We start from the raw sequence: 60,948 nt of genomic DNA, 5'->3' as shown, positions 1-60,948 counted from the left end.
TCCCTCTTGAGATAGATATTATTATTATTCTTTCTGTTCTACAGATGAGTTAACTGAGATGTGGTAGTTTTAAAACATGACCACAGATTCTTTGATGTTTCTCCCATTAAGCGGTAGAGAGTATGTCCTTTGTTCTTGGACTTCTGTGACTGTCTCAACAGATAAATGTGAAATGACTCTTTATTTTTTATTAGCATATTCATTATTACAAATCATAATTTTCTTTATGCCCTTTACCTGACCTATCAATCCCCAACCCCCCCTCCTTCTGTCCCCCCATCCCTAGTATCCTTGAGACAGATTAGGAAAGGTTATGTAGCTTCTTGCATTCTTTTTGAGATTCTTGCTCTGGAAGCCTTTGAAGTGTAGTTACTCTGAGCTGCCATGGTAGAGACACCACGTGTGTTGCTTTGTGTTGCTTCGCCCCCCACGGATTTGTCACCCCGCTTCCCCTGGGTGACGGAGATGCAAAGGATCACTCAAAGCCCATCTCTATTGAGCAGTGAAAAGCCCCGAAGTGGTTAGCTTCCCTGGGACCCTCCAGCAAGAGGCAACCCTCCCTCAGGAAATTAACACCGAATTGGGTTTCTCTTCCTGCATTTATTTTCCAGACCAGGAAGTTATAGGAAGAGACATAGGTGGGGTTATAGTTTAACACTATAGGCTGGTAACTTTCAGTGAAACAAGCCAGATGATATTCCAGTAGACAATTAAGTGTCTTATCAACACAAGCTTGATCTTAGCAAACATTCCTTCTTATAGCAATTTCTCAGTATCTTTACATAACAACCAGTAACTAGTCTGTCCTTGAGCCAGCAACCTTGCTGTGCCACAAATCTTTATCTCACACCAGAGACTTATAGGCTGAGGAAAATTTCCAGTCCTCCGCAAGGTCAATATTTGAAACTGCAAGACTTTGGAAAACCAGGCCCTGTGAAGTACATATGCTTTATAGTATATTCTACACATGTGGAGACAAAGAGAGAAAGAGAAAATATCTGACTATAACCACATGAATGAATCCAAACCAGAAATTCCTAGCCCAGCCTTTCCTAAATTTCTGACCCACAAAAATTATGAGAGATAATAAGTGGTTGTTCTTTTAAGTCATAAAGTTTTAGGGTGATTTGCTATACAGCTATTGATTACTGGAACACGATTTTGACAGAGTATAGAACATGCTACCCCAAAATATGGCACCTTGGCATATTGAGTATTTTAAACTGCAGGAAACTGAGGAAACTGCAGAAACATGAAGGTTGCTCTCTGACTTCCTCCCCCACCTTTCTCCCCTGAAGCAGGCCATAAAAGAATTCTCTGACCTACCTCCCTGGAAGCAGATCATAAGATCCTCATTTCACAGGGGTCCTGCTCTGTACCTGGAGACCAAGAAGAATCTGAACAAACAGGCCTTGATAAGTCTCCCTTGGTTTATTACCATTAGATCATCCCCTTTTGTCCTCCAATTATACTTATGTATGACTGTCTATAAAAAGACACAGTTTTCCTTGGGTCTTTGGGTCTTCGTTTCTGAATGCTCCTGTGTCATGTAAAATGGTTAAATTAATTTGTATGTTTTTCTTTTGTTAAAATCTATCCTTTTGTTATAGGGTTCTCAGCCGTGAACTTCGTGAAAGGTGAGGAAAATATGTTACTTTTTCTCCCTTTCAATTTGTACTGAGACTTTTCTGGCTCCAAAGCTCCCCTTCACTAACTCTTTTTTTTTTTTTTTTTTTTTTTTTTTTAAAGATGACCGGTAAGGGGATCTTAACCCTTGACTTGGTGTTGTCAGCACCACGCTCAGCCAATGAGCGAACCGGCCATCCCTATATGGGATCCGAACCCGTGGCCTTGGTGTTATCAGCACCGCACTCTCCCGAGTGAGCCACGGGCCGGCCCACTAACTCTTTATTTTAAAAGAAACAACATTCAGACCTGTTGGGGCCCAGAAAGTGATACCCCAGAGTGAAGGCCTCAGAAGTGGTCTCAAAGGCAAAGTTTTCTTCTGACCTCCTCCTGCCCTCCTGTCTTTCAGCCTATTCTCCCCGGAGGCAAGCTATGGAGACTAGAATCCCTCTTTCCCAAGGTGGGTCATAGATATACTCTAGTCCCCTCCCCTATCTCTGTTTTGGAGCTGGCCATAAAGAAATTCCCTGACCTACCTTGTCTGATTGTAGGTCATAAGACTCCCATTCCAGAAAGGGTCCTGCCCCATACCCTGGAGGAATGAATGCTACACAGAGAGGGCAAGAAGAATCTGAACAGACAGGCCTTGCTGGGTTTCCCCACTCAGTCTATGGGCATTAGATCTTACTTTTCTTGTCCAATCACAGTTCTACATAGCTGTACCTGCCTCATAGACCCTAAACATTAATATGGACAATTTTCTCTATATCTTTGGATCTTCATTCTGAAGGCTCCCTTGTCACTGTCATATAATATCATTTGTTATGCCTTATTAATCTGTATTTATCAGATGATTTTTCAAAGAAACTTCAGGGAGTTGAAGGGGATGTCTTCCCTTGGCCCTTATAGACCCCTCTGTATGGCATTCAAAAGGCTTGACAATCTGGCCCTTTTTAACCAAATTCCAGCAACATCAGTCACAGCCTGATGTGAAACTTTCATTGTGAAACTGTGGAGTACAGAGGACAAGCACGAGCTTTAAAGAGAGCTGGGAATTGTAAGGGAGAACAAGTAATATATTTTCCTCACCTATCTCAAGCTTCGTGGCTGACACCCCTGTAACAAAAGTCATTAACAAGAGTAAATCATACAAATTTATTTAACCAAAGTTTTATGTGACATGGGAGCCTTCAGCAATGAAAACCCAAAGACCCAGGGCAAACTAGATTTTTATGCTTAGGTTTGATGAAGAATGGACAGTCATATAAAAGTATGATTATACAAAAAGGAGGTGGGACCTAATGGTAATAAACTGAGGGGAGGGGGACCTAGCAAGGCCTGTTCATTCAGATTCTTCTTGGCTTCGGGTATAGGAGGGAATTCTTTTATGACTGTGCTTCAGTGGAGAAAGGTCAGAGAAAGAGAAAGAGAGACTTGCCTGCTTCTGTAGTTTTCTCAATTTCCTTTGGCTTAAAATATTCAGTATGCTGGGCCGGCCCGTGGCTCACTCGGGAGAGTGTGGTGTTGATAACACCAAGGCCCCGGGTTCGGATCCCATATAGGGATGGCCGGTTAGCTCACTGGGTGAGCGTGGTGCTGACAACACCAAATCAAGGGTTAAGATCCCCTTACCGGTCATCTTTAAAAAAAAAAAAAAAATTCAGTATGCTAATGTGCCATATTTTGGGGTACCACAAAATGTGTTTTCTGTACCACATCAGTATGTTTCCCCTCTTATCAGGTACATGATCCTGGGCAAGTCACTTTACCTCTTTGAGCCATGGTGTCCTATGCCGCTTTCTGGGATTCACATATGTAGGTTGTTTTAGGACAGGAAAACAGGCATTGAAACACGGGGAACTTGTTTTAGGATTACTGTATCAAAGGAGATAACATATGTTCTTTATAGTGTAAGGAAGGAAAAAATAATTTTTTCTCTATCCTCTCTGAGTTTTTTGTTGGAACAGACCTCTGTAACAAAAGACAGATTAACAAGGGAAAAACAAACGAGTTTAACAACATACGTACCTCATGTGTACATGGAAGATACCCAGGGAAGGTAAATTTCTAAGAGTTGGCTTAAGTATCATCTTCTGCTGAAACAAAGAAGGGTGTGGGGAAGGCCCAGTTATGACGAGATGGCCAGGAAAAGCACCATGAAACAAGGATAAGTGTTGTTATGAAGATTTAATTTGATGCCTTCTCTATTAATAATAGTAATTAATAATAGTTACTAGTGATTTAGAGCCATCCTTCTCTTCCTGGTACAGAGAGACTATTACAAATGAAATTTTCTTCTTAGATGTAAATTTCTCTTACAAAAGGGTAACTTTTTCTTTCTCAAAGCTTCTGTGTCTGCTGTTTCCCAAAATAATCAGTTCAAAATAATCCTTACGCTAAAAAGGCATATATGGGGTGGCATATTCTGTCTCCTAGTCATATTCGGGGTAGTGTGTCCTGAACCTCATCTATATATATTAATTTATTTAATCTTCTCTCAACAACCCTGTTATCTAGGGACTATTTTATAGATAGAGGAAAATAAAGCTAAGAATGTAAGGGATTTTCCCAGGGTCACACTGTGGTAAAATGGATTATTGTTCCAGTTCTTTGCTCCCTTTCAGCAATTGGCCAATACATCTACATTCTTTGCCATATGACTTTATGGTGTATTTTTGACTTTGTCACTCAAGGCTTAGCCATGAAACTTGATTTGGCCAATTAGATCTCAGCAGGTGAGACCAAGCAAAGGCTTGAAAAGTACACACCCAATTGAGATTGTGTCTCTCGTGCCTCTGCCATGGCCATGCAAAGGACATACCTGGGCTAGCCCATGGGACCCAGGAAGAAGATGAGACATGAGAGAGTAAATATCAGCTCAGAACTGAGAAAGTAAAAATCAGCCCTGTTAATAATCAGACTGTGATAACAAACACTGATAGGGCATGCTGCAAAACCAACAGAAAAGAATGTTTCCCCAGGGTCACATTGCAGCTTAAATATGTTGGAACAATCCCCTTCTTTTGAGTGATTACTGCTTTCTTACCAATGACTTCCCCAGCCTTGATTCATTTCTCCTACTCTCTGAATGAAGATAACTGGGAATCCCAATTGCTAAGCTAATCCCAGCTGCTCCTAGCCCCTCCTTAGAATCACTCAACAAAAGCCCAAACCTTACAAAAAACCCCTTTGTACTCCTTTTTACCATGGTGCCTCACATCTGCTGTTGTGTATCATCCTTTCTTGCAACAAGTTGAATAAACCCAGCTTTAGTGGTGTGTTCCTGTGAGTGTTTATTATATGGGCTTTTTTGGACAAATAGCAGAGCTGAGCTGTTTCAGCCAAACTCAGTTTAGATGATTCAACCCTCAGCCAGCTAAAGAAATACTTGTATGCCACTGAGGTTTTGTGGTTGGTTGTTGTATAAGTCCACCGGACAAAGTATATAATCTTTGGTATTCGAGACTGGTCTAAAGTGGTAAGTGGCTTGGCCTTTGGTTTTCCTGAAAAAGTTTCAAAATGGGCAATGTATTGGAGCCAGAGTCATTCACCTGACCCCTCAGGCACAGTGGGGTTTGTGGTAGACTCCAGGTATGAAAATGAATTTTTGGTATTCACAGTCCACCCAATTTTGCTTTCATGGATTGTGCTATGGGTCCTCAAAAGGATTTAAAATATAGTCATATGTTATAACACCAGTGTTCTGATGCTTGGATAACTGCTTCTTGAGTGCCCAGCCTGGGATTAGAGAGATCAATCATGGCTGTAGATAATCATCATTTTTAATTCTCAGACTCCCAGCCAAGAGTCTGAGAATATCTACCCCAACCCTGCTCCTCACCCCCACTCCACCTCTGGGAAGGGTTGTGGCTGACCTGGTTTTCCTGTGCTATTGTCAGTCCGTATTTTGGCTCTTGGTTCTGCAGTCAGTTGCTGTTGCTACCAGGGGTAAGGCTGATCTTACTGAATTATTTATTGCTCTCTACAGGATAGCCCTGGAGAGATAGATAAAGGCTCTTACCCACTGCTGTTTCATCTTTTTTTCTAGGATCCTCAAAGTCTTCAATCTCTTCTCTGGGGGGAGGTTCTCCTGGGGCTTAGTTAGTTGACAGTTAAATGAGATAACCTGTTACTATATACAAAATATCCCCCAATCCACTAATCACTGCTCTTAGACTAAGACTTTATCTCAGTTTTATTCCCCAGATTGAGATACCTATCTCCCCTGGACTTGTCCGCTAGAGGCCGGGGACAATGTTTGTTTGTCATTTTTGCTTGAGAATCTTAATTCCAATGTACCCAGTCCTCTTGACTCTTTCTCACTGAAGGCCTAGAGGCTTCTCCACAGAATGATGTCTTCAGGCCTGCCTCAGTAATTTATAGCCAATTTAAGTGCTCCTTGGCCTTCTGGAATAGGTTAGCTAAACTGAGTACTCTTGACTGTGGGCATATTAAAATAAATTCATTTACCACTTTTATACTGGGTGCATGGACCAGAAAAAAGAGCTGGAATAGGCATTTACTACTGAGTTCCCATTCCTGTACCTCTGGTTCCAGAGTGGAAGACTGACTGATCAGGCATACTTTATCTCACTTGTGGTGATAGGTTTTCTGAAAGGACGAGTCGACACCAGTTGATGAGCCACCGGAGAGAGCTCATTTATTAGGCAGCACACACACACATATATACAGGGCTTTTAGGGAAGGCTGATTGGCTTAAAATACAATCCCTACTTAGCATACCGCATGGGGCTTGGGGTGAGCTGATTGGCGTGCGATTCGCGCCGGCGGGAAGGAGAGTACGGAAGAGAAGGGCAACCAGCGCCATGATGGGGTGTGGCCGAGAAGGACTTATGTGATCAGGGTGTGATCCCTTGGGGCATTTGGGTTCTTACATTTTCTTTCAGCACTTTAAAGATGTTGTTCTTTTGTACTCTGGTCTCCATGGCTCCTGATAAGAAGTCTTCAGTCATTCAAATTATTGTTTTCCTGTATATAATTTGTAATATTTCTCTCCTGCTTTCAAATTTTTCTCTTTATCTTTTGTTTCTAGCAGTTTGACTTTGATATGTCTAAGCATGGGTTTCTTTGAATCCATCCTGTATGGGGTATGCTTACGTTGAATCTGTAAATGTATGAATTTCACCAAATTTAGGAAGTTTTCTGTCATTATTTGTTTATATATTTTCCCACTCCATTCTTTCTCCTTTCCTTCTGGGCTCTAAGTATCCATATGGCATCTTTTGAAATTATTCTTACAGGTCTCTGAGGCTCTGTTTATTCTTTTTGAATCTTTTTCTTTTTCTTATTCAGATTGTATAATTTCTATTGATGTATTTTCAACTTCACTGACTCTTTCCTCTGTCATCTCCATTTTTTTTTTTTTTCCAGCTGTCCAGTGTGGGATCTGAACTCTTGTGTTATAACATCACACTCTTACCAACTGCGCTAACTGGACAGTCCCCTTCTGTCATCTCCATTCTGTTATTAAATTTATCCAGTGGAAACAACAACAACAAAACAGAAAAAAAAAGTTTATCTAGTGAATTTTAAAATTTTAGATATATTTTAATGTTATTTTAATTAATTAATTAATTAATTTAAAAAGATGACCAGTAAGGGGATCTTAACCCTTGACTTGATGTTGTCAGCACCACACTCTCCCAAGTGAGCCAAGGGCCGGCATTATTTTTAAGAGAAGTTTTAGCTCTAAAATTCTGTTACTCTGCTGAGATTTCTTGTCTTTGCATTCTTTATGAATATATTTTCCTTTACCTCACTAAATATAGTAGCTGCTTTAAAGTACTTGTCTGATAATGCCATTATCTGGTTCATCTTAGGGTTGGCATGTATTGATTGTCTCTTCTCTTGAAACTGGGTCACATTTTCCTGGCCATTCATATGTTGAATAATTTGGGGTTGTGTCCTAGACATTGTGATTATTATGTGATGGAGACTCTAGATTCTAGTATACTGGTCTGAAGAGTTTTGCTGTTTTTGTTTTTTCAGACTATTGACAGTTAGTTGTATTCAAACTGCAAACTTTCATGCCTGCAGTGGATCAGATATTAGTTCAGTTCTTTAAGTTTAGTTGCAAACTGCTTTCAGTTTTCCCCAAGTACATATGGTTCAAGGTCAGCCAGAAACTTGGACTAAGTTTATACAAAGAATTTGGGATTCCCCTTTGTTGATTTTTTCCTTTCTGTGGTTCCCCCTGACTTTCCAGTGGTCACTATTGCCTCAGGCTCCTTCCCCTGGTTTATCTGGCCAGAAAGACCACAAACTTCCTGTTAGAGTCTTAGTCAACCCTGCAGCATCCTCCACAGCAAGTGTAGTTGCCTTCAGGCCAAAGTCACAAAAAAATAGGAACTTACTCTATGCTTATTGCTTGCTGCAATTTTCAATGTCCCTCCAAAATCTGCCTCCTTTTGTACAGTCTCCCAAGTTCTCAGTTGTATTTAAAAATTTTGTCCAGACTTTATAGCTTTTACTTGCAGAATGATCGCTTTGTTAGGTGCTCAGTTTTCCATGCTGGAAGCAGAATTTAGGGTGATACATTTAATAAGAACTTAATAAGATTCTTATTAAAAATTGTTCTATTGGTGGGTCCCATCAGGTAGTACACAGTTGTCTTTTGCACTCCTCACCGTCACCTTAGTCTGCTTCATTCTTCTTTATAGACCCTGATGTTGTGTATATTTGTGTATGGTCTCTCCATCTCCCCACTAAAAGGTAAGCTCTATGAGAGCAGGATCTTTATATGTTGTGTCCTCGGTGTGTACTAAAAACCTCAACTCTTTTCAGAAGGGGAGAAAGCAGGGACAGGTGGGAAGGTGTGGGCACCAGGAGGGGCCATCTTAGCAGCTCGGTTTATACACAAGCTGGTCTTAGACATGGTACAGTTTGTGAGCCCTTTAAGAACACTCAGAGACTAGACATTGTGGCTTTTAACCACCGGGTGGCGCTGCTCACTAATTTTCCTAAGATCAAGTCAGACTACAATTACTTTTCAGCAGCTCCAAATCCTTACCATGCTCCAGGACCCCGCTTAAAGTGTTGTTAATTATAATCATAATCACTAGATCTTATTCCTCATATCTACCTGTAATTTTGTATCTGTTAACCAACCTCTTACAACTTCCCTTTCCCCCTACCTTTTCCAGCCTCTTGGTTGGACCTTTGTCACCATTTTCCACTGAGACTTTTCTTGCCAAGGTTGCCAATGACTTTCATGGGTCAAATCCAATGGCTGTTTCTCTATTCTTCCTTTACCTCTTGGCAGCACTTATCATATTTGACTGTTCTCAATTTCTTGAATTATTTTAGTTTTTTGGCTCTCAGGGTACCACAGTCTCTGATTTTCTTGCTATGTCACTGGCCACTCGTCCATTCCATTTTTGTGCTATTCCTTCTCTACTCTGCCACTGAATGTTTGAATGCTCCTGAGCCTAATTATGCAGTCTCCCTGGCTGACCCCATCTGGTCCCATGGCTTTACATCTCCAGCTTGACCTTTTCCTGGCACTGCAGACCCACATAGCCAATACCTTATTCAACATGGCCACATGGACACCTAAGAAGCATCTTTAATTTAAAATGGCCCCAACAGAACTCCTGATTCTGCCCCCTAATTTGCTCCCCCTGCTCCCAGACCTCCCCACCTGTATAAATTGCATTAATACCCACCTAGTTGCTCGAGTCCAAATCTTTCTCAGTAAATCATTTCAATTCTATCCCCAAACATTTCTCTAATCTGCTCATTGTCTGCTACCTCCACCACTACTTCCCTGGTCCAAGCCACTGTCATTTGTAGCTGCTGCTGTGTTTTCCTGACTAGTCTCCCTTGCTCCTAGTAATTCTTCTCTGCACAGAAGCCAATGTTTCTTGAAACATGTAAATCAAATGATCTCTCTTGGCTGCTTAAAAATTCCCCAATGGCTTCCTACCTCTCTCGAAATAAATTGCACCCTCCTTACTCTGGCTTACAAAACCCTCCCTGCCCTGCTTTTGCCTTCCTTGATACTCATGCTACTCTCCTCCTCCTCCTCCAAGCTCCAGCCATCTGCCTGCATGTGCCAAGCTAGTTCCTGCTTTAGGCTCTTTGTACTGGAAAGTTGTGCCCTCTGCCTGGAAAGTTCTTTCTTCCCCAGGTCCTGCCATGGCTGATGTGCTCTAGGCATTTAACTTTTGAGTTATATGTGACCTTGTCAGTAAGGCCTTTGTCACTATCCAGTCTAAAGAAGCCATTCAGTCATGTCCTTGGCTCTTGAGAGGTGCTTGGGATTTTTTTCATTTTCCCAATTCTACATTCCAAAGCTTCCATGAGAATTCTGTGAGTCCCCAAAGACTTACTTCACAAGTTCTCAATCTCTTACTCCTCGTTCTGGGGGTGCTGGCCATGACATCTATGTTATCCTTGATATGGAGTCCTTTCCCTCATCGCCTTGGCCCAAAGCACTCACAAGTGCTTTAATCAAGTATTCCAGGAGCTAAATAATTGATGGAACTTTTGAAAGGGGAAGTCCTGCTGTTTTTTTTAAAAAGATGACCGGTAAGGGGATCGTCACCATTGAGTTGGTGTTGTCAGCACCACGCTCTCCCAAGTGAGCCAGGGCCGGCCCTTCTGCTGTTCATTATACAGCCTCCATCCCCTTCCCCAACTTCTCTCTCTCCCTCCCCTCCACCTCTCAGGGGCAAAACTGTTCCTCTTCTTGGTTCACTCAGAGCAACTTCACTCCTTCCTCTAAAGTCTTGGCTCCAGTCTATAACCATGTCCTGCGGGAGTTTCCTGCCTTAACTAGGGTTGCCCACGCATTTTCTTAGCAAAGGTTGTTTTCTCCACGAGAGGGATTCATGTTTTAGCTGTTAAGAGATCGATACTGTTTTCCATTTTATTATAATGCTTGTTCCAGACCCTATGCCAGGGACTGGGGGTTGTCACAGCCGCCCTGTTAAGATATCAGCTTCATTTTGCAGATGGGAAAACTGGGCTCAGAGAGGATAAGGCTGTCACTAATAAATACCTGGAGCAATTCAAGGTCCCTTTCTGCATTTGACCGTTACTTATTCAGAGTCTTCTCGGAAAGAATCAGAAGATACCTGAATGGAAGTCAGGCTCTCCAGGGAGCCCAGGTCATGGAAAAGGAGGCCTGAGGCTTTGAACAATTGCTTCCTTATTTGGATGACACCAATCTTCCCCATGCTCATACAAGCCTCAGGGTGGTGTAGATCAGAGATGTATTAGTCCATTTCGGTTGCTTATAACAAAAATACCTGAAACTGGGTGATTTGTAGAGAGACAATATTTATTGTGTGCAGTTTTGGAGGCTGGGAAGTCCACAGTCCAGGAAACACCTCTGGTGAGGTGACTGACTCTACAGCAATGCCGGATGTCACATTGAGAGAATGGCGGAGCAGAGAGAGACATCGCTCCTCACGTGCTCTCCTTTTAAAGCCCTCAGAACCATGCCCACAACCACCATTAAACCATCAACTTCTTATTCCACTTATTAAGGTATTATCCTCACAATCAAATCACCTCTTCAAGGCCCCACCTTTCAATTACTATGATAGGATTTCCTACCCTCTTAACACTGTCACAGTGAGGATTAAGTTTCTAATACATGGACTTTGGGGGACACAAATTCAACCCACAGCAAGAGGTTTCTTCTGTTTAAAATGCAGCCCCCAGTTCTAGTGCCAGGTATGCCAGTGATTTGTGGTGTGACCTTGGGCAAGTTACTTTCCTTCTGTGGACTTAGTTCCCTTATCTTTTGCTGAGGATTGAATGTCCCCTTAGAACTCATTGAAGCTTGACTCCCATTGTAACAGTGCTAAGAGGATGGGAAATCTGATCATGATATTTGTAAGGTGGGGCCTTTAAGAGGTGATTATATTGTGAGGACTGTGCTCTTCTGAATGTATTGATCTATTCAGGGAGTAATGGTCATGGTTCTGATGGCTTTACACAGAGGGCAAGTGGTGAGAGGGTTAGCTCTCTCTTGCTCAGCCCATTCTAGCCATGTAACACCCTGCATCACCATAGAGAGTCACCACCAAGAACAAGGCCCTCACCAGATGTGTTCCCTTGGACTTCCCAGCCACCAAACTGTAAGAAATAAATTTCATTTCTTTATAAATTACCCAGATCCAGGTATTCTGTTATAAGCAACAGAAATAGACTGATGAATCTTCACAGTGAGGGAAAGCTTCTTTCTGTCCTACATTCCATGGTCCTATAGAAAAGTCAGATACCGGAATAATAAGGCCTGTTTACTGAGCACTTATTATCTGCTAAGCACTCTCTCATATCACGTATTAATTCTCTCAACACTGGGAGGTAGGTAGCATTATTGACCTATTTTGCAAATGAGAACCAAGGCTTAGAATGATTAGTAGTTATCCAAGGCTTCAAAGTAAGTGACAGAGTTGGGATTTGAACCTAGATTTGTCTGTCAAGTTAGGAGCCAATGCTTTTAAACCATTGCATTGACTGTGTCCCCCAAGTGCCTGTTCAGACTGCTGACTCTCAGTGGTTGCTCACACTCATGCATGCACGCATCTCAGGAGGCCTAATAACATTTCTAATAGGCCTGCTGAAACCAGACTCGGGACATCTGGTCATCTGGTCCAAGTCCTCATGGTATATGAGTGGGCTGCATACAAAGAGTACATGTGACCAGTCCTCTGTGATTCCCAGTAAAATGCTCTTTGTATTACCCAGAGTGGCTTCCTCATCTTCTTCCCTTTCTGCCCCAACTGGTTCCCCCATGTAACTAGCCACCCACATTCCACAATGCTGACAGCCATGTAAACTGTTTGGGAGTGGGTTTATGTTGGTGAGATCTTTGCTTTAGGATGACCAGGGCTGGAAACTCCTGTGTATCAGAATGAGGAAGTCCTTTGTGTGTGTGTGTGTGTGTGTGTGTGTGTGTGTGTGTGTGTGTGTGTGTGTGTGTGCGCATGTGTTTAAAGTCAGGCATCTATCTACCTCCCTTGAAAGGACAGGAATATCCCTCTTTAAAAACAATTGAGTGCACCTGAGAAAAGTTCTTTGGGTTCTGACCCATTAGAAGTTTCTGGCAAGACCCATTAGAAGTTTCTGGCAAGCTTTATTTATGCTCTGGGGCAGGTATTTGACTTTGTATATATAGCCTTCCAAACAGTCAGGTTTTCAAACTGACATCTCAACCCTGAATTCCTCTGATGCAACAAAGAAAGAAACAAACAGCATTACATTTCTGTTTCAGCTTACAAGAATCCTGGCCTTGTCCTTCCTGTTTTTAGCCCTATCTTGCCTTTTAAGCCTTTGATCTCTGGTACCCTAAGACCCTGGTCCTGACTAAGGACTTTGAAACTTCCTGCTGCTTTGGGTGTACACTCTGTTGTTCTGGCTCCTGTGTTAATCTAACCCCGCCACCACCACTCCTTCCTTCCCCTCATGTCTACTTTGTCCTCGGCAAGCAGAAGTCTGTGCCTGACTACACTGTATTTGTTAGTGATTATGTCACCCCCAGGCTGTGAGCTCCTGGAGGGAGGACTTTGATCATAGTTGTAACCCCTGAACTTTGATAGCAAGAAGGGTGAAGAGAAATTACTGGATCAAGGAGCAGGAGCTCACAGCCCAGGAAGGGACTAAAGCAGGTAGCCCTGGCCCCCTGTGGAGGAACAAGGACAGCAACGTGTGGGGCAGAGCATCCAGCCTTCACTGGCCTCTGAGCCCCTGCCTGGCCATGGTGGTGATTGACGGGTTGTTGTACAAGTTAAGGTGCTTTTGGTGCAAGTAACAGAAACCAAGATCTGTTAACTTTGGCTAGCAAGAAAGGGGGGACACCCATGTGTGCAGTGACAGATGATTGGATAAACAAAATATTGTAGATACATACAATGGATATTATTCAGCCTTAAAAAGGAATGCAGTTCTGATACATCCCACAATATGCACGAACCTTGAGGACATTGTGCTAAATGAAATAAGCCAGTCACAAAAGGACAAATGCTGTATGATTCCACTTATTTGAAGTACCAAGAGCACTCAAATTCACAGTGACAAAAAGCAGAATGGTGGTTACCAGGGGCTGGGGGAGAGGAGAATGGTGAGTTAGGGTTTAACGCGTATGGAGTTTCAGTTTGTGATGATGAGAAAGATCTGGAGATGGATAATGGTGATGGGTTGTACAACAAAGTGAACGTACTGAATTGTACACTTAAGAATGGTTAAAATGACACCAAGGTCTGGGGTTCAATCCCTGTACTAGTCAGCAAAAAGAGAGAAAGACTAAAATGCTAAATTTTATGTTATGTATATTTTAACACATACGCGTGCACACGGCCCCGGAACTGAGTGAATCAACAAAGGTTATTCCAGAGGTGCTAAATGCCACCGTGGCCCTTCAGGAATTTTTTTTTTTAAAGAGGGATAATGGGAAGGATGCTGGGTCATCTTCTGGAAATGGAGCACTAGCCAAAGCCCCAAGCCTGGAGCGTGGACAGGAAGCAGGGTAGCTCCACGTATTTTAGGGCAGGAGTGTATAGACCTCTTCCCTTGGGATGCTGCCAGACACTCACTTCTGCTCCAACAGCAACCAGTCTGTGTGTCTCAGGTCCGAATTTCAAATCTCTGTGAGCGTCTGATTGGCAGCTGGGTCAGGTGGCTATTGGGTAGATTCGCTCAGTCTGGAGTGGAGAGGAAGGCTCTTGTATTGCCAACATGGTAAGGGGGGATGCGGGAAAGGGACACTGGGGGCAGTTATAGGCCAGTTTACCAGAATCCAATTCACTGAATGGCCACTTTTCAGAATGATCACTTCACTACATTTATTTGTTTCTGTTAATTATCTAGCTTTAATTGCCTGAGTTTTGTTTTGCCTTCACAACAGCATTTTGGGAGAACATTGAAGGCAAGGGAGCTGAGTCAGTTCCCTGCTGTTGAGCTGGAGACAGAGAAGGAGAGAGAAGGGGATACTGAACAAATATATCTGGGCTTGGTGCTATGTAAACCCGCCAGCCCCGAGCCTTGACAAAATTCCCAAGAAATGTGACGCCCCTGAAAGTACTGCGATTAAGCTTCTTTCACCCTAGCAGAAAAAGGCAGGAAGTTAGGAATCAAGTTGGCAATTAAGGAAATTTTATTTATTGCATGCTTGAGTTTTGGACTAGGTGTGCCCCCAACCTAGTCTAACACCCTTTCCCTGGTGGGCAAAGCTTAGCGGGGGAGCTAGAGATGTGTGCCTCTTCTTTTGTTTTGGTCACTCTCTGTACCCATGCCACCCTGAGAAAGACCAAATGTGGGTGGATCTAGCAAAGCCCCTGGGACAGGGCCCAAAGTGATTAACATGTGAATATTCCCACCCTGATCTGCTAAGAAAAAGTTACCTTTTGAAAGAAAAGAATCATAGAAAAAAAATAAAGGTCCAGAAAAGGGATAAGGATGGGCAGGAAAAGTTAAGAGTTCTGGGGGTCTGTTAATGGGTCAAGACCCAGAGGCCAGAGGCAGTTTGGCTAGTTGGAAAGTATCCAGTATTTAGAATGGCTGGTGTATTGGGATGAGGTGAGGAACTGAAAGCAGAGCAAGGAGAAGGATGTGAAAGATGTTTTTCTGTGTGTTAAGAATGTATCTCTGCCCCCTTTCCTTTGGCATTTCTTCCCAAGATTGAGAAAATATTTGAAATACTTTTCCTTTATTTTGATCATTGGCTGTTTGAATGTGACTGTGCTAGACCACAAGGCTGACTGTGTTTTCATACGTAGGTTTACTCCTTCTCTCCCCAAACCTAGACTTCCACTGAGGCCTGATCATGGGGAGCTGAGGAGCTGGGTTCGTCCTTTCTCTGATGTAATAATTTTAACTTAGGCCAAGTTTCTGGAGGGCAGCAAAGGTAGGTTGGGATCCTCGATGTAGTCTTGGACCCAGCTGTTGTCAGGGTTGGCACAGACTTCTCGGTTCTTTTTGGTGAGGAAGCTGTGGAGGCAGAGTTAGACTGTCACGGGCTGCAGAGTAGGGTAGGGGTCCAGATCACACTCCCACCTCTGGCTCACATGGGCCTCACCTCACGTTCTTTAAGGCCTCCCTAGGCCTCCCCTGTCTGGATCTCCTCAGAAGGCCTCCCTCTCTGGCTTTGAGACTTTATCATCTCTTCACTCAGTCCCTTCCCCACTCAACCTGGACCCTCAGTCTTGGGTTTCATAGTGGCTGCCATTTATTGGGTCACACAGCTATAAGTGGCAAAATCAGGAATTAAACCCATGCCCCTGTAATTCAAAGCCCAAACCCTTGGCCACTACTCCACTGCTTCTAGCATGGAGACCTCTTGGTTCTGTGTATCCCATTCCTGCCCCCAGGTTTCGCTTTCCTCTTTACAGAAATATCTGCAGAGAAGTGCTTACATGATTGCTGGCGGGTGACAGTTAAAGGCGTTTCTGTATCCCACCACCAGCTTCCTTGGCAGTACTTTCTCATGAAACTTCAGGCAGCAGTTGGATGGAAGATTCACTGACTCAGGCATTTCTGAAGGAATCACATTGCAAGCTGAGCCAGGGAGGCAGAGAGGGAGAACACAGCTGCCCCCCTCTGTCTCCCATCAATTGCATTCCACTCCTGTGATAGCAAAGCCATCTGTTACCAGGGACTGTGACAGCTTGATGGGTAATAGAGAAAGGGAAAAAGTTGAACCCATCTGGGGGACACACATGTAGAACCTTCAGCCTCTGAATGAGGGTCATCAAGTACAGATGACTTAGCTATTCACACTTGTCCGTGAACCAGGAGGGAGCTTGCTGACTCTTTGTCTACTCACGACTTGATTTGACAAACGTGTATTGAGCTCATGTTACATGCTAGGATTATGGTAAGAATTAGTTGAGAAAATGCTTTCAAAGCCCTTAACTCAGAGCCTGGCACACCGAAATCCTCAATCAGTGCTTATTATCATTAAGAGCAAATGGTAGTAATGAACACTCTTCTTGCCTTGGAAATGGCTCTTTTTTTCCTCTTTGATGTTTGCAGGATGCTGGACTTGATTGGTTGTTGTTGATGTGTTTCCCTTGAGCTCCCCTGACTACTCATCTGCTAGGGAAACTACACAGGAGGTCAAGCCAGAGGCCGCCCCCAAACCTGCAGAGTACAAGTTCCTCTGTAGCCTGATCCCTTGCCTCCAGCTAGTGGCAAAGCTTGTGGGCCATTTTCTCTTCCTTGAAGCCTGAGCCCACTGCACTGGCCTGATTGGCCATTGTTGCTCCCTCCACCCACCAGACACACAGAGTCCCTTCATAAGTGACTCTACACACAGTCCCTTTGTAAATGACATTCGTGTGCCTGGATCTCAAAGCAAAGTTTACAAAGACCAGGGTCATCCTGAGAGTATGTGGGCAGATTACATGATGCACCTGGCCCTTGCTCCCCTGAGTGTTTACACAGGTAGTCAGGCCAGACTGCACGCTCAGGGTAAAAAAGAAAGGCTGGGGCAGCTAAAGGCAGGTACGTGGAAAGGCTGTGTGTCTTCATCCCTCCTCTTTCACCAGATCCTCATAAATGATGGTGGAGACAGGGGATAGGGAGTGGTCAAAACAAACCCAATTCTCCACAGGTGCCAATTTCCCCTCTCCGCACAGCTCAAATCTGTTCAACCCCTTTTCTCTTTTCTGCAGACCATATCTAGTCTTAGGCTGGGAGATGGAGATGGAGCCCATCGATCCCCAAACAGCACACTTGGCCATCCCATAGGGATTCATTTTGGTTGTCTAATGGTCCCAGTGATCCATGCCAGCCACTGTGAGGAAGAGGTGTCTAGGTTCGGACTCCCCAATCCTGGGCTTAGTCCCAAGTGATCGCATCAGTCTGCTTCTCCCAACTCATCCTCCCAGAGCACCCATTGCTTTTCTCATTCACCCACGTCCCCTCCCCTTCATTACACGCATTTCTGATTGCATTTTCTGCTACTTCGTTGGCTCCTCCTCCTAAATGATCATTCCTGCTTTCTATCCTTGGGACTCCTGAGGAAGCCTTGACCCAGATTCCTGGAACTGCTCAACTCCAGAAGGATCTGGACCGAGCCCAGCTCTACTTACAGAGGGGAGAATTTGAGGACAGCAGCTGTCACCTCTCTGGCAGCTTCCCTGCTCCCCTTTCTCATTCTTGCCCTGCAGGGACAAGTGGACTCACTTGACTGACTGTAAGAAGCAGAAGCAGTGGTGAGGATGAGGATGAGGAGAAAGAGGGCAGCCACGGAGACCTTCATCCTCTCAGTGGGGCAGTACAGCCTCAGCGGAGGGCCGAGTGGAGATGGCTTCCTTGCTGGTTGTTCGCTCTCCTGCTGCTCAGCCCTCTGGACTCTGACCGCTTCAGAGTTGGTGGAGGAGGAGAAACAACGGACCTCGATGTTTGCTGAAAGGGAGGGCAGTGGAGGACGGAGCCCAGCCCAAAGCTGAATTCAGGAAGGTCTGAATTTGTGTGAAGGAATAAATTGGAGAAGGAATGTGTGGTGAATGTGCACTGTGTCAGCCACCTTGCATGCCCAATTTTACTTAATCCTCAAGACAGTGAAGTAGCGATTATTACTCTGCTGAGGCCGTGGAGGCTTAGAAAGGTTAAATAAATTGTCTGAGGTCACACAGGAAGGAGGTGGATAGGCAGTACTGAAAACCAGATCCATTTGATTTGACCATGTTACCTGCCGCCATCTCAGTGTTGGGGAAGGGGAAGGAAGGGTTGAACTGCCCCAGGTGATTGGTCTCTGGGAGGGTGAGAATAAAGCAGGATTAGAGAGAGCACAGACTGAGGCAAAGGTAGGGTTTAGTGGTCTCTGAGAGGGACATCCCCCATCGCTAGTCCAAGGACACGTTATTGAACTCACTCTTTTATGTCACAGATTATGCTAACACTCTGAAAAAACAATGTGCCTGATCCTTGAGTCCAGTTTGTAACTGATGTGTTTGGTTAATTTGTAGATGCTTTTATTTATCTCTTTGGACCTTGGACTCTGGATTGATTTCTAGGTGTAGCTGGCTGATCCTTTCTGTGTGCCCGCTGTACAGTTTTGTCCAACTCTGCCACTGTGGCCAATCATCACCAGCAGAGGGCGCTCCAACACTGTGCTCCTGACAACCTGCTTCTGGGGTCCAGAGTTCTGGCTTCTGCCCGGCTGGCCTGGGCTCTGGCTGGGCCTGCCTCACAGCATCATCTCTCTTTCAGATTGCCTCAGGGCCCCTTTCCACTTTGAAGGCAGCTTTCAGAGAAGAGATGGAAGATATGGGGGATTTTGTGGTTGATGGACTGGGAACTCTAGAGGCATAGGGGATGTGTTTCAGAGGTTGGGAGTAGTGGGAGGCAGGGGCATAATAATAGGGAATGTGCAGATCTTTATGGGGCTCACTGCTGGGCACGAGTGCTCATAAATAGGCAAAACATATAATGCAGTTAGTCCTGCTGGGCTCAAGGCAGTTAGTGGTGGTGAAGTTGTGGCCTTTTGTGAAGGTAGGTAAGCTATGTATGTGGGGTGCCCCCCAACCTCTGTTTATGGAGGTGAGGAAGCCTGGGTGTAGCTTTAGCATGCAGGCCCCCTCTTGGCCCTTGCCTTGGTCCACAATCTCTTGTCTGTGGAAGGCTGGAGGCCAGCGGAGGGTGGTCATAGTCTCTACATTGGGCATGCTCCTAATCCAAGCACACAGAGCTCCTCCTTGAGCACTGGAGGTGGGGCTCACAGCCTATTCTTGGAGCATAGCCCCCCTCTTGATTCCTGTCTTATTCCATCAGCTCCAGCCAGAAAGCCCCCATGTTGTCCCTCAGCTGCCTTTCCCCGTGTAGACATACCTGGGAGGCACCATGGGGGTCCCCATTGGTCCATCCATCCATCCACCCATCCATCTATCCATTTCCTGAGCAGCTGGTATGGGCCAGGCTTTCTGCTAGGCCTTATGGGCAACAGAAAAATGAGTAAAACAGTATAGTATGACCTGGTGTGTGTAAGTGGAGGGGGAAGGATTTGCTGAAGTGTGTCCATGAATCATTCTTATCCCAGAGAGCAGTGATGAAAGGCCTTGGGAAGAGCACAGAGAAAAGGACTGTGGAGCTTGACTGTTATGGAGAAGCCTTTATGAAGACTTACCTGTAAAATCAGAGGATGATTCTTAGCTTTTACACTTGTTGTGAAGCTTATATAAGATAATTCATATAGGCTGCTTAGCAGAGTGTGTAGAATGTAGAAAGCACTAAGAAAATGGTACCTGTTCAGGAGGTGGCCTTTACACTGAGTTTCCTTCTCACTTTCTGCTCAGTTTCTCACTACCTCCATTGCAGGTCTGACTCATTGTTTTGCACCAGACTCTGAAACTTCTGTAGAGAAAGGCCTGATGCTAGGGGGCGCCACATCCGGGCTGGGCTCACTGATGTCCTCGGTCCACTGCCAGTGAGTAAGTTTAGTAGAATTGAATGAGAGCAGAGAAGGCATGAATGGTCTTTAATTCAAGGCAGGGCAGCTCCCAGGGGGTTGCTGGGGCCAAAAGCTGGGGGTGGGAGGGGGCCTTAGCCTCTTCTCTTTAGGTCTCTGAGCTGCACCCTTCTCCACTACTTCTGGGTCACTCAGAGGTCTCCTCCAGGTCTTTGATGTAGTCCCGGACCCACTTGTCACTGGGGTTGGTGCAGATGGAATGGCCCTTTTTGGTGAGGAAGCTGTGGAGCAACAAGGAGAAGGATTACAAACCTAGGGGTCCAGCAGCAGGAAGAGAAAGGCTGTCCTCTCTCCCTCCCAAAAATTCCACCTCAACCTGGACTGTTTCTCCTTCCTTTATTAGAGGCAGCTCGGGGCCAGTCGCCTCTCTCAGACTTGCTGTTCATACCCTAAAACTCCTAGACCCATCTAGTCTGTGTGTCCCCCCAAGGAAATGCCCTCTTGCCTTCTCCTGCCTTCCCCTGATGCCTCGCATCCATGGGGCCAGTTTCCACATGGCTTCCTGCATGCTCCAGCCAGAAAGCCCCAGGTTGCTCCTCAGCTGCCTCTCCCTGTGTAGACATGCCTGGGAGGCGCCGTGGGGGTCCCCATCCTCCCTGTCCCCCAGGCCCTGCTGGCTCCCTCTCCCCCAGTGTGATGTGTGGGTGCCACCTACACAACTCCGGGTTTGGAGCACTGGCCACTGGTCTCATAATAATCCGTAATCCAGCGACGCGGGAGTGCGTGGGTAATGTAGGTGAAGCAGCACGCCGTGGGGTGGTAAGGTCCTCCTGCGGAGAAAGCGTGAGGGAACCTGTCGAAGGTGATACTACTGGCTGCTTCTGCAACCCCATGGGGTGGAAGAGGGAAAGAAGGAGAAGATAGCCCTGCTGATCTCAGAGAGTGGACTTTGGAGAAGCTCAGTCTTTTCTTCTCCCTCTCCAGGGTACTCCTTAGCTCCTCTTCCCTCCTCCTTCATCAGCAACCACCCTCCTTCCTTTTCTTCACCCCCTTCTGGAAAGACTGGCTGATAACTTTCAACTGTGGATTGAAGAGCAGCAAACCCGGATCTCCTCATTGAGCATACACCATTCCTGGGGTGTCGACTGGCAGAGAAGGCTAGTGACCTGCTCAAGGTCCTACAAACTGCATGCCTTATTTGGGAAAGATGCTCCAATGAGGAGGATATTTGGAATAAATCCTAGTGAAGATTGGGAGACATGCCATTTGGGAATGCAGACCCAACCCTCCCGGTCCCCCATCCTGCCCGTGTCCCCACTGAACCCATAGCCTGCAGAGAGGGAAGGATGCCCACACCACGATCTGAGGACAATGGCCTTGGAAGCAGGACACCCAAATTCTAGCCTGACCTCACCTTTGCTTTCTTTGTGCTGTGACCATTTAACTTTCACTTATAGTTTCTTTCTCTGGAAATGAGGCTTTTGGACCAGGTCAGTGGTTTTTACACTGAACTCCCTGGGGCTCTGGGTACTGCAGGGACTGTCTTGCTGCATAGGACAGCAATATCTTGGGGATTGCACTCCATTCAGCCCTTTTTTCTGATTTACATATTGGGTCTCTATGGAAGGCTTTGCTTGAAGAAAAGGTTTCATGGTCTAAAAAGTTTAAAAAATCTCTGGATTAAGTGATTTCTCAATTTTTTTTTTTTTAAAGATGACCAGTAAGGGGATCTTAACCCTTGACTTGGTGTTGTCAGCACCACGCTCTCCCAAGTGAGCTAACTGGCCATCCCTGTAGAGGGATCCAAACCCGTGGCCTTGGTGTTATTAGCACCACGCTCTCCCAAGTGAGCCATGGGCTGGCCCTCAATTATTTTCTGACTGTGAAATTTCATAATTTCATGGTTCTCATAGGAGATACAAGGGGGTGACAGCGAAGTCACCCCAAGCTTGGATCATGGAGATAGTGGGAAGAGTGCTGCAGGCCATGGCAAGGCCCTGTACAAACTAGGACATGCTGTGGTTACAGAGGAAGAATCAGGTGTGTGCATGTTGTCTGACCAACCCGGACAGAAATGTGGATGTGTGTCACGATGGCCTTGGAGGTCACCGAGGGTGGCCAGATGCTTGGGTGGAAAGGGAAAGACCTGGCCTGTTACAGAGCACCATTCCAGGCATCATCCTCACTATCCAGAGAATGGAATGCCAGACCCGTTGGTCCCCAAGATCCACTCAGGGCTCTGACTCTCTATCTTGTTCCTCTGAGTTGACAAATGGCTTTTCAGAAAGGCATATCAAACTGCCCAGATTTCTATTAGCTCTAGACTAGCTTTGTTTCAACGACCTTCTATGTTTCCACCAGCTTCTGAAAAGGAAACATGGTAAAATGGAAGGGACAGGAGTAGCTTTGGTTGTCTGCAAAGGCAGCTCATCCTAAGGGCTCCCATGCTGAGGTGGCCTAGGCAGGACCCCACACTGCTGTGTTTCCCCAGCTCATACCCAAGCAGTAGCACACTCACAGCATGGGGGGGATGCCAGGCCGTCATCTCAGCAGGACAGCAGACAAAATGGCCTTGAGGGGCTATAGACACCGCTCTACAATCTCCCAGAGGATACTGCCCCCCAAATGGAGTCAGCCACTCTTTTGCATAATGGCAAAGAGAGGAATTGAGGGAGTGGAGAGGCAGGCTGGCCTCACTCCATGCCTTGAGGAAGCGGGACTAGTCCTGTGGAGGGTGAGGATGAAACCCATTTAAGAAGACACCAGACCACCTCCTTCTAGATTCCCTCCTCCTCATCTCCCAGCCACCTTACTTCTGCTTATTTCCCCACAGGGCCTAGGTTGGAAGGAAGACAAGGTGTTGCACTCACGTGAGGAGGATCCAGCCTCAGCCCCTAGGGCAACGGTGGTGATAATGAGGAGGAGGAGGAAAGAGGAGATGGCAGCCACGGAGACCTTCATCCTACCAGAGCCCATGCAAGAGGAGAGCTGGCCTGGTGGGGGTTCTGGGGCTCCTGGGTGAGGAAGTGTTGAGAAATGATCACTGAGGCAAAATATTTTTTTTAAATAAGGGAACTAAGATTTTGAAGGGAAGTAGAAAAGCAGCGGATGCCTCAGCGATTTCATGTCCTGCACATTTGCTGAGGGTGGCAGAAGGAAGCACTGGGAACCAAGACTTAAGGGAGGAGATTGTCTTCCATCCCTAGTGGGAGTAAGTTTAACTCCTTTATGTTAGCCCTTCCTTAGGTGTAGACCATGGGCACAAGGGTTGGATGCAGTGTCTCAGACTTAGCAAAAGGCCTCAAGGCTAGGATGTGTCTTGTGCCCAGTTCTAGTTCCGGGCCTCAGAACAAGGCCATGTAAATAGAGAATCCAGAAATTAACCCATACACCTACAGTCATCTGATCTTTGACAAAGGCACCAAGCGTATACACTGGGGAAGAGACTGCCTTTTCAGCAAATTGTGCTGGGATAACTGGATATCCATATGCAGGAGAATGAAAGTAGACCCATACCTATCACCATATACTAAAGTCAACTCAAAATGGATTAAAGAATTAAATATACACCCTGAAGCAATAAAACTTCTTAAAGAAAACATAGGAGAAACACTTCAGGAAATAGGACTGGACACAGACTTCATGAATACGACCCCAAAAGCACGGGCAACCAAAGGAAAAATAAACAAATGGGATTATATCAAACTAAAAAGCTTCTGCACAGCAAAAGAAACAACTAACAGAGTTAAAAGACAACCAACAGAGTGGAAGAAAATACTTGCAAAATATACATCTGACAGAGGATTAATATCCAGTATATACAAGGAACTGAAACAATTTTACAAGAAAAAAACAAGCAACCCAATTAAAAAATGGGCAAAAGAGCTAAAGAGGCATTTCTCAAAGGAAGATATACAAATGGCCAACAGACACATGAAAAAATGCTCAACATCACTCAGCATTTGGGAAATGCAAATCAAAACCACATTGAGATACCATCTCACCCCAGTGAGGGTGGCTAAAATCCAAAAGACTCTGAACGATAAATGCTGGCGAGGTTGTGGAGAAAAAGGAACTCTCATACATTGTGGGTGGGACTGCAAAATGGTGCAGCCTCTATGGAAAATGGTATGGAGGTTCCTCAAACAATTGCAGGTAGATCTACCATATGACCCAGCCATCCCACTGTTGGGAATATACCCAGAGGAATGGAAATCATCAAGTCGAAGGTATACCTGTTCCCCAATGTTCATCGCAGCACTCTACAATAGCCAAGAGTTGGAACCAGCCCAAATGTCCATCATCGGATGAGTGGATACGGAAAATGTGGTACATCTACACAATGGAATACTACTCAGCTATAAAAACGAATGAAATACTGCCATTTGCAACAACATGGATGGACCTTGAGAGAATTATATTAAGTGAAACAAGTCAGGCACAGAAAGAGAAATACCACATGTTCTCACTTATTGGTGGGAGCTAAAAATAAATAAATAAATACACAAAAAAACTGGGGGTGGGGGGAAGAAGACACAACAATTACAATTCGTTGAAGTTGATACAACAAGCGAACAGAAAGGACATTGTTGGGAGTGAGGGGGGAGAGGGAGGAGGGAGGGAGGTTTCGGTAATGGGCCACAATAATCAACCACATTGTATATTGACAAAATAAAGTAAAATTTGGAAGAAAAATAAAAACAAACAAACAAACAAACAAACAAATAAATAAAGAGCAAGGCCATGTAGGGCCTGGAAATTTAGAATCTGTTTTTCCAGAGAACAGAGGGCGTTTGCGGTAGCGAGATGAGGTCTGGAGTTCCCTGATCAGGTCTCGTCCATGAGGGCTAGATAATCCTCACTTAAATTCTTAAGTAGGACCCACAGTTCCCGGTCTCATCCCACCCCACTCACCATACCCTGGGGTGAACAAGTGCTGTGATACTCAATAGAGATTTATTTATATAATGGCTGCTATATACTCTAGCCACTGTCTCAAATGATTTCTGAGTATTAGCCCATTTAATCTTTAAAACAGCAGTTGATAAAACCGAAGCTCAGAAGCAAAGCCCAAGTTTTGACAGTTGATAAGTGGAACTGGGGTTCAAACTCAGGTAGTCTGGTTCCCAAGTCTGTTTTCTTGACCACTGTGCTGCAGAGATATATGGGAGCCCCAATTAAGCTCTCTAAAATAATGTCCTGGCTGGCCTGGGTTCTCTACAAAGCCTTTAGTCTTAGCCCTTTTTTTTTTTTTTTTTTTCCTTTAAAAGATGACCGTTAAGGAGATCTTAACCCTTGACTTGGTGTTGTCAGTACCACGCTCAGCCAGTGAGCTAACCAGCCATCCCTATATGGGATCCGAACCCATGGCCTTGGTGTTATCAGCACCGCACTCTACCGAGTGAGCCATGGGCTGGCCTCAGTCTTAGCCCTTTCTGACCTGAGATAGTGAATCCCTTTGATGCCTTCTTCTAGTTTCTGACTTTCACTATAGAGAAGCTTGGTGGGAACCTTAGAAAATGCCTACTTCAGGGATGGCTAGCAGGTTTCATTGATAATGGTGGGCTGGAGCTCTGTTGGAAACTATTCTGAGGTCATGTCCAGGCACATCGGGAAGAAGTGCTGTGACTGATGTGCAGTTTCTGTGGTGGTGCAGCTTGCATGCTATGCATTTGCCATCCTTAGATTAGTCTAAGCTGGCCATTTACCAAATGGAAGCTGGGACTCAGAGAGGGCCAGCAACTTGCTCATATTCAGGCAATAATTTGGATGCGGGACAGATCCCACCTCTGCAGACTCAGTCTAGTGGTTCTCACCATGCTGTTTTGGGGAGCACTTCCCCTATTCTGCTTGCTGTTGTGGTTAGATGGCTTCTTAATCTCCTCTCCTTGCCTAAAATCATCAGAGATCTTTGCCCATTTACACAGAGCCTAGCGTATAGCTGGTGATTTATAAATATGTATTTTAGAAGAAGGATCAGTAAATAAATGAAGCCAGGTCTAAGAATTTTTATCTTATAGGAAAAAGCTAAATTCTCATGGTTAGGTGTGAATGGAGATGGGCATTAATTAGAAATATTCTGTATTCTGTATTTGTTATCATCAATAGCAACACTATTTAAACTCCTCATATCAAATTATAATTGTCATTAGGAACAGTCTCAGGAAACAAGCTATTTCTGGGAAGAAGATGAACTGGAAAGAAATAATGTTTACTTCTTTGTTTTCATGGAGACTAGCTGACCTGCCAAATTGCTGCTGGGAGCCTTACAAGAAATTCCTTTATTATTCCAGCAATTATGGAGTTCCTATGTACATTAGTCTGTATATGCTAACTGCTATAATAAACAACCCAGGGGATTAATTGAATGAAAATTTATTTCTTGCTCATGTCATGGTCCAATGTAGGTTAGCAGTGGGTGAGGCTGTGTGGGTTGGGGAGGGCTGCCCCCCCGCAGTCATTCAGGAACCAATTCTTCTTCTATCTTGTGATGCCACCTTTTTCTTTTCTTTTCTTTTTTTTTTAAGATGACTGGTAAGGGGATCTTAACCCTTGACTTGGTGTTGTCAGCACCACGCTCACCCAATGTGCTAACCGGCCATCCCTATATGGATTCTGAACCTGTGGCCTTGGTGTTGTCAGCACCACACTCTCCCGAGAGCCACGGGCCGGCCCCAATGCCACCCTTTTCAGCACAAGGCATCCAAGCTTGCTCCCAAGGAGAAGAGGCAGTGGAGGATTGGGGGATTTTTGTGGATCAGTTCTGGAAATGCTATAAATTACTTTCACCCACATACCATGCCCAACATAAAGTCACCTGGTGCCAACCTAATGACAAAGGGATGGAAAATATACATCCATCCTCTGTATGCTCAGGAGGGAAAAAGAATGGGTTGAATGACCGCATCACTTTGGCAAAATATCAAATACCAGGTACCGGGCTAGGCTTAGAGGGTGGGAATGAAGATGACCCAGACCTCAGAGGACTCACAGCTTAAAGAAGGACTCAAAAAAGTAAATGAATATTGGTAGCAACATAATTAGAAATCCTAAATGTTCCTCTGCTGCCTGCTGGTGAGTATGCGGTGCCTATTTTAAAACTGTTTAAAATGTTTTCAGAGCAACATATATATGTTGACTTAAAAAAACTCAGAAAGGCGGGCCAGCCCGAGGCTCACTTGGGAGAGTGCGGCAGTGCTGATAACACCAAGGCCACGGGTTCAGATCCCCTTACTGGAAATCTTTAAAAAAAAAAAAAAATTCAGAAAGGGTATGTAGGACATAAATTTTCTGAGTTCTTGCTTATCTGAAGGGGTCATGTTTCATCCCTCACACTTGATTGATTGCTGGATATAGAATTCTACATTGAGAATATGAGAATATGTTTATTTGAAACTTTTATTTGTGGTGATCTGCTGTTTCCCCTCTCTAGAAGATTTTAGGATTTATTCTTTAACCTTGTTTTCTTACTTTTTAGAACAAGAAGTGTTCCAGGCTAATCTTTTACTTTCCCTGGCCCAGCTCTGGAATTAGCCATTTCTCCAATGAGTCCTGATTCCTTTTTATGATGAAGCTTATCAAAGCTGAATAAAAGGAGAACGGTTTTGAGAAACCAAGATCTGAGTGCTTGCTGTCCTCATTGCTGTAGGAATGACATGGCTTTTAGATCTGAGCTTTCAGTGGACAAAATTAGGAAATATAAATAAGCATTTATGTATACGTGTGTGTTTAAATTTATATCTATCTCATACATTATTAGCAATTTCTATATCTTTCAATCTATATGAAAAACCAAAAGCTTATACTACTACGTCCAATTCCAAGTCCACACTACAGAGTTATTTTAGTTTTCCTCCTTTCTGTATGCTCTACCCTACTCTATTCTACTCTAGAAGTGAAAAACCTGGCTCCCATATATTTACTTAACTGTTCAGTCTCCTGTATGTAACAAATCTCCTGGTCACATTGGTTGTGTCCTTGTCTCTGGCCCCCCTGGCCTTATCCATGTCGGTCATCCCCTCTGCCCTAGTCTTGGCTGAGTCCTCAGGTGAGGGAATGAAATATATTACTTTTTAAATCTTGTCTGTGGTTCTAAAAGTTAAATAGGAAAATATGGATGTTTCCATTTGGTATTTTATGCCTTTATGATTTCTGTGAAGCTCTGGATTTTTTTTTTTTTTACAACTTTTAAGCTCATATTTTTCTAACTATTTTGCACAACTTCCAAGACTTTTACTTTTAAAAATTCAAAATTGATTGTCAGACTTATTTAGCCATGTTTGAAGCTTTTTCCAGTTATATGTTTCTTTTATAATTGAGCAGCTTTGATAAGCTTCATCATAAAAAAAAATCAAGTATCAACACAAGTGAAGAACAGGCCCATTTTCTTGTATGTCCTTGAAAATACAATAAAAACTCATTTTTTCCAGCTCTTTTAAATTATTTTTTGATTACTGAAGAAATGTGTGCTTTTTATAAAAATTGCAAACAATGATGAAGTCAAGAGTGAGAGTTCCTCTTCAATTTCCCCCCACCCTGCAGCATCAGCAATACCTGGTAACTTGTTAGAAATGCTGATTCTTTTACCCTACCCCAGTCCTACTGAGCCAGATTTCTGGAGGTGAGACCCAGCAATCTGTGTTTTAACAAGCCCTCCTAATGATTCTTATGCATGCTTAAGTTTCAGAAGCCCTTATCTAATATAGAGCTTTCTTTCTTTCTTTCTTTTTCTTTTTAAAGATGACCGGTAAGGGGATCTTAACACTTGACTTGGTGTTGTCAGCACCACGCTCACCCAGTGAGCTAACTGGCCATCCCTATATGGGATCCGAACCCAGGGTCTTGGTGTTATCAGCACTGCACTCTCCCAAGTGAGCCACGAGCCGGCCCTAATATAGAGCTTTCTGACTGGTGTACTTGAATATATTAGTCTCTCCAGCCCTTGGGCAGTCCAACTGGGGCATAGGGCTTGAGTCCCAGGATGGTTGCCTACAATATAATCAGCCTTATCTTTTCCCTTTAAAATTACATAAAAATTTGGAGACCTAGTGATGAATTAGACATGATTCTTGCACTCAAGTGTCATATCATATTTTTATATTTAGTCTTCTCTGTGGACTGAAATATTCTTGAAGGGCAGGAATCTAGTGTGTTTTCTTCTTATGGTTTTCATAATGCCTAACACAATGCATGCATAACATAAGGCAGTGACTCAATAATAATCTATTTGAGTGACAATAAATATCTTTTCAGGATTCCAGAGAAAGGGAGATGGGTGCTTCTGGCTGGGATGATGAGGAAAGGTTTTATGGTAACACCTAATTTAAACCCTACAGGTTGGGTTGAGTTTTGCTGGGCAGAGTTGAGAGGAGGTCATTTCTGGGAGAGGACACCACACTAAGCAAGGAAGCAAAAAAGAACATGCTGTTTTTGCAGAACTGTGAAAATAATGTTTATATTGTGCAATTAACCTAGATGTAACATGCCTTTGTCCCCTCCAAGACCTCAGAGACCTTCTGTGAGTGACCAGATGCTTGGTTAGAAAGGAAAGTCTTGGTTTTTGTCCCTGTCTTCTGTTGAGCCACCATTGTCATGACCCAACACCTTGATAAGAGGACACCTTGTCCTCTGGAATCCACACTGCTCAGGTACTCTCTCTTTTCGTTTTATTTTTCTGAGCCAACAATTGACCTATCAGAGAACCCAATGAAACCATATGCATTCCCCTTAAATCTAGCACAGTTTTAATCCAACAACCCTCTGAGATTTTCCCTAAGGCTCTGAAAAATATCTCCATAGAGAATCCAGAAGCTTCTGAGTTGCAATCCCCCTGTCATATTTTTAGGCCTCATTGAGCTGGTTTCAACTCAAAACTTCTGAATTCAACAGCATTCAGTGACATAATGAGAGCAACAGGAAAGATCATGAATTGATCAAAATATAGGCCAGAACCCTGAACATCTGTGTTTGCCTCTTATATTCTCCCTAAATCCCATTGAAATGACAGAAAAAGTATAAGAATAAATTCATAGTAGCAGTAGGGAAGCAGAAAAAATGACATCAGCCCACCACAAGGTGAGACATTTGTGTTCTATATAGAAGACATGGGTCAGCTTGATGGCAAACCACAAGAAGGCTGAACAAGTGTGTACCCTCATATAGGTAAAGGAGAAGATCATTGAAAAAGAGAACTTTCTCAGCAGTACCTTGGATAATCTGAAGATCAGAGTCAGCGGTTCTGGGAAAAGAAACTTGGGTTGAATAAAAAGCTGTGGCCTGTCCTGTCCCCATTTCAAGACAGTCAGGTGTGGGGTTGACACAGAGTAAAGCTACATGCACAGTTCTCTGAATAAGGAAGGATATCTGCTGTGGGAGTCTTCCAGAAGGGACAGTGGGCCAGAGAGAGAACTGGGCAGTGCCCTGGATAACTCCTGGTCAAGGACAAGAAGCCCTACCCTAATCTCCTACTAGATCCCCCAGAATTAAGTTGACTACAACAGTGAAAGCCTGGCCAGTCCCACCCCTCGTTCTTCCTCACCTACCAAAGCCAGGGCTCCTACAATCAGAATCTGCAGGGAACTAGGGGCTTCTAGTTATCCTGAGAAATGGTGAGCAAAGAAAGGCATCCTTGAGGTAGTGAAATATACTAAGGACCCTGTGCAGGTCCACCAGCTAGCCTGCTTACCTGTTTCCCCCTATCTGCTAAAGTAGTATTTCTCAGCAAGGTCCTAGAACCATCTGCATAAGAACACTATTAATGCTTGTTTAAATTGTATATACCTGTGCACTACCCGTCTGATGGAGTTTGGATGTGTTGTCCCCACCAAAACTCATGTGGAAATTTGATCCCCGATGTGGCAGTGTTGGAAACTGATTGAGTCATGAGGGCGGATCCCTCATGAATTGATTAATGCTCTCCCTGGGGGAGGGGGGATTAATGAGTGAGTTCTCGCTCGATTAGTTCCCAGGAGAGCTGGTTGTGTAAAAAACCTGACACCTCCCTCTCTCTCTTGCTTCCTCTTGCCATGTGATCTGCTTGTACCATCGGCTGTCTGCCACTTTCCGCCATGAGTAGAAGCAACCTGAGGCCTGCGCCAGATGCAGCTGTCCCAGAATCGTAAGCCAAATAAGCCTCTTTCCTTTATAAATTACCCAGTCTCAGGTATTTCTGTTACAGCAACACAAAACGGACTAATACACCCTCATCTTGTCATCTCCTGCCCATCTCTCCACTCCCGCATCTAAAGTCAGGCTTCCCATTTAGGAAAGAGGTCTGTAGGATACAGACCTGTAGAACCATAGAGAAAATCCACACCTCCTCATTAAAACCTAGTCCTTCATTTACAAATATAAACAGACAACCAATGATAACCAGGCATTTGAGAATTACTAATAGCGTGGGGGGTGGTGGGAGAAAGAAACATTCCGAAGGAAACAGCAGGAAAAAAAAAAAAAAGAGGTAGAACTTTAGAAAAAAACCCTTATGATATTTATTCCCAGAAAGATTTAAGAAGGTGTGGCATCTACAAAACAGTAATAAGTTACTGTGAAAAAGGAGTGATCAAGATCAGCAAAGAATTCTCAGTAATGAAATACAGAAGAGACATGGCTAGAGACCAACAATTTTTCTCTCATAGAATAAAAAATGTAAAATATGAGAGAAAAGTTAAGACTCAGGGGGAATAGCTGCATAAAATCCAACATCCACCAGTAGTTCGAGAGGCTAGAACAATATAAATGGATGGGAAAAAATGAAGAAATGACAGAAGAAAATTTTCTTGAGTTAAAATAAGGCTTGAGTCTTTAGATTAAAAAGCTAATAGAAGGCATAGCAGGGATAATAATAAAAAAGACACATTTAGACACATTTTGATAAGATGTCTAAACTTCAAGGATAAAAAGGAAACCCTAAAAATTCCCAGAGGGTCTAAAACGTTTTCAGAACACTTAAGGAATAAGAAACCAACTGGCTTTAGAATTTTGACATTGTATGAGATGCTAGAAGATAATTGAGAAATGTCTACAGTGTTCTGAGAGAAAATGATTTTGTACGTGGACTTTCATATTCAGCTGAACCATGATTCAAATTTAAAGACAAAAGTCTTTAGACCCTCAAAATCTCAGGGAGTTTATTATTTGTATCAGTTGGAGTTCTTTGTTCAAAAGTAGTAGAAATTGACTGTGCTTCATATAAGCAAAAAAGGAATTTATTTACTGTGAAGATTTTGAGTAGTGCACAGAATTGGCAGAAAGGCTTGGAAAATGGGTAGAACCTAGAGAGAACAGCTCTAATGCCAAAGGAACCAACCGGTGTGGGTGATGCTGCCTCTGCTGCGAGCTGCAACTAGCAGTGCTGACCTGTAGCACTGGTCCTGCGATGCGTGAGCTGACACTGCTGCCTCCAAAATCTGGAAGTTGTTGCCACCACCACTGTCACCTGCGTGGAGTCCTCTCTTTTCCTTAGAACACTTGCTCCAGGCTCAAAGCTCTGGAAGGGAGTCTCAGACTGGCCGAGCCTGTGTCGGGTGTGCCTGTCCTGGCTCTCATGGAGCACAGGAGAGTGTTTGCCTTTGCAACTTTTATAGTAGGAGGCAGTCCAAGGATATATTCTAGCAAAATGAAAAATGAACCCAAGGAAGAGGAAGCTGTGGGCTACATGTCATGGTGGAATGAACTCAGTCATGTGATGAGAATAAACACCATATGATTTTTGGCAGGTGCAGAAAGCATTTCTCCAAATTGGAATAAGAAGTTAGAAGGTCCTGGAAGAATGTCTCCAAGAATGAAGCAGTTACCATGAAACAAATGGTGCAAATCTGCAAGTGCAAATACAGCATGATAATGAAACAAAGATACTTCTGTTTTGGTTAACAACAACAACAACAACAACAAAATCAAAAGGAAATTATGGGAAAAACAGGACTTTAATTGAGATTATCATGGATCAGATATTAAGTTAAGTAAACTAAAAGAAGGCATGATTTGAGCAAATGATAAAGAAAAATAAATTGTTTTCTGAAACTGTATCCAAGCCTTCAAAGATTAGCTATCTCAGTAGACAGGAGAAGAGGAGACATAATGTGAACTTGTGTTTAATCTCCTAGGGGTTCGGTGATCACTTTAGTTTTATTTTAGTTCCTTTCTTCTTAAAATTCAAGCAAAGTTAAATTGAATACTCTTTATTAGATGCATTACTTTTACAACTAGAATACAATAGTAAATGTTTTTTTAAAAAGAAAATTGGGTAAAGAAACTCACAGGAGGTGTTGGAACAAGAGAGTTGGATATGGGGGGCTGGCAACTTTTGTCCCCTTCCATCAAGCAAGTTTCATATTGACCAGGTCCTTGGATATTGGGGAACTCTTCAGTTTTCTCATGCAATCCTGAACTTGCTCATCACTGGGGTTGGCACAGACACGTTGCCCCCTCTTAGTGAGGAAGCTGGGGAACAAGGGGGAGAAAGATTACGATCTCAGGTAACTTTAGCAGATGGAGACAGGGAGCCCCATCCTCCCTGGCCCTTGGATTCCCTACTCAATGCAGCCTGTACTTTCCATTCTCTGCTGATGGCAGCTCAGGGACAGTGTCCTCTTGAGACTCTCCCTCAGCCTGTGACATTCCCTAGTGACTCATGGGAGCGTCCTTGGGCAGCCTTCCACCTGCTCTGTCCTTCCTTCCCTCCCTCCTCTCCACTGGGAATATCTGATACCTGATGCCCTGCAGGATCCTAGTAAGGACACAAGCTGCCCCTTTCCTGGAGGGATCCTGGTGGGGGGTGGGGGTGGGGCTTTTCTGGCACACCCATCCATCAGGTCCACCGTCCAATACCCTGCAGGCTCCCTGTCCCCCAACACATGGTGGGTGAGCTTGGCACTTACATGACACCTGGCTGGGAGCACCCACTGCTCGTTTCAAAATAACTTTTCATGAATAAACATCGGATGCTTCGTTGGGTGTAGGAGAAGCAGCAGTCAGCAGGAAGGTGAAAGCCTGCAGCAAGAGAAAGGGCCATTTAAAGGGCCATCCTGAGTCTCTTTTTGAGGAAAACTGTCCTTTCCCCCTTTCCTCAAGAGTACTGTAGAGGGTGAGAAGGCACAGGACTCAGGATGTTTCCTCCTCCTCAGCCAGCCCTTGCTGGCATGTCCTTGCTTCAGTCCCTCACCGGGATTGAGCTGTGTATCTGAGAGCACCCAGGGTGGGCCACAGCAGGGCCAGCAGCATTTCCACAAGAAAGGGAAGACATCTGCAGATACCTGCAGGCATCAGAGAGCACCCTGTGCCCCAAGTGAGCAGACTCTCGGGACAGCCAGGTGGGAAGAGAGAAGGCACCTATGGACGAGGGACCCGCGGCCCATCCTGATCTTCCTTGGAGATGTTCGCCACCCTCAAGGCCCTCCCGCTCCCCACATCCTGCATGTGGGATGGATGGAAGCCATAGTGCAGACCTGTACCTGCCTGCTGTTTTTAAATATAAGCCGTACTTGTATATTTACTCTGGTCACGATTTGGGCGTTCAAACTGATGCTGTGACACCATGAGTTTTCTTGTCTCTGTATCTGGAAGAAACAGACGGGGTGGGAGAGAAATCACTGGGAGGCAGCAGTGTCACCATCTCCACCTTGACATTCCTCACCCCCTCCCAAGAGAGAGAGGTGCCAGTGCTGGACCTCTGTCACCTGCCTATGTTCTAGGTCTGCCTCCAGGCCCCTTTGTTCCATTAGGGCCCTGAGATTTTTCAGGGACCCTTTGAAAATGTTTGACATATGAAAACGTTCTACTGACTGAAAGCAAACTGCAAATCTAACACAGGTAAGTTAATCGAATATCTACATAGTGTAATACAGTCCCCAGTTCTTTCTACACATTTCTGGAATCCATAAAACTCTGGAAACAGAAAGTTTTTCATCAACTTATAGGGCAGCACAATGTCACCTGAAGTGAAGTGAGGCTATTTCCAGTCTTTATTTATCCCATTCAGAATAAATATGCGTATGTGTTTGCTGCATAAGTATCACTGTGTTCGATTAAAGTATGCCTCCCAGACACTACCATGGATGTTAAGTCATGTGCAGTTATGTATTACCTTTTTAAAACCAAAAAAATGTTGTATTCCAAAGTACATCTAGCCCCAGAGATTTTAGATAAGGGATTGTGGACCTGCATTTTGCTAATTAGGCAAAGGCAACTCAACTTTTAGCTCATTTTATATGTACTTACATATGAATCATACTTAGTAAGGTATGTGGATACAACATAATATGCTTGACCTGAGGTTGGTGGGCTTGCAGAAAAACCAATCTTAAATGGCCTTGTCTTTTCATAGCTACTTGCTAATTCTACCAGTTACCAGCTTTCTGATCTTGAGCTAGTTATGTATGGTTTCTATGCCTTAGTTTTCTCATTTGTAAAATGAGAATAATATAATAATAATAATAATAATATGCAAAACTGTATAAAATTGCTCATGTCCCACTGTTTTTTTTCCCTTACAACCGGCAAATTTGCATTTGTTCAGCCTAATACCTATCCCACAGAGGTAGGAAGAATCAATGTGTGATGATACTTAAATCTATAAGACAGAATAGTGGCTTCTGGCACATAGGAAGTACTAGATATTTATTTGTTAAAAAAAATAGAATTAAATGTATTAATCATTAAAAAAAAATTTTCTGCATCTTATGATATTTTGACATCTTAAAAATCTGACAGCTGGGGAGAGAAACTGCCTCTCCCAGGGCTAGCCAATTTTTAGAGATAACAAAGGGTTCAGACTCTCATTTACAACAATATACAAACCAAGTAATCCTGAGCCCGGGTGCCCAACCACACCTTTATCTAACTCACACACCAAGCTGTACTTCCCCTGCCCTAAATCACGCCAAGGCCAGGTGCCAGGCAACTAGAGACTATTCCTACATTCCAAAGCCCTCCAGACTTATTCAAACTAGCCAGTCCCAAACTGTATACTCTGCTTTGCCCTGCCTTCTCTTCAGAAACCCTAATAAAGGCTCTAGCATAGGTTTTCCCTTCATTTCTGCTATGCCTCCTGACTAAGACCTGATGCGTCCCCTCTGGTCCCATATGGCATGGCGTGCCTACTTCTTTAGGGAAGTATAAGTAATACATTGTTTCATCAATGGCATTAGCCTCTCTGTGTGAACTCTCAGTACCTTCATGAAATAAAATTCCCCAGGGACAAATGGGACAGTATGTTCAGTGAGTCACTTGCCTGGATGGTTCCATTTCCTCTACAACATGATAGTTTTATACTAGATGGTATATAAAAGTTCTAACATGCTGCTTTCCACAAATTTACAATTTTACTACAGTTCTTTTGATCTGGCACTTAATAGTCTTATGTCAGCTAAGGGAAGGTATCAAAAAATTCTGGCCATGAAAAGAGAAATAATGATTCCCAAATGGGACCAGCCATCTGTGTAGTTTTCCCCAGGGACTAAAGGCTGCAGACAGAGGCAGGTCTATATCCTGCTGCTGCTTTTAAATAAGTGCCATAACTGTGTCTGGATGGAGAGTAGTCACAGGAGGAAAGTGGTGTCCCTCTGTGTCTCTTCCCCAGGCCATGAGTTACCCTGAACCTGGCCACCAGTGAGAAGGCTCACTGGACTCACCATGTGTGACGTGGGCCTGGGATCCAAGGGCAGCAGCAAGGATGAGGAAGGAGAGGGCAGCTGCAGAGACCTTCATCTTCCTGGTGGGCAGCAGAGCTGGCCTGAGGACTCCTGGTCTCACTGCTCCCTGCCTCTCCAGGACACCAGCTCTGTCCTTGTGTTTATAAGAGCAGGAGGATCAGGAAGTCACAGGGCAGAGGTTGGAAGGCTGTTCATTAGCTATATCATAGCTAACACATCATTTCTTAAAAAAGGGAACAAGGCTGAGAGTGCAAGAGGAAGTAGAGGGCAAATCTGACTTGAACTTGTCCCCATGGGCTTCCCGAACTGTCCCAATGAGTACAGGCAAAGACAGTAAATATTTCAAGGAAGAGCCTTTCCTCTGGGAGATTCTTTTACTCCTCTAAATCCGGGCCTGGGGTGGGAGTGAGAGATTATTTCAGACTTCCCAACTTGGATTAGGACTTGGTGTATACTGTCTTGTGTCCATTTCCAGTTCTGTTCCTGGAATCTCAACCAGAGGGACTTTAAAGGTAAGAGCCAGTCAAGCTGGCCACCAGAATGGAGAGCTGGAGGGTCTCAAGATTAGGGACCAGGAGATTTTCCCAGGCACTGATAATACCAAGTCCTAACCAGTACATCCTGGACCTTCGAGTGCCCCCAAAGCCTATAATCGGGTGACCCCTAGAGGGAACATTCTAACATGTAAACTTGGCCATGTGATTCCTCATGCAGATTCTGCCAGAGACTGATCTTGGGCTCAGGGTCAGTTCCAATTTTTTTTTTTTTTTTGGGTGACTGGCCAGTATAGGGATCCGAACCCTTGACCTTGGTAAATTCTAAAATTTTTGTCTGAGGGTAGAAGGCCTTTCAGTATTGGATCCTCCTTGCATGTATAGCTCCTCTGTTTTCCAATGTAATGACATTTTAATGCATACTAAGTTTACAGTTAATGATGCATTTATTAATTTAGATCTTATACTTTTTTCTTTTGAATTTTTTTTTCAGGACCCCAATGCTGTTGCCTAGTGGATAAATTGGCCCTGTGCTATACTAATTCCTACTAACCTATCAACTCTACTCAGCAGTCACCTCTGCCAGGAAGACTTCTTGGCTCTCATTGCCTCTAGGCTGGGCCAGGTGTCCCTCCTAAGTGCTTCCACAGCATCTGGCACTTAAATCTACCATAGCTCCTGTCATGCTCTATTTTAAATGTTTACTTACTTCATGGCTCCCTCCCAATACAATGAGGTTTGAGAGAGAGAGAGAGAGAGTGTGTGTGTGTGTGTGTGTGTGTGTGTGTGTGTGTGTGTGTAGTTAAACAAACACATGAGATCTACCCTCTTCACGAACTTCCCAGAGGACAGTTGTTACAAAGTCCTTAAAGAATGTTTTCAAGGACGAGGTAGTTAACATAAAACAAATAGTGTGAGTCTCGAGTGCAAATGCAGAAAGATAATAATGAAATGAAGGTGAGTACTTCTCTTTTGGTTAATAAGCAAAAAAGTCAATTAAAAATTATTCGAAAATAAGAATCTGTATGAGATTATCAAGGGTCACATATTAAGTAAACATGGCAAAAGACACTGTTTTCTAAACTGTAGTGAAAACTTTGAAGATTAGCTATTTTGATAGGAGAAAATGAGACATTCATGTGAATTTGTGTTTAATCTCTTTGGGGGATATAATAATTCCCATCTTTTATCATTATTGCAGGACTTTTTTTCTAATAGTGATTTATTGTTATAAACGTTATTTGATTATTGATCAGTTTTCTGCTATTGATTTTTTAGGCAAATCACCCTAAAAGAAAGCATAAGTTCTAAACTTTTTTTAAAATGAAAAGTATTTTATTGTTGTTTAGAATTCAGTGCTGTCTTATGAATTTTATAAAACAGTTGACCAAGATGTCCAAATTATAAACTTATACGCTAAACAAAGGTGTATATAAAATTGATATTAACTCCATCAAATAGTTAAAGTTTAATGTCCTTTAACTTTAGGGGAGAAATCTCTTAGAAACTTATGTCTATTAAGAAAAACATCTGAAACTTAGAAATAGGCAAAAGAATGAGTGTATACTTTTCAAAGTCATATTGGAATGTTGTCTAACAGGCCCACTTCAGGATTCCTTAAATCTGGAGGAGAATGTACGTTTTAAAATATACATATATATATTTTAATTCTATTTTTTTAAAAAAAGTTTTAACTTGCACATTGTAATTGTACATATTTATGGGGTACAATCTGATATTTTGATACATATATATGTTGCATAATAACTAGGTCAGGGTAGTTAATCACTTCATGCATTTGTCATTTCTTTGTAGTGAAAGCATTCAAAAACCTCTCCTCTAGCTATTATGTAATATGCAAAACTTAACTGTTAACCATAGTCACCCTACTGTGCAATAGAACATCAGGGAATGTTCTTTTGATTGATGTTTTGCTTACTATTGATCAGCCCCAGACTTTGTGAAATTACATGTTAACTTGTGAATTTTTGACTAGCACAGATGCAAATGATTCCTGTTCACTGGAAAAATAATCCAAAGGTTACAGTTTTATTATTGCCCTATATACAGGATATTAATCTGTACTGTAATTTAGCAAACGTATTTCAGAATGTCATCCCCAATTAACTACATGTATCTCTGTTCCTCAGATGACCTTTGAATCAGTTTAATGATTCTTTCACTAATAGGTTAAATACATCTTTGACTCATATTCAACCTAAATTTAAATGAGTTATATTTTTAGCTTTTTAAAAAATTATAATATGATGTCTCTGCTTTTAAAGACAATACTTATCCAAAGTTCAATAATTCCTTCAGTTTCTTTTTCCTCGTAAAATTCAAGTAAATTAGATGCTCTTTATTAGATGCATTGCTTTAAAACCAAAACAGAAGAATAAATGTTTTTTTAAAAAAAGAATTTGGGATATAGTTTTTGCAAGAGAGTTGGAGGTGGGCGGCTGGTAACTTGTGTCTCTTCTCAAGTAAATTTAATTGTTCCAGGGTCCATGGATATTGGGGAACTCTTCAGTTTTCTCATGCAATCCTGAACTTGCTCATCGCTGGGGTTGGCACAGACACGTTGCCCCTTCTTAGTGAGGAAGCTGGGGAACAAGGGGGAAGAGAGATTACAATCTCAGGTAACTTTAGCAGATGGAGACGGGGAGCCCCATCCTCCCTGCCCCTCGGATTCCCCACTCAATGCAGCCTGTACTTTCCATTCTCTGCTGATGACAGCTCATGGACAGTGTCCTCTTGAGACCCTCCCTCAGCCTGTGACACTCCCTAGTGACTCATGGGAGCGTCCTTGGGCAGCTTTCTGCCTGCTCTGTCCTTCCTTCCCTCCCTCCTCTCCACTGGGAATATCTGATGCCTGATGCCCTGCAGGATCCTAGTAAGGACACAAGCTGCCCCTTTCCTGGAGGGATCCTGGTGGTGGGGGTGGTGGGGGGAGGCCTTTTCTGGCACACCCATCCATCAGGTCCACCGTCCAATACCCTGCAGGCTCCCTGTCCCCCAACACATGGTGGGTGAGCTTGGCACTTACATGACACCTGGCTGGGAGCACCCACTGCTCGTTTCAAAATAACTTTTCATGAATAAACATCGGATGCTTCGTTGGGTGTAGGAGAAGCAGCAGTCAGGAGGGTGGTAAAAGCCTGCAGAGAAAACTGTCCTTTCCCCCTTTCCTCAAGAGTACCGTAGAGGGTGAAAAGGGACAGGACTCAGAAGGAATGTTTCCTCCTCCTCAGCCAGCCCTTGGTGGCATCTCCTTGCATCAGACACTCCCCAGGGTTGAGCTGTGGGTCTGACAGCACCCAGGGTGGGCCACAGCAAGGCCAGGAGCATTTCCCCAAGAAAGGGGAGACATCTGCAAATACCTGCAGGCATTAGAGAGCACCCTGTGCCCCAAGTGAGCAGACTCTCGGGACAGCCAGGTGGGAAGAGAGAAGGCACCTATGGACTAAGTACCCATGACCCATCCTGATCTTCCTTGGAGATGTTCACCACCCTCAGGGCCCTCCTGCTCCCCACATCCTCTATGTGGGATGGATGGAAGCTATAGTGCAGACCTGTACCTGCCTGCTGCTTTTAAATATATGCTGTACTTGAATATTTACCGTGGTGACGAATTGAGCCTTCAAACTGATGCTGTGACACCATGAGTTTTCTTGTCTCTGTATCTGGAAGAAACAGACGGGGTGGGAGAGAAATCACTGGGAGGCAGCAGTGTCACCATCTCCACCTTGACATTCCTCATCCCCTCCCGAGAGAGAGAGGTGCCAGTGCTGGACCTCTGTCACCTGCCTATGTTCTAGGTCTGCCTCCAGGCCCCTTTGTTCCATTAAGGCCCTAAGATTTTTCAGGGACCTTTTGAAAATGTTTGACACCTGAAAACATTCTATTGACTCTGAAATACTGAAAGCAAACTGCAAATCTAACACAGGTAAGTTAATTGAATATCTACTAGTGAAATACAAAGTCCCCAATTCTTTCTACACATTTCTGGAATCCATAAAACACTGGAAACAGAAAGTTTTTCATCAGCTTATAGGGCAGCACAATGTCACCCGAAGTGAAGTGAGGCTATTTCCAGTCTTTGTTTTTCCCACTTGGTATACATATTCGTACATCGTGCTGCAGAAATGTTGCTGTGTTTGAATATAAAGCATGCTTTGCAGAGCCCACCAAGAATTAGTAGCATCCTGGTATGTATTACCTTTTTTAAAAAAATTATTTTTAAAAATTGTGATAAAGTGAATGTAATATAAAATGTACCATTTTATCTTGAGATGATGATATCGATATGAACCAGTACTTGGTATAAGTGGGAATGTGTGTGGGTATTTATTCAGACAACTTAAATGTGTAATTCTGAGAGCAGAATTCTACAATTACCTCCAAATAAAAGAATATGCTTATAGAATTCAACAGAAGGTGTGAATGTAGAATTTCCTCTCTAAGATTAACTGGTAGTTAATTGCAAATGAATTTAATTATCACAATTTTACTAAAATAACTCTGGAAAACTCTATCAAATAAATAGAATATATATGGAATAGGCGTTCATATTTAAAATATGGTTACTAGAATTGGTATGTGCCAAAGTCCATTTATCACCAAGTCCTATTTGAAAAGAAAGGGTGATGGGAGGGAGACACATTGGTTAACACTTTGGAGTGCTAAAAAATGACACCCAAAACAAAATGGTAGCTTCTACTTGGATAAAGTTAAAAAAGTTAAACGTGTATAAAAAACCATTCTGTGTCTTTCCACTCCAGCATTGTCTCATGTAAAATAAGAAAGCCCTAAAATCGTATTGGGGAGAAAAAAATTAATTAGGTTGCTGCTTTGTCTTATCAGCCTAAATACATTTTTCCATTTCGTTATGTTTTGTCTTTCTTTTGGAGAGAAGGAGGGGGTAATATTAGGATAATAAAAATGAATTGGGAACATTAATAAATAAATAAATAAAATGTATCATTTTAACCATTTTTAAGTATATAGTTCAGTAGCGTTAAATACATTCAAATTACTGCGCAACTTCCACCACCATGCATTTACAGAACTTTCTTCTTGTAAAACTGAAACTCTGTACCCATTAAACAAAAACCTCTCTTTCTCTCTCCTCCCAGCCCCTGCCAACCACCATTTTACTTTCTGTCTCTATGAATTTGACTACCTGAAGTACCTCATGCCAGTGGAGTCATATATATTTGTCCTTTTGCGACTGGCTTATGTCACTTGCATAATGTCCCCGATGTTCATTCATGTTGTAGCATGTGTCAGAATTTCCTTCCTTTTTAAGGCTGAGAAATATTTCGTTGTAATTATGTACCGCATTTTGCTTATCCATTCATATTTTTGTGGACCCTTGAGTTGCTTCCACCTTTTGGCTATTGTGAATAATGCTACTATGAGCATGGATGTACAAAAATCTCTTTGTGTACCTGCTTTTAATTCTTTTGAGTATACCACAAAAGTGGAATGAATTGCTGCATCATATGTTAACTTTTTAAAACCTGAAAAATTCTGCATTCCGAAATTCATGTAGCATCAAAGATTTTGGATAAGGGATTTTGGACCTGCACTACACTAATTAGGCCACTCCAACTCAACTTATAGCTTGTTCTTTCCTTCTTTCTTTCTTTCTTTCTTTCTTTCTTTCTTTCTTTCTTTCTTTCTTTCTTTCTTTCTTTCTTTCTTGTCTTTCTTTCTTTTTAATTCTTTTTAAAATTTAGTTTATTTCCACAATTTACTGTATCACAGAATAAAGCTAGCTTTAAAATTGATATTTACTTTCCATATCAAAACATAAATTACAGGGTGCTGATAACACCAAGGTTCAGAGTGTGATCCCTGTACCAGCCAACTGCTAAAAAGCAAAAACCAAAGCAAAACATAAATTAAGGATTCAACTGCCAGCTTAATTCAACATTTATTTTCTGTTGTTAGCTCATTTCTTACATAGTAACATATGGATTACATTGAACACTTTAATATGCTCAATATGATTTGGGTTGGGCTTGCAAAAATAAAGAAAGATCTTAATTGGCCTTATCTTTACATAACTACTTCCTAGGTAGCTCATATCCTAATTCCACCATTTACTAGCTGTGCAATCTTAAGTTTTTATGCCTTAATTTTCTCATTTGTACAATGAGACTAATAATAATAATATGCAAAACTATGTAGAATTACTGATGTTCTGGTTTTGTTTTTCTCCCCCCTTACAAAAATGGCAAATTTACATTGTTCAACCTAACACCTACTCCACAGGGTTGTTAGGAGAAATCAGTGTGCTAATATTTATAAGGCACTTAGAACAGTCTCTGCCTTTACATAGAAAATACTAGGTATGTGTGATTATTTGTTAAATAAAAAACAGAGTGGTTAGATCACCTTCAGTGAGTCACTTGCCTGACTGGTCCCATTTCCTCTGCAACATGATGGTTTTATACTAGATGGTATTTAACAGTTCTGACCTCAAGAATTCTATGCTTCTTTCCACAAATGTACTGTTTTACTACAGTTCTTTTGATCTGGCGCTTAATAGTCTTATGTCAGCTAAGGGAAGGTATCAAAAAATTCTGGCCATGAAAAGAGAAATAATAATTCCCAAATGGGACCAGTCATCTGTGTAGTTTTCCCCAGGGACTAAAGGCTGCAGACAGAGGCAGGTCTATATCCTGCTGCTGCTTTTAAATAAGTGCCATCACCATGTCTGAGATGGAGAGTAGTCACAGGAGGAAAGTGGTGTCCCTCTGCATCTCCTTCCCAGGCCATGAGTTACCCTGAACCTGGCCACCAGTGGGAAGGCTCACTGGACTCACCATGTGTGACGTGGGCCTGGGATCCAAGGGCAGCAGCAAGGATGAGGAAGGAGAGGGCAGCTGCAGAGACCTTCATCTTCCTGGTGGGCAGCAGAGCCGGCCTGAGGACTCCTGGTCTCACTGCTCCCTGCCTCTCCAGGACACCAGCTCTGTCCTTGTGTTTATAAGAGCAGAAGCATCAGGAAGTCACAGGGCAGAGGTTGGAAGGCTGTTCATTAGCTATATCATAGCTAACACATCATTTCTAAAAAAAGGGAACAAGGCTGAGAGTGCAAGAGGAAGTAGAGGGCAAATCTGACTTGAACTTGTCCCCATGGGCTTCCGGAACTGTCCCAATGGACACAGGCAAAGACGGTAAATATTTTAAGAAGGATCTTCCCTCTAGGAAATTCATTAATCCTCTAAATCAAATTAATCCTCGGGACTTAACCACCTTCAGGTGCCCAAATAACCTATAAATATGGGGGACCACCAGAGAGAACACCCTAACTTATGAACCTGACCATGTGACTCTTCCCACTGTGTCTGGAGATATCCTTGACACGTCTCTTTGTCTCACACCCCACATCCAATTCTTTAGCACGTACTTTTAGCTCTACCTTCAAAAATATATTCATATTTTCTGACTCCTTGAAAGCAACACTCCTGTTTCTACTCTACTACTCTTCTCAGTACTTCACCTCTGACACTATCTACCTGGGGTTAGCACAAACCCCACAGGTTAAGGGCTCAGTCGCACAGACTGCCTCCACTTCAGATGCCAATAGAAAATGGTGGGTCCCAGGTGACGCACAACTTCTGTCTGACTTGGCTACAAATCAGAGGTTCCCATGACCCCCCTCCGAACAGTGCCTGCCTGTACATGGAAAGTACTAGATGTGTATGAATATTTATTAAATAACCTCCTCGGGTTCTATAATGTACTAGAACAGCTCACAAAACTCAGGAAAACAGTTTACTTACTAGATTAACAATTATTATAAAGGATGCATCTCCAGAACAGCTGCGTAGCGGAGACGCATAGGGCAAGGTGTGGGGAAGGGGCGTGGAGCTTCCATGACCTCTCCAGGTGCACCTCCCTCCAGCACCTCCACGTGTCCACCAACCTAGAAGCTCTCGGGACCCCATCCTTCTGGGCTTTTATGGAGGCTTCATTACATAAGTATGATTGATTAAACTGGCCATTAGCCAAATCAATCTCTAGCCCCTCTTCCCTCCCTGGAGTACGGGAGGTGGGACTGAAAGTTCCAGTCAAATGGTTGGTTCCTCTGGCAACCGGCCCCCATCCTCGGGGACTTTCCAAAAGTCACCTCATTAACCTGAACTCAGGTGTGGTTGGATGTACTTGCCCTGTACTTCCAGGTTGCACATGCCTGAGTATTGAGCAGGTTCCCATAGGCTTCTTATATCTCAGCATCAGAGAATCCCTGACGTGGGAAAGGAGAGGTTTACATGACAGCCAAGGTGAGGCATTGTCAGATTGCACCTACACGAAGCTGGGCAAAGCCTTGCATCACTGGCTGCTGAGGTGTTGGCTAGAGCAAGAGAGGTGGCTGGTAGGACAGAAGTGTCTGACAGTATTGAACACATATTTGTTCAGTGAAAGAAAAAAAAGGAGGCTGGTCAGTTATCTCAGTTGATTATAGCACAGCTTTATCACACCCAGGCCACGGTTTTGGATCCCTGTACTGGCCAGGTGCCATAGATAAATAAATAAATTTTCAAAAAAAAAAAAAAAAAAGAGAGAAAAAGAAAAAGAAAAAATGGAGGAGATTTTACAATCTTTACCAATCAACATGTTGATTCCACAACATATTGCCATTTCTTGACTGCCACAATAAAGAAAACATTTTGTGAGAGGGTTTTGTGGGCTTCCTGAGTCTTTTTTCACCCTTACTTCCCACCACCGCTAAGCATCCTTGGTGACATTTAGGACTCAGATCAGCTCGATTTGTTACTTTTCTTGGCGTAACCAAGGAAGCAGGCTGTGCTACTCCACAGGGCTGTTCCAGCCTCAGAGGTCTTACAAGGCTAATAGTAACAAGCACCAGTGCTTACTGATCACTTAGCATGTTCCAGGAGCATGAGCGTCTGGGCCTCGTGGGCTCATCTCACAACCGGCCTATGGGTGTTTACTGTAATTATTTCACAATACCACTTAGCACACCCTACAACTTCTTCCCTTACAGAAATACCAAATATCCTGTTATCTGCCTGTAAACACAGCTCTACCACATCCCACGACGTAAGCTCACATGGCACATTTGTCTAGTATAAGCTGAGCCACCCCGTAATAGTACAGCGGAGTGTAGGGCAAGGGTCAGCACATTTGAGCTAAAAATGGCCCCTCATTGGGGTAGCCCACCTTCTTTCTCAAGCTTGCACTTAGCCTTACTTCCAACTTCACCCCTTACTCCTTTCTTATCAGTCCCTTCATTGTGTCTGTGTCCCCAACAGGTCAGGAACCCTCAGAATGACTGTGCATGTACAGTTCCCTTCTAAAGGGGCCTGAAGTTGTGGTTCTTCCCTGCGTAGGTTGCTGTTCTTTGAGTTTTGAAGTGAAACCATCCCAGGTGCCTGACCTCATCTGATGGACTAAGCCAAAGTCACCTGTGTTGGGAGGGGCAGGGCATGAGTCCAGCCAGCTGTCTCTGAGCTGATTTAGCAGGAATTCTTCCCACTAGGCACATGCATATAAAATAGTGGCAAAGCAGCCTCCCTAAATCATTTGATTTGTAAGGTAAAAATGCCTGGTGAGCAAAGACAATCCCTTGAGTTCAGATTGTTGTCCCAAACAAAGCCCAGGGAATGTTCTAGCTCTTTCTCATGTATGTATGTCCTTGGGATGTTCCTTCCCATACTCAGTCTGGTCTTGGCTATGTGGCTCACTTTGGCCAATGAAACGATAGGAAGTGTGATGAAAACAGACTTGAAAAGTGCTGGCACATTGAGGCTTGCACTGTTTTGCTACTGGGAACCTTTATACCATCATGTGTGCTAGCTGTCCCAGCTGAGAGGTCATCCTAAACCATCAAATCCCAGCTGAGCTGGCTCAGACAAGAACCATCCATCAAACTCACAGAATTGCAAGAGTAGTAGATGTTTGCTGTCTTAAGCCACTGCATTTTGTGGTAATTTGTTACGCAGCAGGAGCTAACAGTTAATCCTCTCTTTGGGATGGATTTATTTTCTTTACAAGTCTGCTGAAAGCAAAAGCAATAGCTCCTCATTCAAGAAGAGGCTTTTCACTTTTAATTAAATGGGTACTTGTTACAGAAGGACTGCATAGATATTAGTAAAGATGCTTTATTCTCATTAGGGTGGAGGTAGAGGACTGAGGAAATCCCTGCCATCCAGAGCTGTTAAGACTTCGTGCCCAATGAGGATTTTGAAGGGGTATGAGATAGATTCCTTTGGATTGGGATGATGAGAAAAATTCATGAAAGGGATAGTATCTGACCTGGGTCTCAAAAATTGGACAGAGACTGTATTCCACTTCAAAAGAGAAGGGAACATTCTAGTTAGACATAATTGCAAATAACAGGAATAGTAAATAGTTAACAATGAGACATGGGCCACATACTGTTTTATGTGTTTTACAAGTATTTTATGATTAAATCCTAACTATAATCCTGTGAATCAGGTACAATCATTATGCCTTTTTCCAGATGAGGATATGGAAACATAGAGCAGTGAAATAATTTGCTAGTATTTGCTGTGTTCCCACACAGCTAGTATGTGGCAAAGATGGGATTCATTCCAAGGTCTGCCTGATACTAGAGTTTACCATTTAAAACAAAACCATGGAAATGATAAACTTCGAGAAATATTTGGGTATGTCTATACTATACAAATAATGTGTAAATAAGCATGATCATTAACATTTTTAATTAAACTTTTTATTTTGAGATAATTGTAGATTCACATGCAGTTGTAAGAAATAAAACAGAGAGACCCTGTATAGTGTACCCTTTACTCAGTTTCTCCCCGTGGTAACATCTTTCAAAACTCTACAACAATATCACAACCATCAATTGGCATTGATACAGTCAAGATTCAGAACACTTCCTTCACCATAATGATCTCTCTTTTATAGCCATACCCACCTCCCTCCCACCCCACCCCTTCCTCAATCCCTGGCAACCACTAATCTGTTCTTCATTTCTATAATTTCATCATTTCAAGAATGTTATATAAGGGGCTGGCTAGTTAGCTCAGTTGGCTAGAGTTCAGTATTATAACACCATGGTCAAGGGTGGTTAGCTCAGTTGGTTAGAGTGCAGGGTTATACCACAGTTAAGGGTTTGGATCCCTGTACTGGCCAGCAGCCAATAATAATACTAAAAAAAGAATGTTATATAAATGGAGTCATACAGTATACAATTCACCTTTTGAGACTGGCTTTTTTTTTTTTTCACTCAGCCTAATTCTCTGGCCATTAATTCAGGTTTTTTTTGTTTTTTTTTAAAGATGACCGGTAAGGGGATCTTAACCCTTGGCTTGGTGTTGTCAGCACCACGCTCAGCCAGTGAGCGAACCGGCCATCTGTATATGGGATCTGAACCCGGGGCCTTGGTGTTATCAGCACCGCACTCTCCCGAGTGAGCCACGGGCCAGCCCCATTATTAATTCAGGTTTTGTGTGTATCAACAGTTCATTCTTTTTATTATTGAGTAGTGTTCCATGGTATGGATGTACACAGTTTGTTTAATCATTTATCCATTGGAGGACATCTGGCTGTTTCCAGTTTTGGCTATTACGAGTAAAGTCGCTGTTAACATTCATGAACAGTTTTTTTGTGTGAAGTCTTCATTTCTCTGGGATAAATGCTCAGGTGGGCAATTAACATTTAACTTGGTTATTAATACTTTGAGACAAGTCCTGGGACCAAGAAGTTTTATTTTATTTTATTTTTCTAAAGTAAAGTAGGGGGGATGTGTTGTGTTTTTTCCAGCACCCGCCTTTCTTCTGGAAAGGTGACCCCTTCTCTGAGGGGGCTGCTCTGCCCCCATAGCTATTAGGTTCCATAGGGCTCTTGCCAGTCACAGTACCTGCTCCTTTGCCACAGGTGTGAACCCACCTCCATAGTCAGAAAATTAAGGCTTTCCCAGTATTTTTCGGATTATAATGATGGGAAGAGCGCAGTTCCCTCAGAAGGGGAAGGTTCTGTGAGGACAACCGTGTGCTGGTCCACCTGCAGGAGAGCCAATGAACTCAGTACCAGAACCCTGTGGAGTCGATTGTCCTGGGCTGGTTTTCCCTAAGCTGCACCCCTGCTGTTTACTCTGAATGTATGAGCCAATATACTGCTTTGGTTTTTCCCTAGGACATTCTGAGGGTGCTTTCTGTCACGTGAACTAAAAGTAAGGGGCCTTTCATTCCCCACACCTGGACTCTTCCTTGCTTGCTGTTCAGGGTTCTGACTCTCCCCTCTTCAGTTCTGAGATCCTGACTGTCAGACGCCCAAAGAAACCTCTCAAGGTCCTGACACATCCAGCCTGTTTCATGGAGCAGCCCTCTGTGTTTCCTCCAGGGCTCTGATACCAAACCTACACTGAGGGCTGGAGCCCCTTGGCTTCCTTGGGCTCCAGAGGGCTGGGAGTCAGGGCAAAGCTTCAGAAGAGAACAGAATCAGCACAACAAGCGAGAGCTGAGAGAAAGAGGGCCTGGGGTAAAATTTAGGGCAGTGCAATTCCCAGGGACTGGCAGAGGTCAGCAGATAGGGTAGGAGCCTTGGGCTCCTGCTCCTCCTGCATCCTGAGCCAGTATGCCCCAGCTGCACTATGGTGTATTGCTACATGACTATGCCAGATGTCGGGTTGAGGCAATAGCTATGCTAATTGTATGGCTAGACATTTCATAACTAAAGCCAAAACATTTCATTATTTTAGTTACACTAAGTTTCCATTTGTATTGTCAGGGCTAGGGCTCAGACCCTTCAAACCCATTGTACAGACTGGGTCACAAACCCTTCACATGCAGGTCCATGAGTAAGGTAATAGGAAAAGATCCCAGGGGCCATATGGCAGACAACACGAGCTCAGTCCTCAGCAGGAGCAGCTTGCAGAAGCTTGTAGCAGCCTCCAGCAACAGCAGCAGAAGCAGCAGCAGCAGCAGTGGCCTCTCGGGGCATCCCGGGGGGCACTGGCAGCAACAGCCTCCAGCAGCAGTAGCGGCCTCCCCATGGTCCCCCTCACCCCCCAGGGACATCCTGGGGGTGGGGGGCCCGGTGGATCAGAGCCACTCATCATTTATACTTAAGTCCATTACCCAGGACATCTGGGTGAACATGCGCAATTACATTAGACAATAACCAAGGAACGCCTGGGGCATTTGCATATTTACATCAAATGCTCGGCAAGATTCTGAATACCTGAGGGGCCCTGACCATTTGCCTTCACTTTCCCTACATATGGTGATTGCTTTGAGGTCCAGATCAGGGCCAGTGTCAGGGCCTGTGACCTGTGCAGTCACACATGGCCCTGCTCTTGGTTTCCTTCTGTGCTGTCATCATCATTGTGAAATTCTTGATTATTTTTGAACAAGGGGTCCTGTGATTTCACTTGGGTGAAATCAATTGGATCCTGCTCCTGGTCAATGTGTAGTTGTGGATCCAGACACCATAGAGCTGGCACAGAAGTGGTGGCCCTTTTGGCTGGTGAAGCTGGGGAGCAAGAGGCAGATGATTCAAAGTTAAACCTCCATTCAGGTTCCTACCTTCCTTATGGAACCTTGGAAACTTCCAGGTTAGAGTGAGTCTCCTTTCTGAGGGATTTCTCCCTATTCCCTAGTATCACAGACACACCTGAAAGCATGCTCCTCAGTGAGTCATCTGTCCTTTCAGGCAGGCCTCTCCACCCTTCCAGCTTCTTTCCTAGACCTGGCCCTTTTCAACCCCTTGGGACCAGCTCCCCCATCTCCCTGCAGGCTCCACCCAGACTGAAAGGTGCCCAGCCTCTCCCCATGTCTGTACATCTGACAGGTACTCCCAAGTCTGCGCCTCCTGTGGAAAGTACCCAGCCTCCCTCCCCTTCCATGCCCTGCTGATTTTTTATCACCCCCGCTGGTTGGAACCCAAGTTTGCCTGACTCTAAGGCCTGTGATTGTCCTATTATATCTCATTCTTCTTGATACAATAGTAATTAGTTTAACAATATTTACCATTCATTAAGTCCTTAGTATGGGCAGGTCAGGACCAGAGTGCAGTGAGCAAGGCACTGGCCTTAGGCACAAAACTTAAGGGGGCATCAAAAAACTCAATAACTGAGACAAATAATATTTTAATGAAATATTTAAAAAATCAAAATTACTGTCAAAAGAATCCATGTTGAACAAAATTTAAGAAATTTAAATAAAGACAAGATCAGTAACAGGGCCATGCTAAGCCATACGGGAACCTGAGGCAAAAGGAAAAATCAGTGAGAGCTTCCTGTTAGAATATCCATCCATCCGTCTGTCCATGTATCTGTCCATTTGTCCATTCATCCATCCATTTATCTAATATGAATTTACCAAGTGCCTTCTATGTGCCAGTTACTCTGCTCAGCACCAAGAATATCACATGGAGAGCCAAAAGGATTATGTCCCTTTTCTCCTGGAGACAAACATGAAATAATCACATAAATATATACTTACATACTGTAATAAGAAATACGCAGGAAAAAAAATATGTTGGGATCTCAGAGAATGCCAGCCTGAGAATTATAAAATGAGCAATGTTAGAGAAGTTGAAAAGTGAGGAAAAGGGAAACAGTTTGTGCAAAGGTCGTGAGGCAGGAAGTCCTAGCACATGTCAGGAACTAGTTGGTATTATTTGAGAGTAACTAGAAAAGTCACGGGCTTGCCTTGAGTTTTATCTAGGGGCAGCGGAAAACTAAGCCCTCAGAATTAGTTTAAAGACACAGCAGGAGACCTAAACTAAAGCCATTATCTAATTTACTGCCAAAGCTGTCCTTATTCAAGGTATCAGTGACACATACACGGGGGGCTTTGTTCTATGTACATCATGGGCATCTGTCTCTCTTCCTGGGAGTGTGAGACTGATGCCAAAAGCTTAATGGTGGCCCACGGGGTGACCTCTTCTAGGGCCTCTCCTGGGTGTGCACTGGACAGAGGAGCCCCCTCAAGACCCCTGGTTCTCTTCTTTGGGCTCATTTCCTTTAAAGCACAACCAGGTCAGCTTCAGGCCTTAGCGTCGCCTAAAGCAGCCACAAGCAGACCCGTCCACTTCCTCCCAACCTTTTCTCTCCTGCCTTTCCCTCGCCCCAGCATTTGCCAACATACTTCCTGTTTTGGGGCTTCTGGAGATTCAAAGAGGAACAGAAGAGAGTCCCTGACTCATGCAGCCCATCCTTGCCTTGGAATCGGTCTTCTCTGACCCTTTGATAACTGTGTCCTTCTGGTTAAAAGAAATGAAGTTCTTTTGTTAAGAAGACACGTGGATAGATTATTGCTTTGCCACGTTTAACACCCCAGTGATAACATCTTATAAAACTTTAGAACAATCATCAAAACTAGAAAATTGACAGTAGTACAATATTATTAACTAAACAGACCTTATTCAGTTTTTACCAAATTTTACATGCATGACTTTTCTTGTATAGTTCTAAGGATTTTGAAATGTGCATAGATTCATGCAACCACCATCACAATCGGGACACAGCTCCGTCATTCCCTCCCCTTGCATTTCGAAACTGTTAAATAATGGGACCATGTGATATGTAACCTTTGATACTGACCTTTTTTTACTCAGAAGGCCCTTGAGATCCATGCAAGTTGTTGTGTGTATGAATAGTTCCTTTTTATGGATGATTTAAGGTGATAATGGTGTTCTTTAAGCATTTGTCATACATAGGTGGGGCTAGCAACAAGCATATCGTCTACATATTGTAATAAGATTCCTTCACCAAGCTGAAGAGGTCTTAAGTCTCTAACTAGTGCCTCGCCAAATATTGTTGGAGAATTTTTAAATCCCTGGAGCAACACAGTCCAGCAATATTGGAAAACAGTTTTTTGGTCAGGATCTTGCCATTCAAAGGCAAAAAACAATTGTTCCTCTTCTTCTACTGGTGTGCAGAAAAATGATCCTTCAAATCTAAAACTGAAAACCAACCATAATCTCCCAGTATGGTTGTCAATAACATTTAAGGGCTTGGAACTCGTACTTTATCTTGTACTGTATATTTGTACCTTGTACTGTCTTATTTTCAGCTCTAAGGTCTTGTACAAAACAATATTTATTAGCATGAGGTTTCTTTACTGGCAATATAGGGGTGTTGTAGGGAGATTGACAGGGCTGCATAAGTCCATGTTTCAAAAACACTTGCAGCACAGGCTGAATACCTTCTAAGGCTTCCCTTTTCAGGGGATATTGTTTTTTCCTAGGAACTCCTACTCCTGTCTTCAGTTCTATAGATATTGGAGTTATATTTTTAGCTCGGCCAGGGACCCCATCCACCCAAACTGTTTTGCTCACTTGTTCATAAATTTACATGGCAACAGTTCACTTTTTGGAGGTCTGACTCCATCAAGGAGCATCTGGAACTGACTAGCTTGCTCATTTATGCATATGTTGTTTCTTAGGAGAAAAAGTCACTCATGCATTTAATTTACATAGCAAGTATCTTTCCAGCAAAGGGATGGGACATTCAGGCATATACAAAAAGCTGTGTCTCAATGTCATGTCCCCCAGATGGCACTCCAGAGGTTGAAGAAAAGGCTTATGTTGGGGTCTGCCTGTAACTCCTGTTATAGAAACTATCTTCCCAGTACTTTTAGCAAATTTAATGCTTAAGACTGAGTAACTGGTGTCAGTGTCCACCAGAAAATCAATTAGTTTGTTGCCCACTGTCAATTGTACCTGGTGTTCCTGTGGGGAAAGAATTAGTGGCTCCAAGAGTTTTAGTGGAGCCCCCAGGTCCACTCACTCATCATCTGAGATGCTTTCCCATTCCATCATTTGCTTTTCAATTGCATCCTGGTGCAGCTTCGGGCAATCGTGTACCCGGTGCCCTTGACATCTGCAGTGAAAGCATTGATTGCCCCCTAGTGGCCCTTCTTTGTCCTTGCCTCCATTCTCTTTCACCTTTCCCTTTCACTCACTTTCCCATTGTTTCAACAAATATTGTAGCTTGCCTAGCTTTAAGAGTTTCTCTGGCATTAAACACTTTATTTTGTTTATTTATTGAGAATATTCACGAGGTACAAAGCTAATTGTCACCCTTCGTGCCCATGATGTGAGGGCCAGGTTCATACTGGGGGCATACCCATTACCAGAAATTATTTTTGTACCCCATGTGGTATTAAACACTTTATATGCCACCTCCTCTACAGCTCCATCAGGCTGTCACAATTTACAACGAATATTTGGAGCACTCTGTCCAAAAAAAGACATATGTACCATCTCATATTCTCTGGGGCCTCTGGATCTGCATCAGAATGCTTTTGATATGCCTGGTATATACATTGCAAAAAATGAGCTGGGTTCTCATTTAACTCTTGTTGTAATTTTGTATTTTATTTAGACTCCTCTGCTTAGGTCTTCCCTTTTTAACCCCTGCCAGTATATGCCATTTGTAATGATCTAGCCTCACCGTTCCACCATTATTTGGGTTCTAATTAGGCTCAACCAGGGTCATAGCCCCTGCAGGACCTGAGGTTCCATTAGGATCCTCTCGATGGAGGCGATGAGCAACTTGCCTCTCATCAGCTGTTAATAGTGTTCATTAAGGCCTGTTCATGTGGGTTGATGAGCATTAAAAACCCTGGTAAAGAGGTCAGCCATTTTCTGAGGATCGTCTCTATATGGAGGATTTGAATGTTTCTGATTTAACAAGTCTGAAGTAGAGAAAGGCATATATATGCCCAGTAAAATCCTGTAGGTTGGCCGTGTGCATTCAATCCACCAACTGGGAATTGGCAGAATGGAAATTGCCCCCCTAGAGTTAGGTATTGTGAAGGTTAATTCTAGGTGTCAACTTGATTAGATTAAGGAATGCCGAGAAATCTGGTAAAGCTATCTTTTTAGTTGTGTCCATCAGGTTGTTTCCAGAAGATATTAGCATGAGAGCCTGAGTGGACTGGGTAGGAAAGATCTGCCCTCAATGTGGACGGGAACCATCCAGTCCACTGGGGCCCAGAGAGAAGAAAAGACAGAGAAAAAAGGCAAAGCTCTCTCTCTATCTGCTGGAGCTGGGATATACTCTTCTTTCTTGTCCGTGGACATCAGAGCTCGAAACTCTTTAGTTTTCAGGTTCCAGGACTTACACCAAGGACACCATCAGTCTCCCTGGTTTTGAGGTCTTTGGACTTGGACTGAGCCACGCTACTGGCATCCAGTTTGCAGACAGCTTATAATGGAACTTCTCTTCACAATTGTGTGAGCTAATTCCCCTAATAAATCCTCTCTCATATATAACATATCTTATTGATTCTGCCTCTTGAGAACCCTGACTAATACAGGTATGCACCTGGGCCGAAATAGGTGCCCTGAAGGGTCTTAGAAGGAGAGACTGTCCTGGGGCCCTGATCATATTGGAGAGGGTCTGATGCCCCAATTAACTCATCAGCATCAGGTAGCTCTGGGGCCACCATTTGAGGCTGAGGTAACTTAGGCAATGACTCAGGAAGGGGTACCACCCCAGCCACCCCAAGACCCACAGGATTCAAAGCCCCTAACAACTGTTGATCTTCCATTTCATTACACTCTCTATTTTTGCTGTCGGCCAAAAGGGGTTAACAAGGTGGCTTATCACATAGGTTTGGAGGAGCCACCTTGTTGCACCATTAATTTTGACCCCAATCCTCATTTTGGAGAGTCCTGGTTATGTAAAAGCATAAAAGACTGAATATAAGGTATTTTATCCCATTTGTCTTGTCTTTGGCAAAACTATTCTAATTGTACCAAGGTGTGATAATTAAGAGATCCATTTAGTGGCCACCATTCTACAGACTCTAACGCATGTATAAGCCACACATTATTGCAATAAAACACCATCATTCTCTTCTTAGTCATGAGTGCATAACTAAAATCTGGCCAATATCCCAAAGGACTCTGAGCTGGGATAGAGGGGAAACTACTCATGGTATTAGTTTCACTTTCACACTCACACACAGAGAAAAGTTAAACAGATGAAGCACTTCCAAACAAAAAGGCAAGATGCTGACTTTTATGTCCTACAGCTATCTCCAAACACCAAGTAGCTCATAAACAAACAGTGTAGGGAGCCAGCTTCCGGCATGCACCCCCTACCCCCCCAAAACACTCTCACACCAACAGACCGCTGCTCAAACACAATGGTTGGTCACAATTTCAACAAGTTATCTTCCACACTAATGGTACCTTTTTCCTAACAAAGAGTGTGGATAGAGGACTTCCAGCATGCACATTGGTTCAAACTTACCCCACCCTAGAGTTTTTTCTTCACCAAACAAAGGGTGGGGAATTAGTGATTAGCACTGCTGCTGGACTTAGAGAGCCCTCCCTGGAACAGATGAGTTCCAGCAGCTTCTGGGAAGGATCCCCCAAATTCCAGCCTCAGGGTTGGCCTGCCACAGGCAGCTGGCACCCATAGGCAGACCCAGCCTCGCTCCCACAGGGTGAACAGATAAGCCCCAGCCCGCTTCTGCGGCTAATTGCTCTGTCCATTGGAAGTGCGGGAACTAGGCTGCCCAGGGCACTCACCTCCTGGCTGGCTAGACGAACCTGTTACCAAACTCTGGTCCGGCTGCCCACCCCATCCAGAAGGAGAGAAAAAGACTCAGAAGTCAAATAGTTGGTGTTTAGGAAAGCAGACATATTCAGAGTTTGGTCACAATTTTAGCTTCATCAATAGCAGCCTTTTCTCCCCCTATAAAAATAACTTGACCTAAAATTCCCCACAGAGAAAAAGAACCAGTCAAAATATCAGGAAAATCATATGTCCCTTCTTTACTGATAATAAAATAAAACATATCAAATCCAAAATCTTCAAGAAAAGTGTACAAGCTCTTGCTCTTCTTTTATGAATCAGACATTAAACTTTCCATGATGCAAAATTTAGGGTGAAGCTCAAAACTAAAAACCTATTTTTTTCCTTCAAAATTGTGATTCAGCGATGATGCCGACAACCAGGTGCTGAGGTAGCATTCGCCATCTATTGATTTATTGGTGAATGGATGGATGGATCGATTAGATTAATGCATAGTTATTGAGTGTCACTAAAGCCTCGGGCAAGACAATTGGAATACGTTGGTGAGCAAATTGGCGATGTTTTCTCATGATGGCTAGATAGTAGAGAACTATTCAGACAAATAAATCTCCAATTACAAACTGTGATAAGTGACCTGAAGGAAAAGCCCAGGATGCTCTGAAGAGAACAACAGGAAATTGGGTTTGGGGGGCAGAGGAGGCCTCTCCTAGAAATTGCCATTTGAGCTAAGATCTGCAAAGTGGGAATGAGCTAGGGACAGAGTAGGAGGGGAAAGCCCTCCGAGAGGAATGTTGAAAAAAATTGTGAAAGACTTTGAAATGAGTCCCCACATCCCAAAGATCACTGGGTGTCCTTTCTAGGCTGCCCTGCTGGATTATCTGATTCTATAGGGGCTTGTGCTTTTTATTATCCTTGAATTATTTTAGAACCCTGTAAGTTGTAGGAAACTTATAGCAATGCAAATAATTCTTATCTATTGAAATGCAAGTGAATTTTGTCTGGTGGGATACAACTGACTATTACCCTGAAGATATTGGCCAAATTTGCATCTATTTGTCAATTTATTTCAGCTTTCCTGATTAATAATAAATGTGTGTGTTGCTTGAATTCTCCATTGAGTTAATTTTTGTGTAGGGTGTGGAAATGGGTCTAACATCATTCTTTCACATACAGATATCCAGTTGTTCCAGCTCCATTTGTTGAAAAGACTATTCTTTCCCCATGGAATTATCTTGGCACCCTTGTCAAAAATCAATTGGCCTTAAATATAAGGGGTTTATTTCTGTGCTCTCAATTCTGTTCTAGTGATCAATAAATCCTTATGCCCCTCCCACACCATCTTGATTAATGTAACTCTGTAGTAAGTTGTGAAATCAGGAAGTACGAGGGCTTCAACTTTGTTCTTTTTCTATATATATGTATATACATATAATATTTTTATATTTTTAAAGTATTTTTTATTTAGTAAAAAAAACATATGTATGTGTATTTTTTACTATACTTGGTCCCTTGCATTTCCATATGAGTTTTATAATCAGCTTGCCAATTCCTACAAAAAAAGGTAGCTGGAATTTGATAGTAATTGCATTGAATCTATAGGTCAACTGGGCGAGTACCACCATCTTAATATTAACTCTTCCAATCTATAAACATGGACTATCTTTCCATTTATTTAGTTCTTCTTTAATCTCTTTCAATGATGTTTTATAGTTTTCAGTGTACAAGTCTTGCATTTTTTTTGTTAGATTTATGTCTAAGTATTTGATTCTTTTTGATGCTATTGTAAATGCAATTGTTTTCTTAATTTTATTTTTGGAGTGTTCATTGCTAGTGTAGAGAAATACAATTGATTTTTGGATATTGATCTGGTATCTTGCAACCCTGCTGGATCCATTTATTGGTTCTAGTAGTTTTTTAGTGGAATCCTTTGGATTTTCTACATACAAGGTTATAGCTGAATTCTCCTCTGAACTAGTTGTAACATCTTATTGTTTACCTTGTTAATTAATGAGTTAAAATCTTTGACATGTTTTTTATACTCATATGTCATGATTTTAACTTTTAAAAACCATTATCTTTTAACAGGAAATAGCTTATTGGAAGGTTCCAAGACAAGAAAAAGCCTCGTGAATTTTGGGAACTGAAAGCAGGTTGGTTGGAAAGTGGGAATAAGGGTAAGCATGGTGCAGAAGGGGCTGGAGAGAAGGGCTGTGGCCACTCTGCACTGCTACTGTAGGGCAGATTAAGGAATTTATATTTCTATTGTAAATGTAATGGTATGCAATTGAAGTGTCTTAAACCAGGGATCACTGCAGAGAAAGAACGGGAGAGGATGCAGTCAGGAGGCTATGGCCATATGCCTGAGAGGTGCTGTGACCTGACTATGCTGGAGGCAATGGAGAGACAGCAAATGGGTGAATGTGAGAGGGAACATATTTTAGAGAAACAGGTAACTCAGGGATTGATTACACATTGAGGATGAAGGATAGAGGGGTTGATTCAGGTCCCTTCATGAGTGTCAGGGTGCCTTTGATAGAAATATGTAAAGTATTCATAGTACCCAAGTTATAAAAAATACTATCACGGTGTCAAGGCATTCCCCTTCCTCTTGATACTAAGGAAAGCCACATAAACATTCCCTCCACCTCATGTCTCCTACAAGAACCTGTGCCTTGCATAGCTAAACATACTTCCTTGCATGAAGAAATGAAAAAAAATTAGTTTTGCGAGCCAGGGAGTTGATATACGTCACCTCAGTTAATCCAAAAGCAAATCTGGATATACTATTGTAAATTTGGAATCCGAAGGCTATTGAGGTCCAGTAGCTTGATCTGGGTTACAGGGTTCATGGCAAAGGTAACATCTGAAACCAAAATGTCCAGCTCCACACTCATACTTTGAATGGTGCTGCTAAAACATTGACTGTATAACCTTGGCTGAATATATTTCGCTTTCTTAGTCTGTTTTTCACATCTGTAAAATGAGCCAAATAATCCCTACTTTACAGGTGTTTTGATGAGTAGAGATAACATTTGTAAAGGATGTACATGAATTCCTGGCACATAGTTGGTTCCAGAAAAAAGACGGCTCTGGATAAATGATGATGATGATGATGATGATGATTTCCCAAAGTTCCCAGCCCCTTCCCTCTTTCCTCTAAGATCCTCTGTGTTTGGATTTTTGGAAGGTCAGTGTAGCCTGTTGATAAGCAAATCCTTTCTTTTTGCCTTCTGCCACAGGCATTTCCATTGCTCGTGATTTTTTTCCCTTTGATATCTTCTTACATTCCCATTTTATCTTCAGGCTGCAGCTGATGGCACAAGGGCGGTCCCAACAGAGATGACTTCCCCCACCTGGGTCTATCCAGCCTTCTGAGGCCTTGACTTCACTGGTTGGGGAGAGTGCAAAGGGCTCTAGTCAAGGCATCCCTAAGGAGTAGGAGCTCATCAAATGCAATGAAGCAGCTGCTCCTTCCACCAATATTGTTGCAGATAACGACACAACTTTTCTTTTGATTTTTTTTCCAATGTTTTCTAGCTCATGGGCCATAGAAAAATGGGCAGTGGCCAGATTTAGATTCTGAGTCTTAGTTGCTGGTACCTAAATTAAAAAGTCATGAGTTAAGTATGATGAGGGGTCAAAAATAACTCCCGGGTCTTGCGTGAGCAATTGGAGGTGTTGGAGTGAGCAGGACTCAAGCCATATTGGGACCAAAACCACATGGGCTATAGGTAAATTTTAAAAGGACAGTTTTTTCCTTGGCATGTGTTTCTCTGAGTTCCTTCTTTTCCCATGGTTATTTGATATTTTGAACCTTGCTTATGGGACAAGATGACATTATTTACATGAACGTAAAGTTGTTTTCCAGTTAGCCTGGAGCTGCAGACTAGCAACGAGGCACACACCATCCAGCAGGACCCTAAGATAAAGATGGGAGCAGAAACCAGATGGAGTCTTGGCGAAACCTGGTACCAGGCTCCTTGCACAGAGGTACCATGGCTCACGTCCCCCTCCCTCCTGCTTTTCATTTCCCATAGTCCATTCCCTCAGTCCCCTCTTTAAAAAACCCTCAGTAAATGAGTCTTTTACATGGCTTTAGTCTGCCCATTCTCCATCAGGTTTACAGAACAGATGGGCTAGGCTGACATCTTCCTCTCACCTGGGTTCCTGAATAAAAGCTGACTTCCATTTTCACCAACGCTTGACTTTTGGGTGGTTCGCTGCTGAAACGGGGCAGGCAGCGGACCTGTGTGCCTGGTGTCAGAGGGACATGTT

At 43.2% G+C, this 60,948-nt stretch overlaps 4 protein-coding genes across 4 annotated transcripts; all 4 read right to left on the bottom strand.

The window, feature by feature from the left end:
- Window positions 1–15,473: 15,473 nt before the first annotated feature.
- On the bottom strand, window positions 15,474–17,860 carry CCL16 (C-C motif chemokine ligand 16). Its single transcript, XM_063112767.1, has 3 exons — window positions 17,785–17,860; window positions 16,011–16,131; window positions 15,474–15,585 (listed from the first exon to the last, which is right to left on the bottom strand). Exons 1-3 carry the CDS (start codon window positions 17,858–17,860, stop codon window positions 15,474–15,476), a joined length of 309 nt encoding a protein of 102 aa, XP_062968837.1.
- Window positions 17,861–20,060: 2,200 nt separating this feature from the next.
- On the bottom strand, window positions 20,061–23,018 carry CCL14 (C-C motif chemokine ligand 14). The gene is made up of 3 exons (XM_063112765.1): window positions 22,879–23,018; window positions 20,724–20,838; window positions 20,061–20,289 (listed from the first exon to the last, which is right to left on the bottom strand). The coding sequence occupies exons 1-3, from the start codon at window positions 22,982–22,984 to the stop codon at window positions 20,196–20,198; spliced, it is 315 nt and encodes a 104-aa protein (XP_062968835.1). The 5' UTR covers window positions 22,985–23,018; the 3' UTR covers window positions 20,061–20,195.
- Window positions 23,019–33,255: 10,237 nt separating this feature from the next.
- Window positions 33,256–36,750, bottom strand: LOC134389512 (C-C motif chemokine 15-like). Its single transcript, XM_063113077.1, has 4 exons — window positions 36,637–36,750; window positions 34,489–34,563; window positions 33,886–33,997; window positions 33,256–33,448 (listed from the first exon to the last, which is right to left on the bottom strand). The coding sequence occupies exons 1-4, from the start codon at window positions 36,710–36,712 to the stop codon at window positions 33,325–33,327; spliced, it is 387 nt and encodes a 128-aa protein (XP_062969147.1). The 5' UTR covers window positions 36,713–36,750; the 3' UTR covers window positions 33,256–33,324.
- Window positions 36,751–39,508: 2,758 nt separating this feature from the next.
- Window positions 39,509–44,105, bottom strand: LOC134389392 (C-C motif chemokine 15-like). Its single transcript, XM_063112947.1, has 4 exons — window positions 43,985–44,105; window positions 40,772–40,834; window positions 40,198–40,321; window positions 39,509–39,754 (listed from the first exon to the last, which is right to left on the bottom strand). The coding sequence occupies exons 1-4, from the start codon at window positions 44,058–44,060 to the stop codon at window positions 39,631–39,633; spliced, it is 387 nt and encodes a 128-aa protein (XP_062969017.1). The 5' UTR covers window positions 44,061–44,105; the 3' UTR covers window positions 39,509–39,630.
- Between the last annotated feature and the right edge of the window lie 16,843 nt (window positions 44,106–60,948).

This window comes from Cynocephalus volans, chromosome 10 (genome assembly GCF_027409185.1).
Source record: "Cynocephalus volans isolate mCynVol1 chromosome 10, mCynVol1.pri, whole genome shotgun sequence".
In the NCBI taxonomy this organism is placed as follows: Eukaryota; Metazoa; Chordata; class Mammalia; order Dermoptera; family Cynocephalidae; genus Cynocephalus; species Cynocephalus volans.
The sequence above is the reverse complement of the archived record's forward strand: the minus strand, read 5'-3'. Positions and strand labels throughout refer to the sequence as shown.

Excerpts from the sequence above, each read along its gene's own strand:
- CCL14 (XM_063112765.1), bottom strand. The coding sequence starts at position 22,984 with ATGGGCTCTGGTAGGATGAAGGTCTCCGTGGCTGCCATCTCCTCTTTC. Across the intron at positions 20,839-22,878 it reads TGAGGCTGGATCCTCCTCAC|GAGGACCTTACCACCCCACG; the intron begins GTGAGTGCAACA and ends CTTTCTCCGCAG. Across the intron at positions 20,290-20,723 it reads TGCTCCAAACCCGGAGTTGT|CTTCCTCACCAAAAAGGGCC; the intron begins GTAGGTGGCACC and ends GTTGCTCCACAG.
- CCL16 (XM_063112767.1), bottom strand. The coding sequence starts at position 17,860 with ATGAAGGTCTCCGTGGCTGCCCTCTTTCTCCTCATCCTCATCCTCACC. Across the intron at positions 16,132-17,784 it reads TGCTTCTTACAGTCAGTCAA|AAATGCCTGAGTCAGTGAAT; the intron begins GTGAGTCCACTT and ends TGATTCCTTCAG. Across the intron at positions 15,586-16,010 it reads TGTCACCCGCCAGCAATCAT|CTTCCTCACCAAAAAGAACC; the intron begins GTAAGCACTTCT and ends CTGCCTCCACAG.
- LOC134389392 (XM_063112947.1), bottom strand. The coding sequence starts at position 44,060 with ATGAAGGTCTCTGCAGCTGCCCTCTCCTTCCTCATCCTTGCTGCTGCC. Across the intron at positions 40,322-40,771 it reads AGGCTCAATTCGTCACCACG|TTTTCTCTGCAGGCTTTTAC; the intron begins GTAAATATTCAA and ends GGGAAAGGACAG. Across the intron at positions 39,755-40,197 it reads TGCTCCCAGCCAGGTGTCAT|CTTCCTCACTAAGAAGGGGC; the intron begins GTAAGTGCCAAG and ends CTTGTTCCCCAG.
- LOC134389512 (XM_063113077.1), bottom strand. The coding sequence starts at position 36,712 with ATGAAGGTCTCTGCAGCTGCCCTCTCCTTCCTCATCCTTGCTGCTGCC. Across the intron at positions 34,564-36,636 it reads CCAGGCCCACGTCACACATG|ATACAGAGACAAGAAAACTC; the intron begins GTGAGTCCAGTG and ends TGTTTCTTCCAG. Across the intron at positions 33,998-34,488 it reads TGACCAGAGTAAATATACAA|GCTTTCACCTTCCTGCTGAC; the intron begins GTACGGCTTATA and ends CTCTTGCTGCAG.